General features: G+C 38.6%; 3 protein-coding genes across 23 annotated transcripts; all 3 read left to right on the top strand.

The window, feature by feature from the left end:
* The first annotated feature begins 8,401 nt into the window (after positions 1–8,401).
* Positions 8,402–9,460, top strand: LOC126604250 (protein DOWNSTREAM OF FLC-like). Its single transcript, XM_050271427.1, has 2 exons — positions 8,402–8,694; positions 8,917–9,460. Exons 1-2 carry the CDS (start codon positions 8,538–8,540, stop codon positions 9,246–9,248), a joined length of 489 nt encoding a protein of 162 aa, XP_050127384.1. The 5' UTR covers positions 8,402–8,537; the 3' UTR covers positions 9,249–9,460.
* A 4,103-nt stretch (positions 9,461–13,563) lies between these two features.
* Positions 13,564–46,929, top strand: LOC126604244 (2,3-bisphosphoglycerate-dependent phosphoglycerate mutase 1-like). Of its 21 annotated transcripts, XR_007616530.1 has the most exons (10): positions 13,572–13,803; positions 14,149–14,387; positions 22,851–23,074; positions 24,041–24,159; positions 24,250–24,406; positions 29,269–29,370; positions 29,605–29,724; positions 30,530–30,648; positions 31,285–31,344; positions 31,734–31,850. XR_007616530.1 is itself a non-coding variant. In XM_050271407.1 (9 exons), exons 2-9 carry the CDS (start codon positions 14,150–14,152, stop codon positions 46,896–46,898), a joined length of 1,098 nt encoding a protein of 365 aa, XP_050127364.1. In that variant the 5' UTR covers positions 13,572–13,803; position 14,149; the 3' UTR covers positions 46,899–46,922. The 21 variants fall into 21 exon arrangements, 19 of the variants coding, with proteins under 19 accessions (XP_050127377.1, XP_050127362.1, XP_050127360.1 ...); XM_050271407.1 differs by lacking the exons at positions 31,285–31,344; positions 31,734–31,850 and adding an exon at positions 46,880–46,922; XM_050271408.1 differs by lacking the exon at positions 31,285–31,344 and having other exon boundaries at positions 31,734–32,702.
* Positions 46,930–55,204: 8,275 nt separating this feature from the next.
* Positions 55,205–62,874, top strand: LOC126604242 (type I inositol polyphosphate 5-phosphatase 5). Its single transcript, XM_050271401.1, has 10 exons — positions 55,205–55,506; positions 55,622–55,718; positions 55,809–55,883; positions 58,372–58,459; positions 58,611–58,715; positions 58,882–59,473; positions 59,855–60,048; positions 61,257–61,365; positions 61,986–62,134; positions 62,378–62,874. The coding sequence occupies exons 1-10, from the start codon at positions 55,411–55,413 to the stop codon at positions 62,601–62,603; spliced, it is 1,731 nt and encodes a 576-aa protein (XP_050127358.1). The 5' UTR covers positions 55,205–55,410; the 3' UTR covers positions 62,604–62,874.
* Positions 62,875–72,089: the final 9,215 nt, after the last annotated feature.

Raw genomic sequence — 72,089 nt, 5'->3', positions numbered from 1 at the left:
AGTAGTATTCAAAAGAGGAAGAAGAAAAATATCCCACTCGCTGTTCTTTGGAATTTGGAAACATGAAAGTTCCATGGACAGTAGTTTTTGGATATTTTGAAGGATAAAGAAATTAAAAGAAAAACAATTGTTAAAATTTTAAAGAGACAGGTCAAATAATCTAATAGCTTTATTGTTTTCAACTTAACCATGTGTAGCTTAAAAGGTGTAGGATCTTAGATTCCCAACTAAGGTTCCTTTTTTCTTCTAAAACTTTGGTATTCTTCACTATTCCCCTCCACCAGTTACCCAACAATAATAATAAAGCTTTATCCTATTAAGTGGGGTCAGTTATATGATTCTTAAAGCGTCATTATGCTCGGTTTTGTTTCATGTTCCATTTGATCCAAGTAGTTCAAGTCTTTTCTTAGAGCCTCTTTCCAAGTCTTCTTAAGTCTTCCTCTATTCCTTTGGTCCTGAATCTTTATCCCGTAATCACATCTTCTAACCAATGCTTCTATAAGTCTTTGTTTCCACCGTCTTACAAAGTTATTATGCATTCATTTTATTTTTATTTTTACATAATAAAATTTAAATTCATAGTGAAATTTTTTATGTAACCGTAAATGTCATGTTGTTTTACTAATCTATCTATTATAACAAGAGTGAGCAATACATATTTATATTTCAAGCTCTATATATATATATGTATGAATAATATACGCTTATACCAATTAGTATCAGTACATAACAGTGTTACAGTAATGTTTCTCTGTACTGGCAATGGGACAGCTACTTAATTGGACGTGTGAACGAACCGGGGTAAGACTTTCTCCGTTCTTTCGCATGCAATATATATTTAACATAGGTTCTAGTTTTATAATCCCTCATGTCCTACAAATTATACAATAATACTGGAAGGAGGAAATGGATCTCATCTTACACATTGAAATTAATGCCAACGGCGGAGGAGAGGGCATAAGAAATGGCCCGCAAGACCCTCTTTGTTTCAATGACGGTGCATGTGACTGGTAGTGTATATGTGCTCCCTCCCTTCCTCCGAAGTCCAATAGCCTCACTAGCTATATATATATATATATATATATATATATATATATATATATGTATGAATGCATTACGTCTCATTCCATAGTTCTCACTTTGGAGTTAAGTTATGTTGTTCTTTGCTATACGTGTATGCCTATCATTGATCTCAATGATGGTGTTGGTTTCTTTTCAACTTTGTTTAGTTTGTGGACACTAATGTTTAAATCTTAATGTTCTGTTTCATCTAAATATATTTACTTTGGTCACTTAATTTGTGGCTTTCAATATGGATCCAGCTTCATCTTTAGAGTTCACTCGATTTTTCACCTAGTTATGCGTTTTCTGGGCAAAAATCTTGTGTGATTGTTTGGACCCGATTTTACACCATCGGCCCGTGCAATCAGGGCTGTTGAGTAAGCATGACTTCCAACCGTCGAATAGAAAGATAAAAAACGTTTTGTTCTTATTAAAAGATAATGTTATGATTTTTATCATAATCTTTTAATAATATTGTATTATGAGAGATCTCCAAGCTGGGAATACGATGGCATAATTCAAGTCGATCTGGATGTTTGGCGTATGAATATGTGGATGGGATCAGTGTGGATGATTAGTATGCTGCAAATTGATTATTATATAGTTAAATATGGATAAAAACTTTGGTGTAGGTGCCAGGAATTAGCATCCCGAGGTGGTGGTTTAAATGAGGTTTGAAAAGTCATGGTGAATGGAGCAGATAAATATGGATGCAGATGGGATAATTATCATCTAAAGTATAGATGGGATATGCCTTTTTGATGTTGTGGTTTTGGTCACGTGGTGTGCTTTTTGGGATTATTGTTATCCGTGCATGGCTACACATGGATCAATGTGATGGAAATTGAGTTCTTGTTGGACTAGGAGTCTCTGAAGCAGAGTCAGAGGATGATGGTATCTGAATGATAGCCTTTCATTTACTTTGAGAGAAGTTGTTGACTAAAGTTCTAACTAGTGAGTTTGAGTTGAAATCAAATACTAGCGTGAAGCAGCGCCACATAACATTTTCTCCTATAAATACGAGACACCGTGCAACTATTCAAGGACCTCCAATTCAACACACAAAACTATCATGCGCAAACTCTCTCAACAACTTTGAGATTTTTTTATTTTCTTTTTCGCCGACACATCTTAAGTTGGCATAAACAGCACTGTGGAGGCAACCGGTGATATCTTCAGTTGGCATAAACAGCATTGTCGTCGTAGAATCAGCTGATCTCGCAGCATCTTCAGTTGGCATAAACAGCACTGCGTCGAGGCCGACTGGTTACCTATCCAAGTCTCGGTCGAGAAGGATTTCCAAATCCTTGTTGGTCGAGGTCATCTCATCAGCCTTCTCGGCGAAGTAAGGTGTTACGAGTTACAACATTCGACACATTGGAAGCTGAATTTGATATTGAACTGCGCTAAGTTAGTAGCCTTGTCTTCAGGCTCTAGAACCCAAAGGTCAAGACAAGTTCCTTTCTCGGCCGCAGTTGCAAGATCAAGAAGTCAGCAGCGCGCCCAACGCGACATCAACATATTTTACTCCTCGGCCGACGAGTTGGCACACCCCGCACACGACCGAATGACGTAGTTAGCTCATAGATTACTCGACCTGCACGTCACGTAGGCTTGATAGTTTTTAGGGTCAACAGTGATGTTTAGCTATTTGCCTATTAATTACTTGCTTGACTAAAATTTGTAATTAGTCAAGTGTATGTATGCGAGACAATTGTATGTTTAATTGTTGTTATACATTAGTGTCAGTCTGGGATGGTCCTACATAAAAAGAGGAAATATATAATCTATCACTATATATTATTGCAGCAGATTCCACATCGTATAAATTTCAGGAATAGGAGCTAGAGAGTATATTACTACATATTATTACAGAAGATTTCGCCTCGTATCAATTTCATCAAGTACTCCTTAATTTTAAGAAAATTTAAAAAAATTAAAAATGCACTTTAAAAAAAATAAAAATAAAGGAAAAAAAAACAAAAAATATAAACTCTCTTGATTGTTGAAAGATGGAGTTGAATCTTAAAAGTCCTATAAAGAAACAGTACCCAATATATAGATTATTAGATCCCATGTGATGTGAATAGTTATACATCGGTTGCTGAGTCCACACACAACGAGAACTGCATATAAATTACACGCACATGATTTTCTCGTTGGACGTGTGAAAGGTCCCCCCACAATGTAAGCAAAACGAACGGTTATTAATTCAGCAATTAATATAAGATGTCGGATAGGACGATTTTGTCTCTTGGATACACAACATGCACTTGAATTCCTCTTAATATTTTTGCAACTTCTTTCTCCACGGGTCTGCACTGGAAAATCATATATAATAATAGTATTCTTCTTTAATAAAAAAAAAGTATTTTTCTATATATTAATATGGTTTTTTTTATCACAAATGATCCTAAACCATAAAATAACAAAAATACCCTTAATTTTTGTCAAATCATTTTGGCCTATAGTTTATTAAACTGAGGGTAATTTTGTCATTTTCATTTTTATTTAACATAACTATTCACGGAATGACCAAACATAACTATTCACAGAAGAACTAAAATGATTGATAATGAATAATCTCATGGACCACTTGTATTGATTTCAAATCTCAATGATCAAAGTGAGAAGTTGTGTAAATTTCAATGACCATTTTGGCTAAAAAACCTATTAATATTAATGCTTCTTCATTTATTCCTTTAGCTCGATCATATGCACATACATGATATGACACACACACAGGCCCTTTAAGGGAATGGATTCTTATGTTTTTTAAAGAAATAGGGATTAGTTTGGGACTCACTCTACATCGAACTTCAACAATCCGAACCTTTTATTTTGTAAGTCTCGATTCATAGATCATCCTTTCAAAAATTCAATTCAATTTGAAACCATTTGCATATGTAAGTATTACAACGGAATTTCATTGTTTCTTATAGAACAAAGTTCTTTGAACTAAATTAGAAGTTGCAAATATTTCCGATTTGGCTAATATTTTGCAAGCAATGATCTATGAAGTGCAACTTGGAAAATAGATAGTTCGGATTGTTGAAGTTCGATGTGGTATAGGTCCCACAACTAATTCCTATTTTTTTTATAAAAAGATGTATGTATGTGTGTGTGTGTGTATTAAATGGAGATGAGTTGTTGGGCCTATTTCATATTGAATTTTAATGATCTAAACTATTTTGTAAGCCTCGATTCAAAGATCAGCCTTACAAAAATTTAATTCAATCCGAAATCATTTACCTGTTTAATTATGACGATGAAATTTCAACGTTTTCTTTGAACAAACTATTCATCAATTTCTTTGAACTCAATTAGATGCCTCAAATATTTCTGATTCGGATAATATTTTGTAAAAACGATATGTGAAGTGCTATTAAAAATAAGATAGTTCGAATCGTTAAAATTCGATTTAATGGACCCCGCAACTAATTCCTATTTTTATAAGAAAATGGAGATCCCTTTCTTTTATATATATATTTACTTAAGAACAAAGGAAATATAATTTGCTAATTGAATGAGACGATCTAAATGTCATTTCTTATAATGGTAACTTTAAGGTATTGAAAGGTTAGAGATCTTCTAGCAAATACCTTAAATGTGGGGGAATGTACCCGAGTGTTAGCAAATTACTTTTTAAGTCCTAACATATGTTTTGAAGGACTTAGCGTTGGAAAACAACTACTCTTGAATGAAATATAATTTCATAAATGGAAGTAGTTAAATGATTCCTATACTTGGAAATAACAAGTGGGGTATTAATGCAGGATACACTTACTAAGAAGTCACCTATCTTGAGTGAAGAATGAGGCCGTTCCTTTGAGAATCTTTTGAAGGGCTTAGTTCTCTAAGAGCACTCATGAGAAACCAAGAATTGTTCAAGGTCAAAATGAACACAACTGAGCAACCACGAAGTGTCTGGAAGGGTATTGTGTGATTACTATTGTCTTGGTTTACACTAACAGTTGAGTAGTTCAAGACATCGCGTTCACTAATTAGCCAAGTAAATCCGATAATAATTCACTACGGAAGGTTCAAAGCCAAAAGCCACCTATCCCGATATGGTACTTTTCCTACTGAGTTCTCTCTCTAGTGCCTACATTGTTATTTGCATGGTATTGAGTCAATTTCCATTCATGTGGGGGATTGTTGGAAAATTTAATAATATTATTATTATATTAAATTTATTAATTGAATGGAAATTAGAAGTGGAGCCTTTTGGTAGAAAGATATGTCTACTTAAATGTAAGGGTGGGCACGGTGCGGTTCGGTGCAGTTTCAAGGAAACCGCAACCGAAATCAAAACTTTTTGCGGTGCGGTGTGGTTTTAAAGCCAAAACTGAAATGAAACCAAACCGTTTGGTTCGGTTCGGTGCGGTTTCAAACGGTTTCGGTTTGGTTTTTGAGAAAAAATGTACAATTTAAAATATACACATATTTATGCATAAGACGGTCTTATTTTCCTTGTATATTAATTAATGAATATGCAGCAAAATTGCACCAAAAACAGCAACAACAATGTAGCAAAAAACAGCGGCAAAACTGCCAAAAAAATACAGCCAAACTGCATGTTTCATTAATCAAATCTGACCAACTTCAATCCAAGTTTAAAACTTTTAATTAACACCATACTCTTCTGCTAAGGCATCAGGCTGTCTTCAAGCAAAAGGTACAACACCATTTCAATTCCAAAATTTGTTTTTCGTTCTTAGTCAAACACCACATTTAACTATAATTCAGCAAACACAGAGTCAACGACATAGGTAAACCTGGTTAATGAGACTGTGAAGAAAACCACTCCTCTGCTCGATAAAAAACTAAGTGCTCCCTCAGATGTTCTATAAGCAGCCAAATCAAGCAAACTTGAGCAAATAAAAACATAACCAAAAACAGTAAGATGTTCACATAAGACAAAGAACACATCCATGACAAACCACATAAAAGGACTTCATGGTTTCTCATTAAATTTCTTTGAGTTAAGAAAGAATTACCATTCCTCAGCAAACCATATCATTATAATCTTAATGGAAATTGAAACAGAAACTCGAGGTATCACTGTATTAAAGAACGAAAAAAAAAACGCCTAAATCTGATCCAAATTATAACGTCTAACCAACACTCTGAATTGAAGATTTTATTTTGAAAATGGAAGCAATAAATTCAGAAATTATCTTTCAAGACCCAAACTTCTTTTTGAGACAAATAACTAACAAATAACTAAGAAATTATCTTACCATATTAGCTGGTAAGCAGTGACTCAGTGAGGTCGCAAGGCAAGGTAGAGATGAAAGCAAGCAATGACTCAGTGAGGTCGCAGGGCAAGCAGTGACTCACTCAGTGAGGTCACAGTCGTAGAGGTAGAGATGCAAGCAGGTAGTCGCTCGCAGAGGCAGATGCAGAGATGCAAGCAGAAGCAGCCAGGTGACCAGGTCGCAAAGGCAAAGGCAAAGATGCAAGGCGCATAAGTAGTTAGACTCAGGAGTCGAAGTGCAAACCCAAAATCGCAAAACCAAATCTATAACCTAGTTGAACTAATTAAAAATTTAAAAGTTTAAAATATAACATTTATTTATTATATGGTGCGGTTTCGGTTTCTGTGCGGTTTTGAAAACCTGAAACCGAAACCAAACCGTTTTGTGTGCCGCGGTTCGGTTTTGAAACCGCAACCGTTTCAAAACCACAAAACCAAACCGTTTGGTGCGGTTTGCTTCAATTTGTGTTTCGATTTCGGTTTTCGATTCCAAGTGCCCACCCTTACTTAAATGAAGTGTTGCAACTTTTGACTCTTCATGAATAGTCACATGCTTTCCAAAAAGGTATCTCACAATCTATAAATAGGGATGCCCCCTATAATCATTGCAGAACTTTTCATCATACATACATATAGTGCATTAAATTTTAGAAAGTCTATTAGAGTCCATATAAGAGAGTTTTCAACACAATCGTGGTTCATGGAGCCTTGTGATTTGGAGTGCTACTATTACAAGGATGTGGTCGTTGTATCTTTGGAGACATGCGCCGATCAACCATAAGCACCGTAGTGGGACGTAAACTTGTCTTAAGGACAAAGTGTCCAACACTTGCCTCGACCGTATTTTCTAGGTTTTTCTAATCCATTATATCATGTTCATTTTGCATTGGTCACTCATGTGCATGCATTACTTTGATATATAATTGCATAAATTATTTCTTGATTTTCCATGTAATTTAATATAGCAATTAGACCCAATAATTCCAATATATGAAGTAGTATTCAAAAGAGGAAGAAGAAAAATATCCCACTCGCTGTTCTTTGGAATTTGGAAACATGAAAGTTCCATGGACAGTAGTTATTGGATATTTTGAAGGATAAAGAAATTAAAAGAAAAACAATTGTTAAAATTTTAAAGAGACAGGTCAAATAATCTAACAGCTTTATTGTTTTCAACTTAACCATGTGTAGCTTAAAAGGTGTAGGATCTTAGATTCCCCAGTAAGGTTCCTTTTTTCTTCTAAAACTTCGGTATTCTTCACTATTCCCCTCCACCGTAGTTACCCAACAATAATAATAAAGCTTTATCCTATTAAGTGGGGTCAGTTATATGAATCTTAAAGCGTCATTATGCTCGGTTTTGTTTCATGTTCCATTAGATCCAAGTAGTTCAAATCTTTTCTTAGAGCCTCTTTCCAAGTCTTCTTAAGTCTTCCTCTATTCCTTTGGTCCTGAATCTTTATCCCGTAATCACATCTTCTAACCAATGCTTCTATAAGTCTTTGTTTCCACCGTCTTACAAAGTTATTATGCATTCATTTTATTTTTATTTTTACATAATAAAATTTAAATTCATAGTGAAATTTTTTATGTAACCGTAAATGTCATGTTGTTTTACTAATCTATCTATTATAACAAGAGTGAGCAATACATATTTATATTTCAAGCTCTATATATATATATGTATGAATAATATACGCTTATACCAATTAGTATCAGTACATAACAGTGTTACAGTAATGTTTCTCTGTACTGGCAATGGGACAGCTACTTAATTGGACGTGTGAACGAACCGGGGTAAGACTTTCTCCGTTCTTTCGCATGCAATATATATTTAACATAGGTTCTAGTTTTATAATCCCTCATGTCCTACAAATTATACAATAATACTGGAAGGAGGAAATGGATCTCATCTTACACATTGAAATTAATGCCAACGGCGGAGGAGAGGGCATAAGAAATGGCCCGCAAGACCCTCTTTGTTTCAATGACGGTGCATGTGACTGGTAGTGTATATGTGCTCCCTCCCTTCCTCCGAAGTCCAATAGCCTCACTAGCTATATATATATATATGTATGAATGCATTACGTCTCATTCCATAGTTTCCACTCTGGTTCTTCACGTTCGACATTTCGATTTCACTGAGCCTTCCCCTCCTCTCTTGGCACTTGTCTCAGCCAGTACTAATTGCTTGCTAAAAATAATATTCTTGGCCATGGCCATGTCTAGGGTGGTGGTGTTGTTGGCCCTGTGCATGTTTCTGGGGCTTGTTAGCGCACGCACGTTGGGCAATCCCTTCCACGTTCAAGGTCGCGTCTACTGTGACACTTGCCGATGCGGTTTTGAGACGACTGCCACGAATTACATTCCTGGTAGCCCTTCTAAACGGATTTGATTTTTGTTTATATGTTAAAACTTACCTGTAATGATAAGTAGCCTGGCATACATATTTTATGATCACATAATTGCTCACTACGTTGTATGTCAATCAAATCGGATCAGAAAATACATATAGTTTCTTAGTGTACAGTATTATAACCGCTATTTTACTAAAATATTTATTTACATATTGTTTGTTGCGATGTGCTTGTTAGGTGCAAGGGTGAGAATTGAGTGCAAAGACAGGAACACCTTGCAGCTTGCATACAGCGTCGAGGGAGAGACTGATTCGACTGGAACATACAACATTTTGGTTGAAGAGGACCATGAAGACCAAATTTGTGAGTCTGTCCTTGTTAGCAGTCCCATAAGTGACTGTAAATCGGCAGACCCCGGACGCAGCCGTGCGAACGTTGTAGTCACCCGTTACAACGGTGTGGTTAAGGACAAGCGTTATGCAAATAACATGGGCTTCTTCAAGAACGAGCCATTGGCTGGTTGTGAAAAAATCCTAGAGCAATACAAGAACTACGATCAGCAGGAATAGAAGAAGAGCTAGCTTCTTGTTAGTCCGTATGGCCTCACTTTAGAGTTAAGTTATGTTGTTCTTTGCTATACGTGTATGCCTATCATTGATCTCAATGATGGTGTTGGTTTCTGTTCAACTTTGTTTAGTTTGTGGACACTAATGTTTCAATCTTAATGTTCTGTTTCATCTAAATATATTTACTTTGGTCACTTAATTTGTGGCTTTCAATATGGATCCAGCTTCATCTTTAAACCCAGTTTTCATAAAATAAAAAAAAGCCAAAGTTATTCACAAATGTCACTTATTATATAAACCTTCAAATATAACCAAGAAAATAGACTCAATTACCCTCAACAACAATGAATTACAAAAATGAAACATAAAAATGATAGGGCTTTCGTCAAGCAGGGATGTGATTAATATAGCTAGATTTGACAATTTCTTGCACGACCTGTTAATCCTGCATGAAGTAACGAGTTTCAGGTCAACATGTTAACTAATCGGGTCGCTATCTGGTAACAACATAATCCATAAACCCTAGATGTATATTTAATGGTCGATTGCTGTTTATGATTACTCTCCATTCTCCTCACCGGATTTCGTATTTTTAATTTTTTTTTATTTTAAAAAACATGATCTTTTAGTAGATCCTAGAAAGATGAATGGTTCGGTTGGCGATATGATGCGTTCGGGTGAAAACAGCCATTTCCAATTATGGTGTGCGACCGGAATCCGCATTGGCTGGTGGATCAGCTCTGGACGGTACAACCTGATGTCTACCAACTCATTGTTAAACTCTAGATTGAGAGAATGGAGAGCTCTAACCCTAACTTCGTTTATCGTGCCCTCCCAATCTTTATCGACAACCAGTATGTCCTTAAACCAATCCCTATCCTAGCAAGGAACATCCTGAATGTATGAATCCCAAACGGGACTAGGTCTGGCTAAGAAATAGTAGTGGTTGTCGAAACCCATCATGATAATAAGCAGCATTCTAAATTCTTGAGTGCCCAGGCCAGCCCCATACCAAAACTGGTTTAGCAATTCAAAGCAGGTGATGGGTTTGAAGGTTGCTGGAGAAATATTGCAGATGACAATGTCATAACAAAAGGCAAGATACTTTTCAAGAAATCAGAGAGAGGGAAACGATGGCCCAAGTCTAAGAACCAAGGATAAATTTTGGTGCAGGGACGCTGGGGATCAGACGGTGCTGGGAGCGTAGCATGAATATCGTGGCCTGACTCCCACCAGACTCTACATTGGCCCAAGAGATCCCAATGGTTTTCAACAAAGGTTTGCCTTTCATCCTAATTGCGAACCTTCATTGGAGGAAGATTGTAAGGCGTAATCCTAGGTGATTTGGTGCTCTTGCTTGAAGACGCCATACATAAGACTTTAAGAAAACAAGGAGAATTTTGAAATCGGTACGAAAAGAGAGTTGGAGCCTTTTTTGTGACAGCAGGTGATTTGAAGGTTTTGATAAAGTGGAAGGAAAAGATTCGAGGATATATAGGTTTCATTGGGGAGAATCATTTAATTTTCGAATCCAGACCGACTCGCTTTGGGATTAAACAATCTTTCGGTTGGAATTTATGAAGAATATCGAAGAAAATTTCTTCTTTTTCGTGTAACGCCACCATCGTAAAGTCTCATCATTACACACTTTATGGCACAATATTCAAGATCGCATGTCTAAATCCAAAACGTCACCATTTCAAGGCCCAAAAATCGGATTAGACACAAATAAAGATTGAAGACTAAAATGGTACGTATTTCAGCTTACTCAGAAATGCATGATCCTTGGATAACAATCCATCCTCAAAGGGAACGAGTTGCCTCTTAGATGCATTGTTAAGGGCAATTATGGCACCATGATTTACCAGGATCGGATTAAGGCTGATCCGAATACAGTTACCTCAGAAGCCTGGTCATGGACTCACTAGCTTTAGACAGAGCTGGATCAGACAGAGTAGTGGTGCCACCATCACCATATTATGGGACAATAGACGGAGTCCTAGTGACTTTGCTGGATAACCACGCTTGTTCAACAAGACACTCGATCTGATCTTGATACAGACCCAATCAGATGGAGTTCTTACAATCTAGGAATTAACGTACGCCGTAAGTAATCAGACTCTTAAGAGGGTGCAATATCTACTTTTAGATATCTTTAGGATTCTCCCTGCTTAGAACTAGGAATTTATCCTAAAAAGGTCTCTCTCCTAAAGGTATCAATACATCCATCTAGGCTTCATCTCTGGTAATGCAATCTAAACACTTCAATTTTCTTGCCCACTGTTTGAGTCTAAAATTATTCACTAACTTGATTCTTGGAAAGCCTTTAGTCGACACCCCCTTCCCGCAGTCTTGGGCTTGCTCATGGCTGTTTACTGTTTTGCGGGTTGCTCGAGTTTGTGCACAATCACCACTCACAATGGTGTGCGAATTTGGTTCCAACAAGAGCCTTTTAGGATAGAATCTTGTTCTAAGCTGGGAAAATCTTAGATGATATCTGGAAATAGATATTGCACCCTCTTAGGATTTATGATTACTTACGGCGCACCTCAATTCCTAAATTGTAGGAACTCCAAGATGATTTGATTGAGTCTATATCCAGATCAGAGCACGTGTCTTGCGGAACAAGCATGGACATTGAGCGAAGTCGCTTCGTCTTCGCCATTTACCCTGGAACAGGATGATGGTATCACCACTGCTCCGTCTAATCTAGCTTCGCTTAGAGTTGTTGAATACATGACCTGATTTCTGAAGTAACTTTATTCAGATCAGCCTTACTCGGGTTCTTGGAAATCATGGTCCCACACCGACAGCTCTATTCGTCGGGCAAACCCTGTTTCGTTTGAAAAATTTGTGCTTTCGTTGAAAAAGGCTTCAAGCAACGGGTTTTGCTCAACTAATCTTTCCCAATGAACTTTCATCGACTAAATTTCATAGCGAAGTAAACCACTTTGACCCGAAAAAACCTTTTTGATTGGCAATGTGGTTTGTAGTGGTAATAAATTGTTTGCGATTAACTCGTTATTTATTAGTTTCAAACCTATAGCCACTCATTTATAAGTGCAGAAAATTACTGCGTTTCACTTATAACTTGCTATAGTTATCTCTTATTTAGTCAAATTAGCGGTTATAGTATGAAAGTCCTAGGATGGGTACTAATTTAATCTAGACTATAATAAATTTCAACTTAATACTAATTTAAATTATGACTTAAAATAATCAGTTATGCAAATTTAATCCCACACAAATATTCAGCACAAATATAAAGAGCACACACAAGATGTAGGATTTTACGAGGCAAAACCCACCACTGGGAAAATCCTCGGGCTACCAAGCCAGGAAGCACTAAGAAAGAAGGAATACATAAAGACTCACAAAACTCATCAACTAGACACTCATACCAGTTGGCAGCTTTGTCTCCGCGCTTTGCTACTCGATCTTTCTTCAGTCTTCGAGTTAAAGTGGCACGACACTAACGCAGCCGTCAATCACCTTTCCCTCGAACTTTGTAGGATGCTAACTCGATCATGCAGAATGTTTATATGATGAAGTGTTTGTTTGAAAAACAATCAATTACGAAAATCACAAAGCACATTTCCATAATTGATATTCAACTTAAAATCCAAATGAAATCAGCATGAAAACAATATTTTCTCTTTCAAAAACCCATGTTGTTGGAACCACAAGCTAACAGTAGTAATCAAATTGTTTTTCCATGCACACAAAAACCCAAGCTAGTGCTTCTGAAAATGCTTTTGAATAAAAAACAATTTTTATGCATATATGGCTCACCTTTTCACGTCCCTAACTTCCCATATATATGCAAAAGCATTGGTCCCTTTTTTTCTTGATAAGTACTACAATGCAATCCATGTAGTTTAATAATTCTATCAACATGCAATCAGATAACTCCTACCGACATGCAAACAGATAAGTTTTGAAAACATGTTTTGACAAACCAGTTTTATCACACGGTTTGAAAGACAGGATAATTTGATTCTAGAAAAGTAAAACACACAAGAATAAAAGTCCTAACCCAAATACAATAGTATATGGATATAGATGAATGTAGTTGGATGCATGCATGCAAACGTACCTGAATGAGTATCGCGTTTTGGTAACATCTTCGCATTGAAAGTGTGAGAAACCTCCCTAGACTAAAACTATTACAATTGTAAATATGTAACAAGTTTAAGCTATTACAGACTCAGGCATTTTGTCAGGGATTGACAATTTTACCCTAACATAGTACACAATGATTTGCAGAGAAAAGTCAGGTTATTGCGTGTAAAAAGCACTTCTCTTTGTGAATTAGATTAAAAGGAGCTACGACGTCATTACGCTAGGGGTTGGTAAAAAGTGGAGTTTTTGCCGTGGGGAAAACTGAACAAGAGATCCGCCACCTCTTTCCGATTCTGTGTTTCCCTTCGTCCCCCACCACCGTAATTTGTATAAACTGCCATCTCTCTCTCTCACTCTCTCTCTCTCTCTTCACAAGGCATTGATCCCTCCAAAGCTTTCAGATTTCCCAGAGGTCACAGACCCATTTTCTATTCATGTGAGTAAGTTTGCGTCTTTTTTATTCTTGTTTGAGATTTTTGGATTGAAATTTCGATCTGGACATCTTCTTCATTTAAGTTGGTTGGTTGTGTCCTCACTGTCCTGTGTAGTTAAATCTAACTCTGCAGCTTTTATTCCCATGAATCCGAACTTCTTTTATGTGTTTTCAGTGAATTCAACTTTATGTAAATTTATATAAAAAAACCCAATTGAATGACGATGTATGATTATTTTCTTGATGATGGAATTAGATTCCATTCTCTTACTTTTTGTAAACTCTGCATTGTCAAAGAGGATGAAATGGTTTGGTTCTTGATGATGGGGTTTTTCTGGATATTATCAGAATGGTTGCCACGGCTTTCCGCCATCCTGTTGGAGTCATTCAGCTCCATGGTTCTGTTGGTGAGACTGACTCTGCTAGAAATTGCAGGCAGTCATCTTTCAGATTTATTTCTAAGAAGTTTGCGGTCGATGTTGGTTTGCTTAGAAAAGAACGTAGCTCTAGACAATGTAGACTGCATGTAATTCGTTCATCATCTTCTCAAGCTTCGACAACTGATCCAATTTTATCCACCTCCCACGGTATTACCAACAATGCTCAAAAGACATCAACAACAACAACAACAACAACAACAAAGCCTTTTCCCACTAAGTGGCTATATGAATCCTAGAACGCCATTGCGCTCGGTTTTGTGTCATGTCCTCCGTTAGATCCAAGTACTCTACGTCTTTTCTTAGAGTCTCTTCCAAAGTTGTCCTAGGTCTTCCTCTACCCCTTCGGCCCTGAACCTCTGTCCCGTAGTCACATCTTCGAACCGGAGCGTCAGTCGGCCTTCTTTGCACATGTTCAAAATCACCGGAGCCGATTTTCTCTCATATTTCCTACAATTTCGGCTACTCCTACTTTACCTCGGATATCCTCATTCCCAATCTTATCCTTTCTCGTGTGCCCACACATCCCACGAAGCATCCTCATCTCCGCTACACCCATTTTGTGTACGTGTTGATGCTTCACCACCCAACATTCTGTGCCATACAACATCGCTAGCCTTATTGCCGTCCTATAAAATTTTCCCTTGAGCTTCAGTGGCCTACGACGGTCACACAACACGCCGGATGCACTCTTTCCATCCAGCTCGTATTCTATGGTTGAGATCTCCATCTAATTCTCCGTTCTCTTGCAAGATAGATCCTAGGTAGCGAAAACGATCGCTTTTTGTGAGCTTCGCTAGATTGCTCCGGTCATTAGTGTGGATAAGTATATAAATGGATAGAGATAGGAAAGCAAACACAAGATGTACGTGGTTCACCCAGATTGGCTACGTCCACGGAATAGAAGAGTTCTCATTAATTGTGAAGGGTTTACACAAGTACATAGGTTCAAGCTCTCATTTAGTGAGTACAAGTGAATGATTTAGTACAAATGACATTAGGAAATATTGTGGGAGAATGATCTCGTGATCACGAAACTTCTAAGTATCGGAGTGTGGTGTCGTCTTGACTTGCCTTATCTGTCTCATAGGTAGATGTGGCATCTTCTCTGGAAGTACTCTTCCTCCATCCAGGGGTGGTATCTTTAACTGGTGGAGATGCACAAGGTAATGTATCAATTTCACTTGAAGCTTACTTGTAGTTTCAGGCTTGGTCAAGCGCGATACAAACCATGTAGTAGGAGTCCCCCAAGTCGCCGAGCTAGGGGGTCTGCTGAAAGAGGTGACAGACAAGGTAAGCAATCAGAGCTCCGACTGATTGTTCACCTTCTCCCCATCTTGCAGCAGCATGAAGGATAAAGAGAAGAAAAATGAGAAGAGATGATATGAGATACTTTTGCTTTTGAAGAAGTAACTTTCCACAGGCTTATTCTTGAACTGAGCTGGAGGGTTTTCTGGTTTCCTCCAGAGTATAAGGCCGACTGAAGAATTTGAGGGTCAAAACAAGTCCATCAAATCTAGAGTACGTTCCACCCTGCTGATATGGGATACTTTTGCTTTTGACAGAGTAATGAATGTATCGGCACGTGTGCTGTTACGCTTGTCTCCACATGCTTCCTTGTATCCTTCGCACTTGCCCTATCTGTTCCTCAAGCAGATGCGGAATCTTCCCTGGAAACATAAGATGTTGAAGATGAGTACTCGAGAGCAATGCCAGGTAAGTAATCAGGTAAGGGGTTCCAGGCAGTCAGTTCCTGGCTGGAAGCTTGATTCCAAGTGCTGACTGATTGCTCTCTTTCTCCTTGTCTTGCAGGTAAAAACAAGGCCAAAAGAAAAGACAGGGAAAAAGCATGATATGGGATACTCTTGCTTTTAACCCTGATGATATGAGATATTCTTGCTCTAGTATAGCTTGTTTGCAGAGGTATTATCGGGGGGAAAGAAAGCTGAATATTTCGAAAGGCTTCGTTGGGAGTGCCCTCTCAGATATGATGAAGGGTTGAGCATTTTTGCAGGTCTGCCTGTCCGTTGGGGATGGAGGTCGACATATTTAGGAGTCTCCCTAACAACAAGTAGTAATGCTATTCCTTTACCCTGCTTGGTCATAGCACGGCAGTGGGAGCTGCCAGTTTCACATGTTTTAACTCTGTCAGAGCACTTTGAAAAAGTGGTCTGTGGTATCTGGCTCTCGAGATTCGGAGAACGATGCCTCTTCGATTTTTGAGAAAGCAATCATGCTGGGGGTATGACTCTCGAGATTCGGAGAGCAGTGTCTTTTCGATTTTTGAGGAAGTAATCATGTTGGGAGTCTGGCTCTCGAGATTCGGAGGGCGGTGCCTCTTCGATTTTGGAGCAAGCAATCTTGTTGGGAGTGTTGTCTCGAATGTGAGTAAAGGTTGGGCATGTTTGCTAGTCTACCTTGCCACGAAGCACAAAGGTTGACACACAGGGACTTTCCAATTATCCAGCAATGGTACTGTTCCTTTACCCTCTCTTCGATTTTGAGAAAGTAGTCATGTTGGGAGTCTGGCTCTCGAGATTCGGAGGACGGTGCCTCTTCGATTTTGGAGCAAGCAATCTTATTGGGAGTGTTTTCTCGAATGTGAGTAAAGGTTGGGCATGTTTGCTAGTCTACCTTGCCACGAAGCACAGAGGTTGACACACAGGGACTTTCCAATTATCCAGCAGTGGTACTGTTCCTTTACAGTTGTGGGTAATAATATGGTAGCTAGACCTTCAAAATTTATGTGTCTAAACTTTTGTTAGTGCTGTTTCTTTGCTATTCTTTTACCTTTCTTGGTCAGAGCGATGTAGTGGGAGCTGCAAGCTTCACGTGCTCAACTTTGGCAGAGAACTTTGGCAAAGTTATTTGTGGTACCCATGAGCTATTGTTGCGTGTGGGAAGTGGGTGATTGAACAGTAAGATTCATGTGCTTTCTACTTCACCAGAAGTCTTCGACAGAATGCCCATAATTTCTGCAAAGCTGAGTGTGCGTGTGACAGGTGCTGACAAGGCTAGAAAAGTAGGTGCCTCTTCGATTTCTGAGATCGGCCCTCGTGGTCTCTGAGCAGCCCATCTTTTGAGAAAGCGAGCGCCTCTTCGATTGATTCGGAGAACGATGCCTCATCGATTTTTGAGAAAGCAATCATGCTGGGGGTCTGGCTCTCGAGATTCGGGGAGCAGTGTCTCTTCGATTTTTGAGAAAGTAATCATGTTGGGAGTCTGGCTCTCGAGATTCGGAGGGCGGTGCCTCTTCGATTTTGGAGCAAGCAATCTTGTTGGGAGTGTTTTCTCGAATGTGAGTAAAGGTTTGGCATGTTTGCTAGTCTACCTTGCCACGAAGCACAGAGGTTGACACACAGGGACTTTCCAATTATCCAGCAATGGTACTGTTCCTTTACCCTCTCTTCGATTTTTAAGAAAGTAGTCATGTTGGGAGTCTGGCTCTCGAGATTCGGAGGACGGTGCCTCTTCGATTTTGGAGCAAGCAATCTTATTGGGAGTGTTTTCTCGAATGTGAGTAAAGGTTGGGCATGTTTGCTAGTCTACCTTGCCACGAAGCACAGAGGTTGACACACAGGGACTTTCCAATTATCCAGCAGTGGTACTGTTCCTTTACCCTTGTGGGTAATAATATGGTAGCTAGACCTTCAAAATTTATGGGTCTAAACTTTGTTAGTGCTGTTTCTTTGCTATTCTTTTACCCTTCTTGGTCAGAGCGATGTAGTGGGAGCTGCAAGCTTCACGTGCTCAACTTTGGCAGAGAACTTTGGCAAAGTTATCTGTGGTACCCATGAGCTATTGTTGCGTGTGAGAAGTGGGTGATTGAACAGTAAGATTCATGTGTTTTCTACTTCCCCAGAAGTCTTTGACAGAATGCCCATAATTTCCGCAAAACTGAGTGTGCGTGTGACAGGTGCTGACAAGGCTGGAAAAGGCTGGAAAAGTAGGTGCCTCTTCGATTTCTGAGATCGGCCCTCGTGGTCTCTGGGGAGCCCAGCTTTTGAGAAAGCGAGCGCCTCTTCGATTTTTGAGATCGGCCTTCGTGGTCTTTGAGCAGCCCAACTTTTGAGAAAGCAAACGCCTCTTCGATTTCTGAGATCAACCCTCGTGATCTCTAAGCAGCCCAGCTTTTGAGAAAGCAAACGCCTCTTCGATTTCTGAGCAGGCGCCTCTTCGATTTCTGAAGCTTCGTCGAGTGCAGATTTTTATAGGGGCTGGCATTAAGTTCCAAAGCACACTTGAATCTCCACCAGTAGAAGCTTCATTCTTGCACTTCTAAGATCTTGATTTGTCCGACCTCTTCTCTCTTCAACACCTTTGAAAATGTCTGGCCCCTCCGACCGTCGTTTTGACTTGAACCTTGTTGAAGAGGCAGCCCCGCCTTCTCCAGACAACATATGGCGCCCATCCTTCGTCTCCCCTACTGGTCCTCTTACCGTTGGGGATTCCGTGATGAAGAATGATATGACCGCTGCGGTGGTGGCCAGGAACCTTCTCACTCCCAAAGATAACAGACTACTTTCCAAACGGTCTGATGAGTTAGCTGTTAAGGATTCGCTGGCTCTCAGTGTTCAGTGTGCAGGTTCTGTGTCTAATATGGCCCAACGCCTATTTGCTCGAACCCGCCAAGTTGAATCATTGGCGGCTGAAGTGATGAGTCTCAAACAGGAGATTAGAGGGCTCAAGCATGAGAATAAACAGTTGCACCGGCTCGCACATGACTATGCTACAAACATGAAGAGGAAGCTTGACCAGATGAAGGAAACTGATGGTCAGGTTTTACTTGATCATCAGAGATTTATGGGTTTGTTCCAAAGGCATTTATTGCCTTCGTCTTCTGGGGCTGTACCGCGTAATGAAGCTCCAAATGATCAACCTCTGATGCCTCCTCCTTCTAGGGTTCTGTCCAGTACTGAGGCTCCAAATGATCCCCCTCCGGTGCCTTCTCTTTCTGGGGCTCTACCGACTGCTGAGACTTCTCCTAAGCAACCTTTGTGAAGGCTCCCTCTTGTGTGCTTATTTTGACTCATGTATATGTACATATTTGTAGCTTATCGGGGATATCAATAAATAAGCTTTCCTTCATTTCAACGTATTGTGTTAAATACACCAAAGCCTTCTTCGCTAAGTTCTTTGAATTTTCTTTTGTTAAAGCTTGTATGTTGAAGCTTTCTGAGTGGAGCATGTAGGTTGGGGTAGTGTTCCCTTAATTTCCCGAGTGAGGAAAACTTCTCGGTTGGAGACTTGGAAAATCCAAGTCACTGAGTGGGATCGGCTATATAAATCTTAGAACGCCATTGTGCTCGATCCTGTGTCATGTCCTTCGTTAGATCTAAGTACTCTAAGTCTTTTCTTAGAGTCTCTTCCAAAGTTTTCCTAGGTCTTCCTCTACCCCTTCGGCCCTGAACCTCTGTCCCATAGTCGCATCTTCTAATCGGAACGTCAGTAGGCCTTCTTTGCACATGTCCAAACCACCGTAACCGATTTTCTCTCATCTTTCCTTCAATTTCGGCTACTCCTACTTTACCCCGGATATCCTCATTCCTAATCTTATCCTTTCTCGTGTGCCCACACATCCAACGAAGCATCCTCATCTCCGCTACACCCATTTTGTGTACGTGTTGATGTTTCACCGCCCAACATTCTGTGCCATACAGCATCGCCGGCCTTATTGCCGTCCTATAAAATTTTCCCTTGAGCTTCAGTGGCATACGGCGGTCACACAACACGCCGGATGCACTCTTCCACTTCATCCATCCAGCTTGTATTCTATGGTTGAGATCTCCATCTAATTCTCCGTTCTTTTGCAAGATAGATCCTAGGTAACGAAAACGGTCGCTCTTTGGTATTTCTTGATCTCCGATCCTCACCCCTAACTCGTTTTGGCCTCCATTTGCACTGAACTTGCACTCCATATATTCTGTCTTTGATCGGCTTAGGCGAAGACCTTTAGATTCCAACACTTCTCTCCAAAGGTTAAGCTTTGCATTTACCCCTTCCTGAGTTTCATCTATCAACACTATATCGTCTGCGAAAAGCATACACCAAGGAATATCATCTTGAATATGTCGTGTTAACTCATCCATTACCAACGCAAAAAGGTAAGGACTTAAGGATGAGCCTTGATGTAATCCTACAGTTATGGGAAAACTTTCGGTTTGTCCTTCATGAGTTCTTACGGCAGTCTTTGCTCCTTCATACATATCCTTTATAGCTTGGATATATGCTACTCGTACTCCTTTCTTCTCTAAAATCCTCCAAAGAATGTCTCTTGGGACCCTATCATACGCTTTTTCCAAATCTATAAAGACCATGTGTAAATCCTTTTTCCCATCTCTATATCTTTCCATCAATCTTCGTAAGAGATAGATTGCCTCCATGGTTGAGCGCCCTGACATGAACCCGAATTGGTTGTCCGAAACCCGTGTCTCTTGCCTCAATCTATGCTCAATGACTCTCTCCCAGAGCTTCATTGTATGACTCATTAGCTTAATACCCCTATAGTTCATGCAATTTTGTACGTCGCCCTTATTCTTGTAGATAGGCACCAAAGTGCTCATTCGCCACTCATTTGGCATTTTCTTCGTTTTCAAAATCCTATTGAAAAGGTCAGTGAGCCATGTTATACCTGTCTCTCCCAAAAGTTTCCACACTTCGATTGGTATATCGTCTGGGCCTATTGCTTTTTTATGCTTCATCTTCTTCAAAGCTACAACCACTTCTTCCTTCCGGATTCGACGATAAAAAGAGTAGTTTCTACACTCTTCTGAGTTACTCAACTCCCCTAAAGAATCACTCATTTCATGTCCTTCATTGAAAAGATTATGAAAATAACCTCTCCATCTGTCTTTAACCGCGTTCTCTGTAGCAAGAACATTTCCATCCTCATCCTTGATGCACCTCACTTGGTTTAGGTCCCTTGTCTTCTTTTCCCTTGCTCTAGATAGTTTATAGATATCCAACTCTCCTTCTTTGGTATCTAGTCGTTTATACATATCGTCGTAAGCCGCTAACTTAGCTTCTCTGACAGCTTTCTTCGCCTCTTGCTTCGCTTTTCTATACCTTTCACCATTTTCATCAGTCCTCTCCTTGTATAAGGCTTTACAACATTCCTTTTTAGCCTTCACCTTTGTTTGTACCTCCTCATTCCACCACCAAGATTCCTTTTGGTGTGGGGCAAAGCCCTTGGACTCTCCTAATACCTCTTTTGCTACTTTTCGGATACAACTAGCCATGGAATCCCACATTTGGCTAGCTTCCCCCTCTCTATCCCACACACATTGGGTGATTACCTTCTCTTTGAAAATGGCTTGTTTTTCTTCTTTTAGATTCCACCATCTAGTCCTTGGGCACTTCCAAGTCTTGTTCTTTTGTCTTACTCTTTTGATATGTACATCCATCACCAACAAGCGATGTTGATTAGCCACGCTCTCTCCTGGTATAACTTTGCAATCCTTACAAGTTATACGATCCCCTTTCCTCATTAGAAGAAAATCTATTTGTGTTTTTGACGACCCACTCTTGTAGGTGATCACATGTTCTTCTCTCTTCTTAAAGAAGGTGTTGGCTAAGAAGAGATCATATGCCATTGCAAAATCCAAGATAGCTTCCCCATCCTCGTTTCTCTCCCCAAAACCATGGCCACCATGAAAACCTCCATAGTTGCCTGTCTCCCTGCCCACGTGTCCATTTAAATCTCCTCCTATAAATAACTTCTCCGTCTGAGCAATTCCTTGCACCAAGTCTCCAAGATCTTCCCAAAATTTCTCCTTCGAACTCGTATCCAACCCTACTTGAGGTGCGTACGCACTAATCACATTGATAAGTTCTTGTCCTATTACAATCTTGATTGCCATGATTCTATCTCCTACCCTCTTGACATCTACAACATCTTGTACCAAGGTCTTGTCCACGATGATGCCAACACCGTTTCTCGTTCTATTTGTGCCCGAATACCAAAGTTTAAACCCTGAGTTTTCTAGATCCTTTGCCTTACTACCAACCCACTTAGTTTCTTGTAGGCACATAATATTTATCCTTCTCCTCACCATAACTTCCACTACTTCCATAGATTTTCCCGTTAAGGTTCCTATATTCCACGTTCCTAAACGCATTTTGCTCTCTTGAACTCTACCCTTCTGTCCTAGCTTCTTCACCCTCCCCCGTCTAATAGGATCAAAGTACTTCTTTTGTGTGTCCCGGGTAAAGTTGATAGGAGCATATGCTCCCAAACAACTTTGAGTGGAGTCGTTCGAAAAGAAGTTTCTATGGCCCCCTTGCTCATTTAACACTGCATCCGGGTGCCGATGGAGATACAGCGACCCTTGCTCACTTATCACTGTGCTCAGGCCACACAGCGCGCCACTTACGGGTGACGCCCTAGCTTTAGCGCGATTTTGTTCTGGATTCATTTTCATAAGGATTCGACGTGATCATGGAGTGCCGGCTGTCGACTACCTGACGCCCTCCCCCTCCTCCTTTATCCGGGCTTGGGACCGGCCATGTAAGACATAGGCGGAGTTAATGCTCAAAAGACATCAAGTGTGTTAATTCTTTTGGGTGACTCAGCGAGTTCTCTGCTAATTCTTGTGGCTACACTCTTGTTTGCAGGTGAAAGTTCTTTGATCTTTATTCGTCATGGTGAATCTTTGTGGAATGAGAAGAATTTGTTCACCGGTTGTGTTGATGTGCCTTTAACCAAGAAAGGTGTTGATGAAGCAATAGAAGCTGGTAAGAGAATCAGCAACATCCCTGTAGATATGATTTACACATCTTCGCTTATTCGTGCACAGATGACAGCTATGCTTGCCATGACTCAACACCACCGCAAGAAGGTATCTTTGCTCAATTTTTGAGATTTTTATTTGCACAAATTTTGCCTTTGAGATGCTGAATCCTTACTATGAAAAGGAGTAATGTGTTAAGTACATAATTGGTTCATTGATCAACACATGGAGGGTGTTAAGCACCAATATGTTGGTATATATGAATATCATATTTATGGCAAGATTTGAACATAGTTTTAGAGATAACATATATTTTAATTTTAGAGATAACATGTATTTTGTTGTCGCCATCCACTGATTTATAACGTTTATGTATAGAACACAGTCAAGTGTTCATTTTGAGATTAGAAAATGTTGTAGAAGTTCATATGAACCTTTTCAACAAGATCTTCAAATGTTGACATTCATATGAAGTTATATCCATTTTTATTTGGTATCCAGACTTTTGACGTTTTGGATCTAGACTTTTGACTGATGTTGCTTGGAACTATCCACCCAAATGTTCTTGTTTCATGCTTTTATCTACCACGCAGGGACTTTTAGAGACCTCTGTTGCCTGTATGATGTGGATCATAGAAAACCAGTATAATGCATATTCTGGAAAATGATGATTTTTGTTGATCTGGTTCCTTAGCTCATTAATCTATACTCTTTACAATGCTAACCTTGAGGTTTTAACAACAAAACATGTATTAGCTACTTAAACCATGGAGGTCAGTTTAAACGTCTTGCCGCACTCACAAGCTTGTTACCATGATTATGATCTGGCAGGTTGACTGTACAGGTGATTTTAATGTTAATTGCCACGCAATAATGTTAAACAGTGTTACAAGACAGATTCAAAGGAGAGAGGGCAAGCAAGCCGACTTTTGGCCATACCATTTAATATCTAGAATTCTAGATATTCTAACGTTATGCTTACCTTATGACTTTGACTGCTTTTTGTTAGAGAAAGACATATAAACTATTACTTGAAGATCAAATTCACAAAAACATGTATGCTATGCTTTTCAGGTGCCAATTGTTGTGCACAACGAGAGTATACAGGCAAAAACATGGAGTCAAATTTACAGTGGGGATACTAAAAAGCAATCAATTCCAGTTATAACTGCTTGGCAATTAAACGAAAGAATGTGCTTTCTTATTCTTTTAACTTATCATTGATTCCTCTTAGATTTGACAAAATTTGAGAAGATAGCATTACCAGCTGTTGTATTCTACAGGTATGGTGAATTACAGGGTCTTAATAAGCTGGAGACAGCTGAAAGATATGGAAAAGAGCAAGTGCATGAGTGGCGTCGGAGTTTTGATATTCCTCCCCCCAGTGGTGAGAGTTTGGAAATGTGTTCTCAAAGAGCTGTAGCCTATTTTAAAGAACAGGTAGGCAGATAAGTTCCAATATCTGATTTTAACATACAATTCCCATATAAAGCTGGGTATATGTTCTAGGGGTTCAACTCATGTTGATGTGTAAGTATAAAGGATAATATTGTAACTACACTATCTAGAGATATTACTTAGGGGTTAAGTTTTCTGTTAGATTGTTACTTTTTGCTTGTCTAGTGGTTACAATATACTTGTATATAAATACCCAAAGTGTAATATTATTTCTTATGAAATGAAATCATATCTTACCTAATATGGTATCACCCGCCCTTCTGTCTCGCAACTCCTCTTTCTTCGATCCCAACCGTCGTGCTTCCTTTTGTGATCTTCTTTGATTTCTTGCTCGTAGCGTGATCTTCGTCTCTAATTTCTTGATCGTTGTTTGTGTTCTTCGATCCTCCTTCATCGCTATCTGTCCATGGCGACCTCTGCATCTCCTTCGTCGGAATCGGTTTCTCCGACTGTACCTTCAAACCCTAATTCTTCCGTTTCTTCCTCCATTACGATCCAAAACATTGGATCCATGGTGTCGATCAAGCTCACCACCACCAATTACTTAACCTGGAGTGTTCTCTTTGCTCCAATTTTTCGCCGGTATAATCTCACTGGTCTCATTGATGGATCCATGGCGGCGCCGGCTCAGTTCACTCTTGATTCTTCAGGAAATCGCATCCTTAATCCTGCCTATGTTTCTTGGTATGAGAATAATCAGAATATTCTCATCTGGATCAACTCTACGCTCTTTGAATCTCTCATTCCTTATACTGTCGGTGTGAATTCAGCTCATGAACTTTGGGCGAAATTGGAATCCAGACTTGCCACGGCTTCTCAATCCCACATTCATGAGCTTCGATCTCGCCTTCGTAATCTTACCAAAGGTGAATCCACTGCTGCTCATTATCTTCAGCAAATTGAGGCCATTGCTGATGCACTTGCTAGTGCTGGTTCTCCGGTTGAAGACTCCGATTTGATCTCGGTCACTCTTCATGGTCTTCCTCCCGAGTATGATTCGTTTGTTGATGCTATTCAATTTCGCCTTGGATCCACCACAATTGATGAACTACATGGTTTGCTCCTCAGCAAAGAGATCCAGTTGGCCAATCGCAAGAAAAGTGGATCTGATTTATCATAGTTTCAGGTTCACTGCTGGTATACTTCCACTTCCTGCATCAAACCCTAACTCTCAGGCCTTTGTTGCTCAGTCTTCTACCTTCACTAATCAAGGTCATAGACTGGATCGTAATCACAATTGTGGCAGCTTCAATTGTGGCAACTCCCGATTCTTTAACAATCAAAGGTCAAGTAACTTCAATTGTTTTAACAATACTAATCAGCGTTCTAATCGTTGAGGTCGAACTACTTTCTCTTACAATAAGAAGAATTCTTGTCAAATCTGTCATCAGTTTGATCATGAGGCTTGTGATTGTCCTCACCACATGAATCCAGCCTATGGTAGCAAATCTTCTCATTCACTAATGGTGGCAAACACATCATCCTCCACTCCTACTTGGATTGTGGACTCTGGAGCCACTTCACACATGACCAATTCTTATGCTACTCTGCAAAACCTTGAAGCTTATATAGGTCCTGAACAAGTGTACATTGGTGATGGCAAAGGTTTGCCCATCACTCACTCTGGTTCTACTATTTTGCATACTCCCAATAGTGTGTTTCATATGAATAGAGTCTTATATGTTCTTGCTTTAAAACACAATCTTTTATCTGCAAATCAGTTTCTGATTGACAATCATTGTTCATTGCATCTTTATCCATCCTACTTCAATGTGAAGGATCTTTCTTTGAGGAGGATGTGTTTTAAAGGACTTGTTCAGCATGGTTTCTATCCATTTCCATTCTCCTCCTCAACAACTGGTTCTCCTAAAGCTCTTATTGCCTCTGTGACAGCCTCAAGAGATCTCTGGCACAACAGATTGGGTCACCCTTCTGTGAAGATTATCAATAAACTAGTCTCTCAATCTTGTATTTCAGTTTTACCTAATGCTGCTAAGTTTTTCTGCTCAGATTGTGCGTTAGGCAAATGCTCTCGGCTTCCTTTTGTATCTACTATTTCTACAACTAGCAAACCTTTAGAACTCATTCATACTGATGTTTGGGGCCCCTCACCCGTCACATCTTATCAAGGTTTCAAGCATTATGTCATTTTTGTGGATGACTATATAAGATATTGTTGGTTCTATCCCTTGAAAAACAAGTCTGATGTACTGTCCAATTTTATTCAATACAAATCTATGGTTGAAAATGCTTTGTGCACAAAGATTATTGCCTTAAGGTCTGACTCTGGTGGAGAATTCTTGAGTACCTCTTTCTCAACTTTCTTGGCTCAACATGGCATTCAGCACCAACTTACCTGTCCACACACCCCCGAACAGAATGGGTGTGCAGAACGCAAGCATCGCCATTTAGTGGAGACTGCTCGAACCCTTTTGGTAGCTTCTAAAGTTCCTCACATTTACTGGGTTGAGGTCTTTACCACTGCAATCTATCTCATCAATTGATTGCCTACAATTTCTAGATCATCTCCTTGGGAATCATTGTTTCATCGTCCACCCAATTATGTGTTTTTGAAGGTATTTGGCTGTGCTTGTTTCCCTTGGTTAAAGCCTTATACATCCTCCAAGTTGGATCCTAAAAGCAAGGCTTGTGTCTTTCTTGGCTATAGCTTGAATCACAAGGGGTGCAAGTGTCTTGATATTGCCACCCAAAGACTGTACATTTCCAGACATGTTTTGTTTAATGAATCCAGCTTTCCTTTTCATCATATATTGCCTCTCACACTTGCCACAAATTCACCTTCTAGCTCCGGATCCTCCATTCCTTCAATTTTAACCTTTACTTTTCATCCTTCCCCTACCACTTCACCTATCACTTCACCTATCACTTCACCTATCACTTCCTCAATACATCTTTCCACTTCACCTTCACCTTCTTCCTTACACTCTGCTCCTTCCATCACGCCTCTTCCAAGTCCTCCTGTAGCAGTCTCCGAACCTATAACCACCAACCTCACCCAACCCATTAACACTCATTCAAAGCAAACAAGGTCCAAATCGGGAATTTTCAAGCCTAAAGCCCTCACCGCCACTAAACACCCCTTACCTTCTCATCTTTCAGTAGATTATCTACTTACAACCAATCTTCAAGCTTCAAAGCATCCTCATTGGCGCAAAGCAATGCAGGAAGAAGTCACTGCACTTCTCTCTACTGAACTTGGTCCCTTGTTCCTCAATCTTCTTCACAAAATGCTGTCAGATGCAAATTGGTGTTTTGTATTAAGAGAAAACCTGATGGTACTGTCGACCAGTATAAAGCTCGGTTAGTTGCAAAGGGTTTCAACCAACAGGAAGGTCTTGACTATACAGAAACATTTAGTCATGTTGCCAAACCAGTGACTATTCGGCTTCTCCTTACTCTTGCAGCTCAGTATGATTGGTTCTTAAACCAACTTGATGTTAGTAATGCCTTTTTACATGGTAGCCTATCTGAATCAGTGTTCATGCACCAATCTCCTGGTTTTGAAGATTCTACTAAGCCTTCTCATGTGTGTCACTTGCACAAATCATTGTACGGTTTACAACAAGCTCCGAGAGCTTGGTATGAGAAGCTACATGGGGCTTTTCACTCTCTTGGATTTGTAGGATCTCACAGTGATCATTCTCTGTTCGTTAAAAAGGCTCCCGATTTGGTTTTCATTCTCATCTATGTGGATGACATTTTGGTCACTGGTCCTAATGCTGGAGCATGTAAACAAGTGATCCAACAGCTCAGTTCTTTATTTCCTATCAAAGATCTTGGAGCTCTACATTACTTTCTTGGCATTGAAGTCAAACGATCTTCTTCAGGTATCTTTATCTCTCAGACCAAGTATATATTGGATTTGCTATCCAAAGCAAATATGGCGCTAAACCATGCAGTACACCCCTTAGCACTTCTAAACTTGATCATGAGTCTCCTCTACTTGATAATGTAACTGAGTATCGTTCTTTAGTTGGTGCTCTCCAGTACCTTACCTGGACACGACCATATCTTAATTTTGCAGTCAATCTTGTCTGCTAATTCATGCACAGCCCTCGCATTTCTCATTTTCAGGCTGTTAAGTGTATTCTCAGGTATCTTAAGGGTTCCATCAATCTTGGCTTATGGTTCTCCAAGTGTTCTACTCCTCCAACTCTCACTGCATTTTCTGATGCTGATTGGGCCGGTTGTGCCCTTGATCGAAGATCAACTGGAGGTTATTGTGTTTTTCTGGGCAACTCTTTAATTAGTTGGAGTGCTAAGAAGCAACCAACGGTAGCTCGCTCCTCCACTGAGGCTGAATACAGATCACTTGCAAATACTGCTTCTGAAATTACCTGGATTTGTCAATTGTTGGTTGACATAGGATATTCCTTACTAAGAATCCAGTTTTTCATATCTCTTGCTATATCTCTTGCTAAGAATCCAGTTTTTCATGCTCGGACAAAGCATGTGGAAATCAACTATCACTACTTCGAGAAAAAGTTTTGGCCAAGCAGATTTCTGTGCATTTCATCTGCACTCAAGATCAGGTGGCATACATCTGTACTAAATCTCTTTCCAAGTCCAGTTTTCTGTATCTCCGTGACAAACGCTTCGGATTCCTCAGTTTCGTTTGAGGGGGGATATAAAGGATAATATTGTAACTACACTATCTAGAGATATTACTTAGTGGTTAAGTTTTCTGTTAGATTGTTACTTTTTGCTTGTCTAGTGGTTACAATATACTTGTATATAAACACCCAAAGTGTAATATTATTTCTTATGAAATGAAATCATATTTTACCTAATAGTAAGTACCTGGACAAAAAATTACATTGCAGATTGAACCACAACTACAATCTGGAAAGAACGTTCTGGTTGCTGCCCACGGAAATTCATTGAGGTCTATTATTATGTATCTCGAGAGATTAACTTCTCAAGAGGTAACAAACCATACTTCCAAAATTTCATACCACCTATGAATATTTTATAGGGAACTTGAACGAAAAGCTCCCGGTACTGTTCACTTTTTACACTAAAAAGTCAATCCTGGTACTATTCACTTTACCCTTTATTTTTTGTCCTTATCGTTAAAACTCAAAGTTTTCAAGCCTTTTTCATTAGGTTTCCTTATTTTATATTAGTAAAAGTAATTGTCAGTATTTCATGTCAAACAGGTTATTAGCTTAGAGTTATCAACCGGAGTACCACTGCTCTATATTTTTAAGGAGGGAGAGTTTATGAGGAGAGGAAGCCCAGTTGGACCTACAGAACCTGGTGTTTATGCTTATACTAAGGTATTAATTTTTCTGCTCATATAAGTTGTTGCAATCCTGAAACCTAGCTTGCTGTGTGTATCCTTACATTATAAGCTATAACGGTGTTAATACCTTCAAATTCATTTCAATTATTTGGGGCGTTCGAGGAAGTGGGGTAGTGGGTTCATTCAAACAATCCCAAGTAAGCAGAGGTTTGGAGACTGTTCAGGCTATATATTTTGAAAGCTCTTTTATCAAAAGAGCCAGGGTTAAGCTTTACTTGAAAGGGTTAAAGTATGAACACTGGTTTCAATTCAAAATTTGAACTTTTATAGGCAAATTAATCTTAAAATTAATTGAAAATTCACACTACTTTTTGCTCTGGTTGTAATAGTCCTTGACTTAAGCTGTGGCCAATTGAATTTGATTATTAGATTTTCTTTATCTTTTAATAATATTAAATGAGTTGTGCCTAGTAGGGTTCTTTCGTTCTCATGAAAAAATTCCCCCTAGAGCCGCACAATGCTCATGTCCCCAACCTGTTTCCTTCCTCTACTGTACTGTGCCGATTTCAGTTGTGCTCGTTCCAAAAAAAAGAGGCATATAGTCTTCGTGTCTACTCTTTCACGAAGTTGCTTTAAATTTATATATTACTTTAGTCTTGTCATGATAATTTGAACATGGCTCAACACTGTTTAGCCAAGGCAGTAAAAGGTCACACATGTCCTTCAGAATTTGTCATCATTAAGTGTATGGGAAGTGATTTATGCACTCTTCATTACTTTATGCACGTCGCTTCTAGTTTTGGCCCTCAGTCCTCTTATTTATTAAATCGAATGGCTAGATAAATGGAGGGTGTGCAGGAGGGGAAAAATCGGTTGCAGAAGGCATTTCAGCAAGACAAAGGGAACAATCAACTAAAGGGGTTTTTTTTGAGTCTGGGACAGATCCAGGAAGTCTGAGGTGGGTTATAGCCCATCCTAGTATTAAGAATTAGAAACAAAGCTAGTTGAGTTCCAGCCAATCCAATTCATATCTATGATTAACTTGTTTCTTCTTCAGCATTGCTTGTTTTATTCTTCATAATACTCCAATTTGTCTTCTACTAGTATTCTTGTAATATGGTTTATAATTTTGTTTCTAAATTCTAATTTAGAGATTTTTCAGTCAATATCTACTCTTAGGCTTTTATTGGGGTATAGTTTTAATTTTGGTAGTGGATATAGCCCATAGAGGGAAAACTGGTTCCGCCGTGGAAAACTGGCTTAAAAAATTAAGCCCACATTATTTTTGAATCTTGTACCTGTCCCTTGTTGGGAGATCAGGATAGTAATTCAGTTGAAATAAAATTGTCTCTGATACTCTGATCTGTGTTTGGTTGGCACAAGAAGCAATATTAGATGTCAAAACAGGTCTTTTTGGGTCAATCTACGACGGTGATGAATTTGAGAAAATTACTTTTTTATATTTATATTCCCTTCTGTTTTTCTCTATGAATCTGCTCTTTTGTTGCTTAATCTTAGCAGTCCAATTTTTCTCCTTTTCAAGTCATCATCACTAGATGTTTTATTTGCTGCTTGCTACACTTTTTGCATGCAGAGTTTAGCAATTTACAGGCAAAAATTGGATAAAAGGTTGCATTGAACTATATAAAAGCAGGTAAATTCTGTGCAGTATTACTGAGTTTAGCACTTACATCTGCACTCCATATTTTACCTGTTTACTGTTTTGGATTAGCTATGCCTATCTCATATGGACCTCTGTACAGTTTAACTGTGTTTTACGTTGAATGTCAACCTTCAATTACGCACGAATTGATTCCGTGGTCCAATATTCATATGATGCTAACCTTTGTTGTATTCATGCACTCACTTATTTATTGGCCAACTTGTACGATTCAGTCTCATCTCTGCAGTTGGACCATTATTTCGCTCATATATTCTTGTTTTCGCAGGGGACGACCTATTTTTAGTTGTTCGGGCTTTTCCAGAGTTTATTTGTAAGTTGCAGATCTGCGGTCACTAACTAAATGCAAGACATTGTTCTAGTGCACAGGCCTAACGTTGAAAGACTTAAGAAAAGCAAGAAAAACCACAGATCATATGTATACCGTTGAAGCTTGAAACTTATATGTTCGAATGTGGGCGTGTAGAAAGGGTAACAAAGGACATGGTATAGTATTGCTGCTATTTCTTAGTTTAAATTACACTAAACTATCCCAACTATGGATTGCACCACAATTTCATACCTCATGTTTTAAACATTGCAATATCATTACGTCTCTCTCTTCTCCGACGAAACCTAACGTCTCTCGTTATCTCATCTTCCAATATATATCTCCTCGTGTTCCCACCGCCTCCCTCTTAAAAAAATCCAAAGTTGCCGCCGGCTTACCCGAAATGCGCGGCCATCCCCTGTGACCAACTCAAAGTCGCCTTCCAGGCCGTCAAGCTCTATATCGCCGATCGAGTATTTATTCGATCGAACACTCCCTCAAGCAGGGAGCCGGAGCTCAGCAGTTTGACGAACCTTGAGGAATGGCTGGGGCTCCACGGTGCCGTTTTGGAGGGAAGGCGAAAATATTGGGGAGATCGACCTCCTCCCTGGGCGCTTGGAAGGTCTGTGGTTGATGACCATGGTAGAGAGAGACTAGTAGAGGCCGATGAGTGCACGGCGTGGAGGGCAGGTGGTGAGTGCCGAGACAGAGTAAAAGTCGAGATCATGCTCTTGAAAATGGCGGATCCTCATCACATTGATACAGCTCTCATAGTCTTCCTCCTCGCACACATTGCCTGCAATTCTCTCTCCTCACATCGCCGAACGGATTTCTGTGAAATTTTATAATTTTTTGGCTTCTCGCATGTGCTTTTGGTGTGGATTTGTAATTGAATTTATTGGTATTTTTTTTGGTGTGGATTTGTTATGGAATGTATTGGTTTTGAAGGCAGATCTGGGTTTGTATGTAATGTGCTCTAAAATTTTCATGAATTTTGCAATTTTTGAAGTCTTGAAAGTTACATGGTGTTGTTTCATGTTTTTGGTGAAGGAAATTTGGCTGTGTTTAAGGAGGACGAGGAAGAAGGGGGGACGGAGGAGGGAGTGAGGGAGGACGAAGGGGGACGGAGGAGGGAGTGAAGGAGGACCAAGGGGAACGACCGGCGATCTGGAGAGATCGAAGGAGAGAGTTTTTGCTTAGGTTAAATAAAAATTAATAATTTATTAATATTTAATTAATTTCTTTATTCCAATTGGCAATTGGGTGGGTCCCGCTCTTGCCATGTCACAATTTAACAACCAAATTGATAGAAAATATGACATTTCAACGAATTCGTAAGTTAAGGTATGACATTGTAATGTTTAAAACATGATGTATGAAATTATGGTTCAACCTATAGTTGATGTAGTTTTATGTAATTTACCTCATTTCTTAAGTTTTAGTCAAAGTGATAGGGAGTGGTTGACAAGCATTTGAATCGCCTGTGAACCTTGGTTGCATGCAAGATTATCCACCATGGCCTCACTGGGGTGGAAGGTTGAACGGCGTAATCTATTTTTTTGAGTTCATATGTTTAATTTCCAGAAGTCGAAGAGGAGCAATTTTCGTTTTATGTAACTTATTTTTGTAATGTCATAGCAGCGATTCATATTTCAGTTAAGTAAGAGGTTTTCTCCTCAAAGAGGCCCGAGTAGACACCTGTCTTTTATTAGCCCCATGATGAAAAATTTTTAGATCCGCCATTAGTCAATAATACCTTATAACTACCATTGATCGTCAATAAGCTTAGCAAATCAGGCCTCTAATTGTCTCTTCGACAATGAGGGTGAGCTTTGAGAATTGGGTTTCTAAATAGAATAATGCTTAGCTACTCATGGTTGACAAGGACCTCATCCTCAAAATACTCTATGGTCGATTTACAAAACTTTTGTTTATCATCGGAATTGTTCATATTATTAATAGCTCTATAAATATCAAATTCTCCAAGAAATCAATTAAAGCTAAGGTTGTTTTCGTAACAAATAGATATACGGTTTGTAATGCATTTACAGAATCCGTTTATTTGTTTTTATACAATTAAATGACTAAATGATCTTATTGATATGTGTTGATGCACAAAATCAGTGAGGACTTTGGTACAACAGAAAATGTTAAGTTTGTGACCTTCGCCAGATTGCTCCGGCTACTAGTGTGAATAAGTATGTAAATGGATAGGGACAGGGAAGGAAACACAAGATGTACGTGGTTCATCCAGATTGGCTACATCCACGGAGTAGAGGAGTTCTCATTAATTGTGAAGGGTTTACACAAGTACATAGGTTCAAGCTCTCTTTTAGTGAGTACTAGTGAATGATTTAGTACAAATGACATTAAGAAATATTGTGAGAGAATGATCTCTATTTATAGAAGAGAGTTTCTAGTTTCATTATGACATTGACACGTGTCGTGTTGTGATTGGCTTCTGATGTTGACACGTGTCGCGCTATGATTGGCTTCTGATGTCGACACGTGTCGCGCTGTGATTGGCCTCCTGGTTGGAGGGAAACTCTTCTGGGTCCTTGATGGTATAACGTTGACCGGTGTTCAATAGTTTCGGGATTGGTCAAGTATGGTACAAACAGTGCTCCCCTAAGTTCCCAACTGAGGGAAGCTCCTCGGTTAGGGACTTGCAAGATCCAAGCCATTGAGTAATCACAAAACTTCTAAGTACCGAAGTGTGGTATCATTTTCACTTGCCTTATCTGTTTCATACGTAGATGTGGCATCTTCTCTGGAAGTACTTTTCCTCCATCCAGGGGTGGTATCTTTAACCGATGAAGATGTACAAGGTAATGTATCAATTTCACTTGAAGCTTACTTGTAGTTTCGGGCTTGGTCAAGTGCGATACAAAACCCTATAGTAGGAGTCCCCTAAGTGGCCGAGCTAGGAGATTTGCCGAAAGAGGTAACAGACAAGGTAAGCAATCAGACTTCCAAGCAAGCAACCTGGATCGGAGGTTCGACTTCGGCTTCCGGTTGATTGTTCTCCTTCTCCTCGTGTCGTAAACAGCAACAAGGATAAGGAGAAGCAAATGGAGAAGAGATGATATGAGATACTTTTGCTTTTGAAGAAGTAACTTTCCACATGCTTATTCTTGAACTGGGCTGGAGGGTTTTCTGGTTTCCTCCAGAGTATAAGGTCGACTCAAGAATTTGAGGGTCAAAACAAGTCCATCAAATCTAGAGTACGTTTGACCCTGATGATATGGGATACTTTTTCTTTAGACAAAGTAGTGGATGTATCGGCACGTGTTCTGTTACGCTTGTCTCCACATACTTCCTTGTATCCTTCTCACTTGCCCTATCTGTTCCTCAAGCATATGTGGTATCGTCTCTAGAAGCATAAGATGTTGAAGATGAGTACTCGAGAGCAATGTCAGGTAAGTAATCGGGCAAGGGGTTCCAGGCAGTCAGTTCCTGACTAGAAGCTTGATTCCAAGTGCTGACTGATTGCTCTCTTTCTCCTTGTCTTGCAGGTAAGAACAAGGCCAAAGGAAAAGACAGAGAAAAAGCATGATATGTGATACTTTTACTTTTAACCCTGATGATATGAGATACTCTTGCTCTGGTATGGCTGGTTTGCATAGGTATTATTGGGGGGAAGAATGCTGAGTATTTCGAGAGGCTTCGTTGGGAGTGCCCTTTCAGATATGAGGAAGGGTTGAGCATTTTTGCAAGTCTGCCTGTCTGTGGAAGATGGAGGTCGACATATATAGAAGTCTCCCTAACAACAAGTAGTAATGCTATTCTTTTACCCTTCTTGGTCGTAGCAATGTAGTGGGAGCTGCAAGCTTCACGTGTTTTAACTTTGTCAGAGCCCTTTGAAAAAGTGGTATGTGGTATCTGGAAAGCTGATGTTGCGTGTGAAGATTGCAGACAAGCTTTATCCAAGGAAATCTAGCTCTTGAAGTTCGGAGAGCAATGCCTCTTCGGTTTTCGAACAAGCAATCCTGTCAGGAATCTGGCTCTCGAGATTCGAAAAACAGTGCCTCTTCGATTTTTGAGAAAGAAATCCTGTTGGGAGTCTGGCTCTTGAGATTCAGAGAGCGGTGCCTCTTCGATTTTTGAGAAAGTAATCCTGTTGAGAGTCTGGCTCTTGAGATTCGGAGAACGGTGCCTCTTCGATTTTTGAGAAAGTAATCCTGTTGGAAGTCTGGCTCTCGAGATTCGGAGGGTGGTGCCTCTTCGATTTTTAAGCAAGTAATAATGCTATTTCTTTACCCTTCTTGGTCATAGTAATGTAGTAGGAACTGCAAGCTTCAAATGTTTTAACTTTGTCAGAGCGCTTTGAAAAAATGGTCTGTGGTATTTGGAAAGCTGATGTTGCGTGTGAAGATTGCAGACAAGCTTTATCCAAGGAAATCTGGCTCTCGAAGTTCAGAGAGCGGTGCCTCTTCGATTTTTGAACAAGCAATCCTGTCGGGGATCTGACTCTCAAGATTCAGAGAACGATGCCTCTTCGATTTTTGAGAAAGCAATCATGTTGGGAGTGTTTTCTCGAATGTGAGTAAATGTTGGGTATTTTTGCCAGTCTGCCTTGCCACGGAGCACGGAGGTTAACACATATTTGGACTTTTTAGTTATTAAGCAGTGGTGCTGTTCCTTTACCCTTGTGGGTAATAGTAGGGTAGCTGGACCTTCAGAATTTATGTGTCTAAACTTTGTCAGAGATCTTTGGCAAAGTTATCTGTGGTACCCGAGAAGCTGATGTTGCGTGTGGAAAGTGGTGCCTCTTCGAAATCCGGAAAGTGGTGCCTCTTCGGAATCCGGAGAGTGGTGCCACTTCGATTTTTGAATCAACAGCCCTGTTGCCCTTTCTTTTATAAGGGCACCAATTCTGTGCAAGGAGTACATTCAAAGAGTTATTGCTTGTAGGAATTTTTCCCTTACTTCAGAGATTTATTGCACCTCATTTCTCTTTCATCATTTCTGAGAATGTCTGGCCCATCCGACCGTCGTTTTGACTTGAACTTTGATGAAGAGGCAACCATACCTTCTTAAGACAACATATGGCGCCCATCCTTCTTATCCCCTACTGGTCATTTTACCGTTGGGGAGTCTGTGATGAAGAATGATATGACCCCTACGGTGGTTGCCAGGAACCTTCTCACTCCCAAAGATAACAGACTACTTTCCAAACGGTCTGATGAGTTGGCTGTTAAGGATTCTCTGGCTCTCAGTGTTCAGTGTGCAGGTTCTGTGTCTAATATGGCCCAACGCCTATTTGCTCGAACCCGCCAAGTTGAATCATTGGCGGCTGAAGTGATAAGTCTCAAACAGGAGATCAGAGGGCTCAAGCATGAACAGTTGCACAGGCTCGCACATGACTATGCTACAAACATGAAGAGGAAGCTCGACCAGCTGCAGGAATCTGATGGTCAGATTTTACTTGATCATCAGAGGTTTGTGGGTTTGTTCCAAAGGCATTTATTGCCTTCGTCTTCTGGGGCTGTACCGCGTAATGAAGCTCCAAATGATCAACCTTTGGTGCCTCCTCTTTCTGGGGTTCTGCCTAGTACTGAGGCTCTAAATAATCACCCTCTGGTGCCTCCTCGATCTGGGGCTCTGCCGACTGCTAAGACTTCTCCTGAGCAACCTTTGTGAAGGCTCCCTCTTGTTTGTTTATTTTGATTCATGTATATGTACATATTTGTAACTTATCGGAGATATCAATAAACAAGTTTTACTTCATTTCAACGTATTGTGTTAAATACAATAAGGCCTTCTTCACTAAGTTCTTTGAATTTTTCCTTTTGTTGAAGCTTGTATGCTGAAGCTTTGTGAGTGAAGCATGTAGGTTGAGGTAGTGCTTCCTTACTTTCCCGAGTGAGGAAAACTTCTGGTTTGGAGACTTGAAAAATCCAAGTCACTGAGTGGTCGTGAGACTTCCGAGTATCAAGGTGTAGTAGCATATGGTAGGAGTCCCCCAAGTCTCCGGTCGAGGGAGTTGACGAATGAGGCATTTCCTTTCTAAGTGGTAGTCCAAAACTCATTCTTCATATATATTTGTTATGAAAGTTGTTAGGCCTAGAGAAGAGGAGGCCTAGGCAATTTTTATTTTTTTTTGAATTTTCAAATTTTTGAATTTTCGAATTTTTGAATTTTCGATTTTCCGAAAATATATATATATATATATTTTTTAAAGCTTTGTAGGTAAAGCTTTGGTGTTGAAGCTTTGTAGGTGAAGCTTTAGTGTTGAAGCTTTGTAGGTGAAGCTTTGAGGTTGAAGCTTTGTTGGGCACCATGAATTGATTTTGCTTCATACTATCTTTATCAAGATAGTGTGAAGTTTTTGTAGGTGAAACTTTTGTGTTGAAGTTTTGTAGGTGAAACTTTTGTGGGTTAAGCTTTTGTGGGTAAAGCTTTTATGGGTCAAGCTTTTATGGGTCAAGCTTTTGTGGGTCAAGCTTTGTTGGGCACCATGAATTGATTTTGCTTCACACTATCTTGATCAAGATAGTGTGAAGCTTTTGTAGGTGAAGTGATGCGAAAATTATCTTAACACACAAATTAAACCCTCTTGTTGTCAATTGTAGTAAAGAATGTAAGTAGGGATTGTTCTAGGCCGGGGATTAGGAGAGATTGCTAAAACACTTGAAACTGACTTAAAAACGTAAAATTAAGTTTAAAACACCAAACTAGACTCAAAAGATGCAATACAAACTAAAACGACTCAAAACTAGTTTAAAAGACTCAAAACTGCTTAAAACAATGAATTAGACTCTAAACTGACTCTAGGGATGGTTTTGGACGAAATTAGGTTCTAACTTGACTCAAGACAAAAAACACAAATCAAAACAGATTTTTACTAATAAAACACTTTAAAGTAAAGGGGGAATTGATTTTGACGAATTTGAAAACAAAACAAACAGATTGTAAACTAAAACAGATTTTGGACGAATTTGGGTAAACTATGGATGATGGGCTAGCTAGAGGGTTCTTCTCCACACATGACACACTTGCACATAAACCAATTTTCAGTTGTTCTTTTGATAAATCATGAAACTCAACACCCTAGGTTAATGAAGTCCACTTAAATTAACCTTCAAGTTCTCCTTAAGTTATTGAATTGGATGGGAAAACGCATACAACAATTCAAGCATTCTTCAAAAGTCCTTTACATGAACAGCACAATAAAGATACAATCAAAGATCATTAAGCATTATGAAAACTATAAGTATTGACGAGGCATTCGTTACTATGATGAGCATGAAACTCCTGCCAAGAATTCATTTAACGCGATCGTTTATAAGCGACCTCCACTACTTGTGAATATAAGTTTGTAACTATTAGGTGAAACTCCCTTATACTCTAGCATCATATTCATGCATGCAAACTAAGTGTGCACTCTTAATAAACATACACGAATAAGTTATCAATCAAGCAGTTACCTTTCATCAGCTTTCATCACCTGGTTGGTGACACGAGGGTGAGTTCCTTCATTACCTTTCATCACATTTCATCACTTGGTTGGTGACACAAGGATGAGTTCCTTCTTCCCCTGGTTGGTGGCATGAATGGCAAGTTGCCAAATGATATTAGAGTACGGGTTATACATTTCATCACCTGGTTGGTGGCATGAAGGAGAGTACAGGTTGTACATTTCATCACTTGGTTGGTGGCATGAAAATGAGTTCTTTCTTCACCTGGTTGGTGGCATGAGTGGCAAGTTGCCAAATGATATTAGAGTACGAGTTGTACATTTCATCACCTAGTTGGTGGCATGAAGGAGAGTACGGGTTGTACATTTCATCATCTGGTTGGTGGCATGAATGGCAAGTTGCCAAATGATATTAAAGTACGGGTTGTACATTTCATCACCTGGTTGGTGGCATGAAGATGAGTTCCTTCTTCATATTTCATCACCTGGTTGGTGAGAATAAGGGCAAGGTGTCTAAGCACATTGTAACAAGTGTCGAATGACACAAAATATGTTGAACCCTTTCAAAGCATAGTTGGCTTATGTATGAATGTGTTGGAATGTATGATTGAACGAATATACTGTGAAGCTGTTCGTTTATTTGTATAGTCTTGTTGACATGCACTTAGACTTTGTTTCATGTTGGAAACATTCATGTTGAAGCTTTAAACCCGAGTGTTTCATTGCTAGGAATGTAAGAGGATTATGATCAAGTTGTCTAAATCACCTTTTTATTGAATTCATGCCAAATAGTCTTCGTTACATAGGATGCCGAACGGCTGAAGTGTAACACTTGTACAATGTGAGTTTACTTGTAATAGTACTTCAAGTGATCAGCATTCCATAGATGGCCAAGGGTCTTGCCATCGGAGCTTCTAAGCTTGTAGGAGCCAGGGCGACTGATGCCAACAACTTCAAACGGTCCATCCCAGTTTGGACTAAGTGTTCCTTCACTTGGAACTCTGTCGTAGAGTAATCTTTTCTTCAATACCCAGTCCCCCACTTTGAAAGAACGAGGTTTGACCCTTGAGTCATAGTAGTTGGAGATGCGCTGCTTGTAGGCGACATTCCTCAAGTGAGCCTGGTTTCTGTGTTCCTTGACTAGATCTAAGTTGAGGGTAAGTTGTTTGTCATTTTCACTTTGCACGTAGTTCTGGACTCTGAACGTTGCTTGCTCAAGCTCAACTGGGACAACTGCCTCTGTACCAAAGGCAAGTGAGAATGGGGTTTCTTCTGTTGATGTCCGATACGAAGTGTGGTATGACCAAAGAACTTGGGGTACAAATTCTGGCCAACAACCTTTAGCCTTGTCCAAGCTAGTTTTCAAAGTTTGCTTGATTATTTTGTTGATGGCTTCAACTTGTCCATTAGACTGGGGATGAGCTGGGGAGGCAAAACATAAGTTGATGTTGAACTTAGAGCAGAACATCTTGAACTTATTGTTGTCAAACTGTCTCTCTTTGTCAGTGACTATCGCATTGGGAATGCCGAATTTGCAAAGGATGTTCTTCCATACGAAGTCTTCTATTTTTGCCTCAGTAATGGTTGCCAAGGGTTCTACTTCGGCCCACTTTGTGAAGTAGTCAACTGCAATGATTGCATAGCGAACATTGCCCTTCCCTGTAGGCATTGGGCCGATCAAATCAAGTCCCCATTAGGCGAAGGGCCAAGGGCTGATCATAGGAATGAGCGGCTCGGAAGGATAGTGAGGAATAGTTGCGTATCGTTAACACTTATCACATGAGTGGGATATTCTGATGGCATCTTGGTGGAGTGTTGGCCAGTAATATCCTTGGCAAACATAAGCCTGCTAGGAGGGCTTCATATTCGGCCTCATTGTTCGACACCTTGAATTTGAAACGAAGAGCATACTCCATCGCCACTTTGTCAGGGGTCGTAAGGACTAGTCCTGCTCCACAACCCTGTTGGTTGGACGAGCCATCAACATATAGACTCCATGTTGAGGCTGTTGGTTTTATTTTCTGAGCTTCTGAGGGTAATGAAACCACTTCTTTAGGCATAGAAACAATGTCAACAGGATATATGAAGTCTGCCACTGCTTGGCCCTTTTCAGCTGGCTTTGGTTGGTAGGAGATGTCAAACTCACCCAATGCTATCGCCCATTTGATCATTTGCCCGGAAATGTCAGGACTTTGGAGTATCTGTCGAAGAGGATGATTGGTAAGCACGATGATGTAGTGTGCTTGGAAGTAAAGGCGAAGTTTTCGAGCAGACATGACCAATGCTATAGCCAATTTCTCAATGTTGGAGTATCATGTCTCCGCATCTTGTAAGGCCTTGCTAGCGTAGTAGACAGGCCGTTCAACATTACCATCATTTCGAATGAGAACGAAACTTACTGCTGAAGCCGATACTGATAAATAGATAATGAAAGTGTCACCAACCTCAGGTTTGGAGAGCAAATGGGCTTTACTCATGTAGTCTTTGAGGTTCTTGAATGCCTCAGCACATTCATCAGTCCATGTAATGTACTTTTTACTTCCCTTAAGTGCTTTGAAGAAAGGAGCATATCTGTCGATGGCCTTAGAGATGAACCTAGTTAAGGCTGCCACCTTACCAGTAAGGCTTTGGATGTCTTTTGAAGTTACCAGTTCCTTCATGTTGCGGATTGGTTTGATCTTCTCGGGATTAGCCTCAATGCCTCGTTGGCTTATCATGAAGCCTAAGAATTTGCCAGAGCCTACGCCGAAGGCACATTTGTTGGGGTTCAACCTCATTCGATACCTCTTCAGAATGGTGAAAGTTTTAGATAGGTTGGTGATGTGTTGGTCAGCATGTTTGCTCTTGACTAGCATATCATCAACGTAAACTTCCATGCTCTTCCCAATTTGTTCGGCTAACATTGAATTGACCAGTCTCTGATAAGTCACTCCTGCATTCTTTAGGCCGAAGGGCATGACTTTATAGCAATATAGTCCCATGTCAGTAGTGAAGGCTGTGTGTTCTTGGTTCGGAGGGTTCATAAGGATTTGGTTGTATCCTAAGTAAGCATCCATAAAGCTCAAGAGTTCACACCCTACCGTAGAGTCTATAAGTCTGTCTATGAGAGAACAAGGAAAGATATCATTTGGGCATCCTTTGTTTAGGTCGGCGTAATCGACACACATTCTCCACAAGACCTTTTGGAGTAGGAGATTTTCCTTGGTCAGATTTTTCTTAACAAGGACAACATTTGTTACCCACGTTGGATAATTGACTTCGCGGACGAAGCCTATGCCTTTGAGTTTTTCAACTTCTGCCTTCATTGCCTCGTACCATTCAGCGTCATAAGATCTTCGCTTCTGTCTCACTGGCTTAGTCTTAGGGTCAATACTTAAGCGATGACAGATGATATCGGGAGAGATGCCTGGCATGTCCTCGTATGACCAGGCAAAGACCTCAGTGTTCTCTTACAAAAATGAGATTAATGCCAACCGAATGGGTGGTGACAAGGTGGTGCCAATCTTCACCATGCGATCCGGATAATCTTTTGAGATAGAGACTTTCTCCAACTCTTCAGCGAGTTATGCTTGCTAGGTGAAAGAGTCATCTCGAGGATCGTCGGGTTGACCATTGCCACCGTGAAGATCCAAGTTGGCTTCATCTGGGCTGGTATTTATGACTTGGTCATGTATAGAAGGGGTTTCCTTAGGCACATGCAAGTGTTGTTGCTTGACCGAAGTGTTGTAACATGATTGTGCACTAAGTTGATCTCCTCTGATGTAACCATTGCCGTAGGGGTTGGAAATTTCATCAACAACATATGTGTGGATACCATGGCCTTGAGATCATTGATGCCTGTGCGTCCGAAGATGACATTGTATGTCGTTGAGCAATCAACCACCAGGAAGTTAGTGGTAATGGTAGCTGTGTAAGGGTCTGTACCAATGGTGAAAGGTAAGTGTATGCTCCCCAAAGGTTGCACGATATCACCGGAAAAGCTTATCAGAGGGAAAATCGAGTGATCGAGCAAGTGTTCAGCTACATTAAGTGCCCTGAAAGCTTCAGCAAACATGATATTGACCGAAGCCCCCGTGTCTACCAAGATTCGTCGTACTTCAAAGTTGGCTATGTGAGCTTCCACGATCAGTGGGTCATTGTGAGGGTAGATGATACTCCTTTCTTCCTCAGGGTAGAAACATATTGGATCCCAGTTAGGCTTTTGATACTTACCTCCCCTGATGTCTTCCACGTGAAACACTTGGTGGCCAGACCTTAAAACTCATTCACTATTTTTCATGGCCCTGTTGGAAGATTTAGATATGGGTGTGCCACCACTTATGGAATATATCACATTTACCTAGCGTTGGTTACAGTTACCCCTTGGAGGGTGAATGAGGAATTGATCAATTTTTCCTTCACATGCCAAAGCTTCAATATGATCACGAATGGTAATACACTTCTCACCGTCATGGCCGTTATGCTCATGGTAGCAGGAAAATGTGCCCGTGTTCTTCGTGGGCTAGTAATCCGGGTGCCTCAGCTTTGGCTTCGGTATCAAGTATGCTATGCTGGGGTAAATGGCCATGCATGTGGTGTTCAAAGGTGTGTATGCCTCATACCTCGGGGTAGGGGCTGTCTTAACACGTTCTTGACCCACTATGTTGACTGCCTGGGGTCGGGGATTATCATGGCGATACCCTTGGTTATCGCGGTAGTGTCCCTTACTCCTTTTACTAAAATGAGACTGGTGAGGATGGAAATCTTTCCTTTTGCCCTGAGATTGATATGTATGTTGACTTGGCAAAGTATTAAGTAAGCCAGGGGGAGGCACCGGTGCCGTTTGGAATGTCGAGGTCTTCTTATTTGGTTGGATTTGGCTTCCACTCCCTACTTGCTGATAAGGGGTGGTTGTGGGGGGTTTCCCTTGATATGTCCTTGCCTCGGTGGATGCATGGTTGTAAGCCTGTGCCATCACCTCAGAGTAAGTCTTCCAAGTGTTGGCATTGATCATGTACTTAAAGAAACAATCACGTAGGCCTACCGTGAAAGCCTTGAGGGCGGTCTTGTCATCTGCCTCAGCACAACGAGAATAATTATGGCTAAAACGACCAGCATACTCTCGTAGTGACTCGTCCGGCTTTTGGCGAAGAGTGTACATATCATCTGCAGAATGCAAGCGATCGGTCTGGAAGATGTGTTGAAAGACAAACAGTTTCCTCAGTTCCTTAAATGAGTCTACTGTCTTAGGTGGAAGACGGCAATACCAGTTTAAAGCTCCTCCAGAGAGGGTGGAGGGGAAGAGAAGACATCGCTCTTCGTCAGTGTGCATCCAATATGCCATGGTGGACTCAAAGAGGTTAAGGTGTTCAATTGGGTCCTCCATTCCAGTATAGAGTTGTAAACCAAGCTTTTGTTTTGTCTTCGCTTGAAGGGGGGTGTTGAGGATCCTCCTTGTGAGAGGGCCAGGCTTGGGTTGGTTCCAGTCAGGTATCTTGGCCTGACGTTCGGCCTTCAACTTGTTTACTTCCTTAAGAAGCTGTAGGACAAGGGGGTCTTGAGTGGAGTCATGTACCACTGGGATTTTCTTTTGTAAGTCTCCATCGCCTCTGGGAAGTAGGAAAGTTTGAGCAAGGGCGTGTGATTTTTCCTTGGACTCGCCGTACTGACTTCTAAGGCGAGTCTGTCGGAATACCTCAGAGTCCCCTGTACCTTCATGTTCCTCTAGGACATGTCGTTCCTTCCCTAGATTGGCAACTGGCCTGGGTCGTGGGAGGGGACCAAGTCTTTCATTAACCCTTGGGTCATTGATCTTCGAGCATATGTGGAAGGGATTCTCTCGACGTTGCTTTAGGAAGTCTCGGCAGTCACGATAAACGACTTTCGATCCTTCCAACCCTTTTGCAAGGAGGTGTCTTCCTCCACTTCTCCTACTTTGGGTCGAAGCAGCTGGGTTGAGAGAAATCTCATGTTGATCAATGTTTTGATGATTAGCTTGCTCCTCATCAGGGATATCCATGTCGAAGGAAGGTGACCCTCCATGTTAGGGGGCACCCAGATGATGGTTGATGTCCATAGGGGCAACAAGCTTGCGTGTTTGAGTACGCATAGTTTCATAGAGCGTCTCAAAGAGCTTCTCATACTGCTACTGGAGGACCTTATTCTTCATTGCTATCTTGTTGTTTTGAGCTTCTAGCTCATCGACTTTAGCTTGAAGAGCAACCCTCTTTCCTTCCTTCTTTCGTTGCTTCGCACTAGGTGCAAGAGGGGTGTCATTCTATGTGATGTGGCTTCCTTCGCTCCCCATATTGGAAAGGGATGCCTGGTCAAAAAAGAGTGTACGAATGGTGGAAACCAGCTTGACAAAGCTGAAGAGAGTGGGAATAAGTGTTGTTTCCCACAGACGGCGCCAAATGTTGATGCACAAAATCAGTGAGGACTTTGGTACAATAGAAAATGTTAAGTTTGTGACCTTCGCTAGATTGCTCCGGCCACTAGTGTGAATAAGTATGTTAATGGATAGGGACAGGGAAGCAAACACAAGATGTACGTGGTTCACCCAGATTGGCTACGTCCACGGAGTAGAGAAGTTCTCATTAATTGTGAAGGGTTTATATAAGTACATAGGTTCAAGCTCTCCTTTAGTGAGTACTAGTGAATGATTTAGTACAAATGACATTAGGAAATATTGTGAGAGAATGATCTCTATTTATAGAAGAGAGTTTCTAGTTTCATTCTGACATTGACACGTGTCGTGTTGTGATTGGCTTCTGATGTTGACACGTGTCGCGCTATGATTGGTTTCTGATGTCGACACGTGTCGCGCTGTGATTGGCCTCCTGGTTGGAGGGAAACTCTTCTGGGTTCTTAACGGTATAACGTTGACCGGTGTTCAGTAGTTTCGAGATTGGTCAAGTATGGTACAAACAATATGATTTATACAAAGTCACTTACAATATTAACGGTTTCAATGATAAACACGAAGTTTTGTAAATCGGTCATAGAAGTATTTTGAGAAACTCCTCTTCGTCCTTTTAAGTAGCCAAGTTAATTCCTTATAAATCTCACTTTGTTATATCGTAAATCTTGCTTTGGAGTGAATGTTTTAGGGAAGTTTTGTACGTACTGCTGGATAAGAAAATATTATCTGAACAGAAGCATAGTGTTAATTAATGTGTTTGGTATGTAGTTTAGTGATCAGTTATGTCAATAACTAATAAGCTAAATGTTACATCTCTCTAGAATCTATGGATGAGTTTTTTCAAACTGAATGGGACACCCTTCAAGCGTATGTGCTTGAAAAACTCTATGTTTACAAAAGCCAAAGCTTTTTCTTTTGATCAAAGAAAGCCAAAGCTTACGCTTGAAAAATAGACAATGTCATGGGAGGTGATTTTCACATATTCATTTCAGTTTCTCACATATCTTTTTTAATTTATGGTCATTGAATTAAATATCAAACGAAAGTAATAGACATAATTTAATAGGGCCGTAGGAGAAGTTAAAATGAGTGTGTGTTTTTTGTGGCTTATTTAACTGACAAAGAATAGAGGGGTGCGGCAAAAGAGAGAGAGAGTGAGGATTTTTCTACGTGTGATGATCTCCCTACACAGTGCCTCTATTTATAGTAGTAAAGAGGAGAGGAATTACTTGCTATAAGAACATAATAACTAGTAACCAAATCTATCTAGGATTTCTCTGCAATTGTACCATTATTTCGCTCATATATTCTTGTTTTTGCAGGGAACGACCTACTTTTAGTAGTTCGGTCTTTTCCAGAGTTTATTTGTAAGTTGCAGATCTGCGGTCACTAACTAAATGCAAGACATTGTTGTAGTGCACAGGCCTAGAAAAGCAAGAAAAAACAGATCATATGTATACCGTTGAAGCTTGAAATTTGTATGTTCGAATGTGGGCGTGTTGAAGGGGTTACAAAGGACATGTTATTGCTGCTATTTCTTAAGTTTTAATCAGTGTTAGGAAGTGGTTGACAAGCATTTGAATCGCCTGTGAACCTTGGTTGAATGGCATGATTATCCACCATGGCCTCATTGGGCTGAAGGTTGAACGTCGTAACTCGTAATCTATTTTTTTGAGTTCAGATGTTTAATTTCCAGAAGTCGAAGAGGAGCAATTTTCGTTTTATGTACTTATCTTTTGTATTGTCAAAATGGTAGCAGCAATTTATATTTTAGTTCCTTCCACTCTTCACTTCTTTTAATGTAGATAATATCGTTTAGTGTACGTTTTATGTACATTATTGCAAACTTATTATGAGGTTAAGCCTACCCACTTACTTTAGTGTAAATAATATCGTTTGTTTCAAAAAAAAAAAAAAAAAAAAAAAAAAAACACAACTACCTTATCTGTTTTTTAAGTGCTACTTTATAAACAGAAAAATGAACCACCGAATCAATATAAGAGTTTCTCCTCAATGAGGCCCAAGTAGGCGCCTGTCTTTATCGACCCCATGAAGAAAATTATTAGATCCGCCATTGGCCTCTAGTTACCTTATAATTACCATTGATTGTCAATAAGCAAATCAGGCTTCTAATCGTCTCTTGGACAATGAGGGTGGAGCTTTGAGAATTGGGTTTCTAAATAGAATAATGCTGCTACTCATGCTTGACGAGGAGCTCATCCTCAAAACATTTTATACCCGATGCACAAAACTTTTGTTTATAATCGGAATCAGTCATGATTTAATCGCTTTAAAATATTAATTGTGCAAAAAAAAAAAAAAATCAATTAAAACTAAGGTTTTTTTTTTTTGTAACAAATAGATGTACGGTTTGTAATGCTTTTGATGAGTAGATTTTATATTATATATTTTACCCTAATCTTAGTATATTTTGATTAATATTTTGGAAGAATTTTGATACTTTGAATTGTATTTTCAATATAGGACTTTCGACTTCCTCTGGAGCAAAACAGGATCAAATGGATGAATTTTGGAGTAATTCTAGTTGGAGGACGTTTGTGAGTCACTTAGCTTGATCATATCAAAATTTGGGATTTTTCCACCAAGCGGTTATTTTCTGACGATAAAATAAAGGAGCGATGAGCGGTGCTGGAAAATGAAGTTTCTGGGCTTAAATTGCTTTTGGAGCCCAAGATGACCTCAGATGGGTTTGTGGCCTTCTGGGGAAGTGTTCAGAATATTCTAAACATTAAATCCAGCTATATTGGGCCAGTTTTGGAGCAGCTTATGGGTCCAAAACGTGGCTGTTTAGATTTTAGGCGAATTTTACCATTTAATTTAGGATTATGTTTCCTATTTTATTTGATTATTAATTTTAGTTTCCTAGGGGAATAAAGGACCTGTTTTTAGGGTTTGTGTGGGGGCTTGACAGATTTATTGCTTGGCCATCTACCATATTTCTCTACGCTTTATTTTATGCAATTTTGGAGATAGAGAAAATTGTTAGGGTTTTGGAGATTTTCTACTTGAATGTGTTTTCAATCATTTTCTTAATAATATTTTCTATGATTTCAATTATAAATATGCGTAACTAATTTCTTTTGCTAGGGTGAAGCCTTGAGCCTTAGCATGAATATGTGATTTTTATTTAATTGCTTATGATTGATTGCATGCATACTTTGAATTGTTAATCACCGGGATAAAAACTATCTAATTGTCTTAATGCCTGATCACCATTAGGATCTTTAGAAAAGTAATTTGATGCAATTTTGGTGGAAGGTTCCCTGAAATTGACGCTGGCTTCTTGTGATTAATAATTGTAATTTCACTTAGGATGAACATCACATCTTAAGGGTTGCATGGTTTTTCAAAGGGTTTTCATAAAGCATAATGAGTCTTTCATGTTCAGATTTGATCCGAACGTCCGGACGGATTGCATGTTAGATATACGTTATATGTTGGAGGTTCCAAGTAGATTATAAATTAGGAAAACCTAACCTTCAAAGTAGCATGTGTAGATCATAAGTAATTGGTAAAAGTTCATAGGATTGCTAGGTGATGGTGGAACACTAGTGCTTTCTTAATTTGATTTCTCCCAAAACTGTTTTCTTTTCCCTCTAGTTTTAATATTGCAGATTGTCTTATCTTTAATAGTTAAATTCGTTTTTAATTTAAGTAGGTTATAAAATTAATCATCTCAATTTCTACTTTACAATAATTAACTGGAATTTGATTTGTTTCGAATTATTTAATAATCCCTGTGGAGAACGACCTTGCGAGATTTGTTTATACTACAACAACCTTGTGATTCTTGCAAGTATAATAGGAGTTTTTAGCCCGTTCACATGAGTAGTAAAATTCGTATCAGCTTTTATCGAATCCGTCCATTTGTTTTTATACAATTAAAAAACTCAATGATCTCACTGATATGATCTATTCAAAGTGATTTACATTATTAATGATTTCAATGATAAATACAAAATTTCGTAAATCGATCTCCTGTTTAGATCATATCCAAAGTTAATTCCTTGTAAATAAACTCCCACTCCCTCACTTTTTTATATCTTAAATCTTGCTTTGGAGTGAATGTTTTAGAGAAGTTTTGTACGTACGGTTTGATAAGAAAACAATATGTGAACAGAAGCATAGTGTTAATTTTATACGTGTTTAATTAATGTGTTTGGCATGTAGTTTAGTTATCAGTCATGTCAATAACTAACAATCTATGGATGAGTTTTTTCAAACCGAATGGGACGCCCTCCAAGCGTAAGTGCTTGAAAAAACTAATTTTTACTAGGGCCAAAGCTTAATGTTTGAAAAATAGACAATGTTCCCTGAAGGTGAAGGGTGATTTTCACACATTTATTTTTTGGTTTTCACACATATTTTTTTTTAAATTTATAATCATTGAATTGAATAAATCTAATGAAGTAAGACATAATTAAACAGGAGTGTGTGAAAAGCTAAAATGAGTTTTTTTTGGCCTATTTTACTGACAAGGAATAGAGGGGTGTGGCAAAAGAGAGATTGGAGAAAGTGTAGATATTTATGTGTGTAATATTCTCTTACACAGTGCTTTTATTTATAGTAGTAAAGAGGAGAGCAATTACTTATCCTCCAAGTAAATACAATCATATAGAGAAAGAATAATTATTAACCAAATCTATTAGGATGTACACAATCACTGACACACCCCGACCCAGGATGTCCACTAGGATTCCAAATCGAGTTGTGTTGGCCGACACCTGGAAGGTAACGAAGCCATAAAGTATGATTATGTGGAAAAATGTGAATACATTTAAACCTAAGAGTGCCTAAAAACCAGAGTGCGCTGGTGAGCGGGAATGAACCAATTTCACATGTGATGTTAGAGCATAAGTAAGTACAGTAGAGTGGTTTAAGAATCATACCCTCGAAAGAAGTCTCCAATACTAAGATTTGTCACGAATCCTCGACGATAAGAAAACTCAGCTAATAAAACCTGGAGGGTGAAAACAAAACAAGGGTGAGCGGCCCTAGAAATAAATTTTTAATAGAAGCCTTCTAAAACGTTATAACCCCTCAATGCAACACCTGTATAGTTTCCAGAAAATCATATCACGTATCAAAGTGAAATAAAAAATATATCAACAGTAATTCCACGAATATACCACGACACAGCAACTCATCAATAATATAAATAATCATGTGCTCAATAATCTATATTAGCATGCAAGTCGGAGTCACCTAATGTGACTTGTACGACTGCACCCATATCTCATCAATCAACGCTAGCACATAAGTTGGAGTCACCTATAGTGACCTGTACGACTTATCCATATCTCATCAATCAACGCTAGCACATAAGTCGGAGTCACCTATAGTGACTTGTACGACTTATCCATATCTCATCAGTCAATATCCCAGTAATGGGTCAGCCGAATCCACTTCTTATGGTTTGTACGGCTGAACCCATAGCTCATTACATATCCCTGCACACGAGTTGGAACCACCTCTTGTGGTCTATACGATAGGCTGGGTGTAAATAATTACACTCAAGTGCTACGATCACGTGAAGGTTATGCGAAATATCGCAAGTCACCTACGAGTCGGAACCACCTAATATGGTATGTACAACAAGTTGGCACCTACCTTGAATCCAAGGTGAGCGTGTGGTGCGGGAGGTGAACAATCATGTGAAGGCTAGGCCATGTCCTCGGGTGAGAACACTAACACCGGGGTGCAGGGTTATGAGCTCTAAATGTATCTAATATGGCATGTACTACTTATAGACAACTTGTACGACAATGTCGGAGTTGCTTAAAACATAAATATAGACATGCCATCACTAAATCATTCCAAATAAAATGTAATCATAACCATGCATCCCACATTTCACAACATATACTCACCTGAACTTATCTGTGCATCATGCGTTCACCTTCGTACTTTGAAGCATTCACAATAATTATGCTCAATAATATACTTATGGACATGCCCTGATGCAATCCAAAACTTAACCATATTGTAGTGCTTCCAAATATATATATATATATATATATATATATATATATATATATATATTTATATCTATATATAAATATCAATAACGTGGCGTAAAACGCACAATCTATAACACCCTACTCCCAAACTATTAATTGTCGGGAATAATTATCGGTGACAAGCTCAACTAAACACTAATTTGACTAACTATCAATACTTACGATTCTTTACTTCAATTTCTTGATCCTTCACACAATGATTTATGATCAACATCCAATCACCAAGTCATAAGGTTAAATCTCACATTTTCCACCAATGTCCCTCGCATTGCACAATTTCCCAAACAAGGCTATTGTCTCAATTATTTAGTCTCATTTATGGTATGGCTGCATCTAACGTCTCGTTAGACTGCCTACGTACCCTCAACAGGGATCAAGCCATTCGTAGTTCGCATTAGTACTTCAAAGCATTCACAGTAATAATATGCAATAATCAATTTATAATCGTTTGTGGAATTATCAATCATGTATATATATATATATATACACACATACGATAGAAAGAAAAAGACCCACTCACCTAAGGTCGGCGCTACGACTCCCTAACACGCATATTGAGACATCACAAACCATCGTCGCCTAGAATAATTATCAAATCACATCTCAAAGTTCTTACCAATAGAATACATAATTTACATAAAACATATCCCTACGTAATTCAATTCAGAAGATCTGCATCATAGATTTCCGATCCGTTACTTCCAAAGATCCACATTATACTTCTAGAAACAACATCCTAAAGTTCTATTATGATCCAACGTTCGGATCTCCGCCAATTGCCAAAACCAAGTGGTGGTTAATCTTTTATTTTACGAACTTACAAATGAAATTCAGGAAGATCTGTATATCAAATTCCTGATCAGTAAGTTCCTATTGTCCTCAAATATTAGGTACTATAACATATTAAAGTTTGGTGACGGTCCAACGGTCAGATCGTCGATTCATATCTTTACCAAGTAACGTATCCTAATGAGTTTAGGTCCAAACGATCAACCTACGATATACAATTGCCAAAAATGAACTCAAGAAATCTAATTTAGCCTAAGGATAACATCGACGGTCCCCTGACCACGCTCCGCCGCGGGTGGTGATCGGCCGCCCCAACTCGCCTGAAAATCCAACTATTTCCAAAAATTATCAAAATTTACAGGAATGAAGATCTCAATAAGTAGAGTAACTTTTATACCTATGAACAAGGCCAAATAGGCCGGGAAAAGCTTCAATTTTATTAAAACCCGTCTGAAACCCTATACTTTTGTGCGCTCGATTCGACCTCCAAACTTGCTCCGACGCCTCTACCACTGCCTGGGCTTTGTTCCTGGGTTCTAGGAGAGTGCTCTAGTGGTGGTAATTGGCTGAGTTAGCTTCACGTTTTGTAGATTGCCGTTGTACACCTACACCCACCACCGGTGCATTTTTCCTAAATTTACCACCAAATTCCTTCTAATTTTGGATGGAAATGGAAGATGGAAGTCTAGGAAGTTGTTTCTAGGTGGTGGTTTTCTTTGATTTTCCGGAAAATGACCGAATTTGACTGTGGTGCTTGTCGGGTCGAGCGGGTCAATGGGAAACCCGGTTTTCCCCTTCATTTTCTTCTCCCTCCTTCCCTCCTTTCCCCATTCTCTGGTTGGTTACCTTCAATTTGGGACGGGTTGTCACAATCACTCTTCAATATAATATCTACAATATATTTATCATTTCATATATTCATTCATAAAGAATAATTATTAACCAAATCTATTAGGATGTTCACAATCACGCTTTAATATAATATCTACAATATATTTATCATTTCATATATTCATTCATAAAGAATTATTATTAACCAAATCTATTAGGATGTTCACAATCACGCTTTAATATAATATCTACAATATATTTATCATTTTTCATATATTCATTTATTTTTGTAATCGTACATGTGTCCTCATTAAAACTTGAAGACCAATTTCTTTCCCTACGGAGATAGAGTACTTTTAGTGGGAAAGAGATCCTCTCCAGATTTCTTTCATCAAGGCCACTAGATCAAGTGATTCGGACATTTGAAATTTGATCAAACGGCTAAAAACAGGGGCCCCCTTTAAAAGGTATAATAACTTTAGTCGTTGGATCAAATTTCAAAAGCCCGGATCACTTGATCCGGTGGCCTTAGTGGAAGCGATCCGGAGATGATCTCTTTCCCTTTTAGTGGGACCTTTATGGTGAAATTGTTAATTAAAGACCTATGATGAACCCCATCGACAGTTTTTTATTTTTTGAATTTTTTTTTGAATTTTTTTAAATTTCCATTAATCCTATGTTAAAAAGGGGTTAAAATCGTTATTTTAAACAATTGATTTAACTCGAAACCGCAAACATGAGGATCGTTTCCATCGGCATGATCACAACTAAGGAGCTTTTGAATTGTATAGACTTGTTTCTATGCTCCAGAGCCAGTGTTTGCATTAGACATGGCAATTTCTTTCATAACCAGCCCAATACGAAAATAACATCAACACGTTAACTAATCGGATCGTTATCGGATCACCCGTTTAGGCTCCGTTCTTGTAAGAAACAAGCCAAACCTATTCGAGCTCGAAAAAAATTTAACAAACCAAACTTGAGCACAATGATAATCAGTTGAACTCAAATCATTTTCAGCCCTAAGTGTGTTCGACAAAATGTGCAATATCAATAAAACCACCCCTAGTCTAGACTCTAGACACACACATGTATTTTTTTAAGGAGGCTGATTGTATGCCCTCCTTTTACCATGCCCTTCCCATCATTTCTTATTTGTGTGGTCACAGTTAAGCCACGTCAACATGTCTTATTATCTCTATAAAAAAATCAATATAGAATGTTGATACTGCTTAACCATGACCGCACAATATAGAAGGGGATGGGAAGGACATGGTGTTGGATATAAGTCAACAATCTGTGATAATTTATATATGCTAATAAATAATAAATGCAATAGAAACTAACAGAATATAAACTAGAATATGAATTATAAAACAGACAACTTGAAGATCGAGGCTTGCGTACCGCAATGTCCTTGAAACAGAAATTTCGTAGACTTCATCTGAAAGGATGAGTCTTTTCATAAAAAATAAATAATTAATTTAATTCAAATTTAATTAAAAAATAATTAAGTAAATCCGAAAAATAATTAATTAAATAATTTAATTATTAGAGCCCAAGACCCATCTTTTGACAATTAAATATATATTAATTATATATTAATTACCAAATAATTAATACACCCCAAAGCCCAACCACAAGGGTGAGCTCAATTTTAGTCTCCAGGCCTATTACTCCAATCACTTTCTTTAAAGGACAAAGCCTTATAAAGTGATAAAATCTTTTGAGAATGGCCAATGTGGGACAAGGAAATTTCTACTCAAACTACTCAAATTTCCAACACATGGTAATGAGAGGGCAGACAATCTGCCTCCTTTTTTAAAACAAAATTGTAGATAAAGTCATTAAAGAGAAAATTTGGATGAAATGATGACAACGACAGCGTGTTGTGTACAGTTGGTAGGGTGTGGGATTAAAGTGCACTGTGACTAACGGTTTCTCCTCTTTACCGTCCTAAGTTCTCCGAAAGCTTTGCCGCCAAATTCTCATCCTTCCAAACAGAACGGAGAGGAAAAAAAAGGGAAGAAAATCATTAATCATTAATCACATTAAGCAAACTCATAAACACCAAAAAAAAAAAAAAAAAAAAACATTACAGCCACATTATTGATGAAGAGAGCAAATCCAGAAAATAAATTTCAGCAGTATAACATCGGAGATGAGATAATTACAAATTAACTAGATACTTACTGAAAGTGCATGTCTAACAAAATTATTTGATATTTAAGAGAACATCAACGGATGAATGTCTTCCTCTGTTGGAGATGCCAACCTCGAAATGACCAAAGACGACGCGGATTCCGCCTCCGATAACTCTACCAAGAATGAAAAGAAGAAGAAGGTATACATTTTTCGTTTTCTGGTTAAACTTTTATTTCTGTTCCTACTTTCATTCATTTAGCTTTTCCTAAAATTATTTTAATTTTAATTTTAACCATGTATGTTCTGGGATGAAGTCTATCATTCCTAGGATTTTTGGTTCAAAGAGAAGTGGGAGGGACGGCTCAGATGAAGATATATACAAATCAGATGGGGATGGGATAATTGATCTTGGTATCTCCATCTCTCAAATATATATAATGATATCTGTCTGCCTATTTGTTATTGATCTTTTCAAATAATTATTGCTTTTTTTTTTAATAGAATTTGAGAAAAAGATTGCTGCAAGGAGAAAAGCTTTCATGGAGGCAACTCCTTTCATTAGAAAGAATTTTTCAGGTATGCTGTTTAAGCATATAGTTGAAGATTATAGTGCATTATAATCACGTTATGGATGAAATTAATCAAGCTTAGAATGTTCTTTTATCTATGTATTTAATTGATGGATGATGGGTCAGACTTAGATTGAATCTAAACGAAAGAGACAGGCCACTTACCACAAACGGAGGGACTCAATTTCCCTTATCTCTTCTTGTCCCAGTTTGGTAGCTTACCTAACAAAAATCTGTTTTGATTACCAATTGAAAATATTTTTGTATTTAGAGGGAGTAATAGTACATACACCAAATGTCAAAGTTATAGTATTTGGATGGCAAAATAGATTTGTTATGCCAGGTAGGAAAAATGCATTCAAACGGAGGTAGCAACTCAATAGCAAATTAAAGAACTAGTAACTCACTTTTTTTTTTCAAATTTACAAATTGGGTTCCGCAGCATATTTAATTCAAAATTATTGTTTAGTAAAGAGTTTGAAAATAAAATTTGAGCCCCACAAGATAAAGTTATTAATTTTTCAAAGTGAAAGATAAAATTTGAACAAGTTGGCTTGAAGAGTGGGTAGGAGTGACAAATTTTTATGGTAGCATAACAGTGGGAAATGGGTCAGAAGTTAGCAAATGATACTTTTAAAGAACACTTTTGCTAATTCATTTGGAGATGTTCTAAGGAATGCAATAAAGGTGTATTTTCTGGAGACTAGAATAGGCGAGAAATTGTAAAGAATTGTGAGCATTAAATGCTCATTGGAAAGTGCTTTTGACTTAAAATGCTATTTGTGAAAGTGCTTATGGATTTTAAAATGCACTTGAAGTGCATTTTAGAAAAAGCAACAGTTATGTGTTTCTTGCATAAAAAAACTTCAGATACTTTTTTAGGAATTATTTATATTTTTACTAAGAATAGATTCCAAATACATTTTCATCAAAAGCTATCCGGTCATTTTAAAAATACTTTTAACATACTTTAAGTAGTGTTAGTAGGCAATGAAATTCGGACCAGGATCCTCTCCTGAGCAGATGGAGAGGATCCTCCTGACCAGGCCCATCGGGCTGTTCATTTTTTATCCAATGGTTGCAAACAGGGGGCCCCTCTAAAAGTTATAATAATTATAACCGTTGAATAAAAGATGAACGGCCCGATGAGCCTGGTCAGGAGGATCCTCTCCATCTGCTCAGGAGAGGATCCTGATCCATGAAATTCGTGATTGAATATCTTCGTCTCATCATGAAAAGACTTCCAACCAAGCAAAGAATTTGTCTTGAAACTAAGAGAACCAATTTAGCAAAAACTATTACACATACAATTAAATTTGATGTAGAGAAGAAATGGTAAAAAATCTATGAAATATTTTTGGGATCAGTTGAGATAACTTGCGTGAAACCCATTGTTTTTTTATTCAAAATGTTCTTTAAAATTAGCATAATTCTTCACTTTAATTACTGACAATGAAGATTTATAGAAGTGGTCCCTGAATTTGTCCACTGTAAATTATTTCGATCATTCTGTAAAAAAATATGTCAATATCCTCGTTAAATTGTCACATGAATGATCAAGTGACCCACCTTTTAAGGTATTTTTGTCAAACCAACTCCTTCACTGAATGAGGATATAGATAGATTTTTTACGGAAGAATCAAAATGATTTACGGTGAACAAATTCAATGACCACTTCTATAGATTTTGATTTTCATTGTCAGAGACCAATTAAGTGAGGAGTTATGTGAAGGACTATTTTGGCTAAAAAGCCAAACCCATCTCTTTGAGCGAATCGGAAGCTAGTTTCCTATTTGATTGACAAAATTTCCTTGCCAAATCGGCTTATATAGGAAAAAAAAATTAGGCCTTATTTACTAAATAAATTAGGAAAATAATAACTACATATCTTTTTTTTTTTTTTTGCACACCTCTATTTATTTCCATCCGGCTTTGCAGATGGTGGAGCAATAATGCTTACACACTCTGGTGTGGATTCGATCTCTACGGATCCCCTCCCCCTTGTCATTTAACAATTTAACACATTAACACTATCGTTTGTCAAAAAATAAAAATCACGTCCCACCTTTAATTTATTTAGTCCAAAGAGTTCATAAATAAACTAAGGCCGGTGTGAGGGGTGCCAGAATCATCTTCTATAAATTGTAGTATCATTGGGCGTATTCTGACCTGAAAGGGAGAAAAAAAAAGTTTGATTTTTGGCACAACACGCTAAAGTCAGGATGAATAATTTAAATAATTCAGATATTAGTAAACGCATTAAAGTCAAAGATCAAATAATTCTAATATCAATTTCATATAAGGAAACATGTCTTAAGTATTATTATTTCGTGAATGAGAAAGTTGATTTAAGTAGACATTGTGGTTCATTGCTCTATTTCGACCTTAGACCTTTGCCATATAGGAAAACTTGGTTATAAGTAGACTCCGTGAGATTTGAGCAAATTGAAAATTGTAAAGAGTAAAGATGGTGTTCCTTTCTTATCTACTCTCAGAAAGACAGACTAGTCCGGGGATTGAAAGCCTAAACCTATCAAACTTCGAACTCTCTATGGCGCCAGCAACTGAGACGAAAGAATTCCGGTAAGACATCATCTTCTAGCTATATATGAGACTAAGACATGAGGTTGTATAAATAAATAAATAAAAATATGAATATCCTATATATATAGGATTTGTTAATTTATTTGTTGCCTTCAATGAATATTGAAAATTGTGGTTCATTGCGTCGCAGTATATTTGTTGCGACATGGAACGTGGGAGGAAAGTCACCCAACAATGGCCTGAACCTCCAAGATTTCTTGCAGGTGGAGGGGTCTTCCGACATCTATGTTTTAGGGTACGTAAGAAAACCACCATCACTTGTTTTTTATCAATTAAAAAAAAACACAGAAAATTACTGAGATTTTGAAAAGAATAATTAATCATGTAAAAACACAGAAAATTAACCTTGTGGGCGGCTAATTAATTAACAGTACTGTATTTTTCTTCTTATATATCATAAGGTTTCAGGAAATTGTTCCTTTGAGTGCCGGAAACGTTTTAGTGATCGAGGACAATGAACCAGCAGCAAAATGGCTAGCCCTCATAAGCCAAGCACTTAATAAACCGCAAAATGCGTCCTACAATATGCATTCTTCCTCCGATTCATCAGGCCATGGTTCCAACAACTCATCGAATAACAACAAGGAATCCAAGTCCCCAGGCAGTCTCAACATCTTCCAGAAGCCTTCTCTCAAAGCTCTTAGCAAAAGCTTCAAGGCAAATAGTAGCCTTCTCAAGTCTTGCAACTGCCCCGTGGAATTTCCATCCCACGAAAGGCGGCGAATAAGAAAGCTCAGTGATCCTACTAGTAAATTAGGCTCAATTTCTCCTCGGCTTACTTCTGGAAGCGACACTAGTGTAGATGAATTTCTTGCAATTGCTGGGATTCAGTCCCCATCTTCCTCAAGCGACATGAATTACCGCCTTATAACAAGCAAGAAGATGGTAGGTATTTTCGTATCGGTTTGGGTTCGAAAGGAGTTAGTACCTCACATTGGCCATCTCAGAGTCTCCACGGTTGGAAGAGGAATAATGGGCTGCCTCGGAAACAAGGTTAGTAAGACTTTTGATAAAAATTTATATGCAATGTCAACTTATATCATTTAGTGTAACATCTCATTTTGCTAATAGAGATATGAGCTACACATTTGAGTCTCCTTATGTGGCTCCCATCAGTATACAAAACTTTAGTGTCACTTTTGTCTATCGGTCTGAAATACAACTTTTCGAATTACAAATCTTGATTATAATATATATAGTTGGGTTTCAGTTCTATTCGGAGATGTCGTTAGTCTGCAATGTAATGAGTAAATATGATACAAATATATAGTCTTTGTTTATAGTAATTAAAAGGATGGCAACAAATCATGATTCATCATTTTATTCCTATGGTAAATGTAGCTTTGATTGTTAAATTGTCGCATTAATTTGCAGGGATGTATATCAATAAGCATGACATTGCACCAAACGAGCTTTTGCTTCGTGTGCAGTCACTTGGCTTCCGGGGAGAAGGAAGGCGATGAGCTGAAAAGGAATGCCGACGTGATTGAGATCCTTAAAAGCGCACAATTTCCCAAGGTTTGCAAGAATCCATACCGTCGCCCTTGCGAAAGAATAACCGATCATGAGTACGTACATATTACTCTATATGAAGATGGTTGCAGGATAATTGATGTTGTTTTGCTTTTGTTTTGCGTTCAATTCAAGTTTTCAAAAAGCTATTATTTACACTCCAAAAAAATCTGATTTATTTATGAGAAAATTAGGTTCACATCCTTCTTTTTGTTACTCCATTGATTAAAATCCTATTCATTTTCAATTTTTGATCAAGGTCTTTGGGTATTAATAACATCATTAATTATTTGAATAATAAAATATTTTTATTTTTAAATATATTCCTTTAATGATAAAAATGTTACAATTAGTATATTTATATTTACGGCTAAAATTTTTATCATATATTTTTATTTTTAGTTTGTACCTATTTTTAATTTGCTAATATTTTTTAATTTGTACCAATTTTCTTTTCATTTTTAATTTGTACCCATATATTAGTTTCTTTTTGTGCCCAAATTTTTTAAAGTTTTATTTGTGTTTGTACCCATGTGTATACCGTCACGTGACATTTAATCAATGATAGAAAAATTACATATGGTATATTTATGTTTTATGCCTAAACTTTGTATCATATATTTATATTTTTAGTTTGTACCCACTTTTAATTTGCAACATTTTTTTTTTAAATTTGTAGTATTTTCTTTTTAGTTTTATTTTGTACCCATGTATAAATTTCTTTTAGCGCCTATATTTTTAAAAATTCATTTGTATTCATAATTTTTAATCTTTTATCTGTATCCTAATTTATTTCTAATGTACCCATTCTTCTTTATTAATGTACCACTTTGTTATATGTGAAATGTACCAAAATATACCATTTTTTTTAACACTATGGATACATTATTTTGCCATTTATTATTTATTATTTTTACATAGTTTTTATCCATTTATTCAATCAAAATGTTTGAATTTTTTTATTGTAACCATTTCTAATAGTATTATAATGAGGGATTTTAAATTTATAGGATTATAAATCTCATAAAATATCAAACAATTAATGTCAAAACTATAAATATTAATAGTAATATAATGAGGTGTACAAAGTCAAGGGACTTTGATCAAACTTTGAATATTATTAAGATTTTAATCAAAGAATGTTAAGGATTAGGGATCGCATCCAAAGTATCCCTTTATTTATTCATTCATTGAATTGATAGTATGTGTTCAGCTTGGTTCTGATCAATAGTTTGTGTTCCTCTGATTATATATAATTTTGCAGAAGGATAATATGGCTTGGAGATTTGAATTATCGAGTGGCTTTGAGCTATGAAGAAACAAGAGTTTTGTTGGAGGATAATGATTGGGACACCCTTTTAGAAAAAGATCAGGTTTGTTTTAGTGCCCCATTCTAGATGAGTATGTTAGCCTAGGTCACATCTATAAATGACATTTAAAACCACATTACTCATAAAATAAATTATATGAATTATTCTTCTCGTCGTGTATACCCTTGTCTTATTTTGGTGCTCAAGTAATTAAAAAGGGTATATACAAAGTTTTCTTTCATTAGCTAGAAGCCAAATTCAGAAACACACGTGGCTCTACCTATATATGGATGCGCACACGTGTGATCTAAATAGTTTATTGCCTAGTGCTTATATATATAACTTGAAGCTATTTTTTGGGAATAAAACTATTTCTACGAACTCAAGTAATCATATGTATCATCTCGTTAATAATAAAGATAAGTGCAATCCACTTGTACGAAGAAACCCATTGCATTTAGAGCTTAGAAGACATCGTCAGTTATAATACTCTTATAAAATAGTAGTGCTCAAAACTTCTCATCCAATATTAAATGGTTCACTTAGTTGATTTGCTTTTGTTCAAACACATTTCCTGTGGATTAATTTATTCGCATATGTGAACTACACTGAAGAATGGTCTTAATTAGTTTTCTTATAAATTACGCTTCGTGTGTTTGATTTTGATTAACAAATGCATGTAGTTGAATATGGAAAGAGAAGCTGGGAGGGTATTTAATGGGTTCAAGGAGGGACAAATCTTCTTTGCCCCCACTTACAAGTACTCTCATAACTCAGACTCTTACGCTGGAGAAACTACCAAGTCCAAGAAGAAACGACGGACCCCAGCATGGTATAATCCTCTCCCCTGTTAATTTACTACCAGAAAAAAATTAAGCAGAATATTAATTTGGTGGGAAACGTTCTCTTGTCAGAATGTCTGGATATTTAAGATAATTGGTTCTTGTCAAGCTGTGGATCTAGACTGTAATCTGGCAACATAAATTTGGCAAAAGAACATTAATCCTAATTAATTTGTTCAATTAGCTCAAAATTAGAGCGGTGTGTTGATCTTTGTGAAATGAATTGATTATAGGTGCGATCGGATACTATGGCGCGGGGATGGCTTTGAGCAATTATCTTATATTCGCGGGGAGTCGAGATTCTCCGATCACAGACCCGTGTGTGCTGTGTTTTCAGTGGAAGTGAATGTGCTTAGAAGCAAAAACAACAGATTCAGAAAGGGTTACTCTTGTACTGCTGCTCCAAGACTGGAATTTGACGAATGCATGCCTCAAAGACACAGCTTCTATGAGTACTAGTACAAACACAATATAATATACTACACCACACTTTCTTTTTGTTCATATTTTTTTCTGGTTAGTGAAAGGAGGTTAGTGAAAAAAAAAGGAAAGAGAGAACAAAGAGTAAGCATTGTTGATTACATCTCTCATTTGTAAGTGGATCTCGATTTTGTATGATGCTTGCCAGTGAATCTAGCACAAAAATGTTTAGTTCTAAACCAACTGTACAACTATCTTGGGAATTAAGAAAATCCATGTACTGTTGATTACTGAAGTTGTGTTAAACTCATGTTAAATTGGCTACTTAATAGAGTCAAAAAGTTACAATAGCTAGTTAATTTAACTTGACATCTTCAACTACATTAGCTATTTTAACAAATACTACAATATTTTGTTATTTAATAATAATTTAACTTTCTTTATATTTTATTTTATTATAAGTTATCCACCAGTTTTTTTTTTCCTTTGAGACTCTCTCTCATATATCGCTGGAAGCATCCATGTTTCTTTCTACCAAAATTGTTGGGATATCGTAGGACCTTCTGTTGTAATAGATGTGATATGGTTAAAGATTTCTTTGAAAGTTGCTCAAGATTGAGATTAATTAATCATAAGAATATTGGTCTATTTCCTAAATTGGAGAATCTTGAGGCTGTTGCTAATTTTAGACCTATTAGTATATGCAATGTAACCTACAAGATTATTACTAAAATTATGTTAAATAGAATTAAACCTTTACTGGTTGACTGCATTTCTAAGAATTAAGGAGCTTTTGCTCGTGCAAGATCAATTCATGACAACATTCTTATTGCCCATGAAATTTTTTCCTCTTTCAAAGATAAAAAGAGTAGTACTACGGTCTAGTGGTATTTCTCTTCACTTGTAAGTGAGAGGTCTTAGGTTCGATTCTCGCCAAAAGCGAATTTGAACCACATTATTACTAGCCCATTATGAGGCTTAGCCCACCTCATTCACCTTAGTGTAGATAATATCGTTTGTTCAAAAAATAAAAACAAAAAAGGTAAAAAGGGTTGAATTAGAGCAATGGCTATTAAATTAGACTTAGAAAAAACCTATAATTTCATTAGTTGGGATGACATTAGGGTTGTTTTACAAAAAATTGGTTTTAATAACCATTGGATTAACTTAATCAGGGAACGTATATAACCTCTACTTCCTTCTCAATTCTTATGAATGGTAAAACTCATGGAGATTTCTATCCCTCTACGGGAATTAGGCAAGGTGACCCATTATCACCTTACATTTTCATTTTATGCGTGTAACCTTTATTCATAATATATTATTTTGGAAAGACCCTATAAATGCTAACGCTAGTACAAAAACACACTCGTGCACGGAAAATTGCACGACGAAGCTTACGTTGCACAAAAATGTTTCGCTCAACGTTGACAAAGAAGTGTCACGCAATAACGTTTTGCGCAACGGGCCATTGGGGATGAAGCTTTCTGTCGCGCAAAATGTTTTAACGTGACAAAAGTACACATTTGTCGTGCAATGTTTGAAAAAAAAAAGGTAGTAAAATCTTGATTTGACGCTAGAAAATTGCATGACGGACTATATGCGTCGCATAAAAGGTTTTTGCGCGACGCGGTTGGTTTGTTGCGCAATAATGATGGTGGTGTCATAAAAGAGAAACTGTCTATTTTTGCCCAAATCACGCGACCCTTCAACGAAACGTGAATTGTTTACCAAAAAGGACATGGAGGTAGCACATCGGTTCATACTCAACAATTGTGATGAGGCTATGCCATACCTTGAAGAGCATGAACAGTTGATGAAGCGGGAACATCCTTCACATTTATATGCCAAGAAACACTGTGAATTGTTTCCTTGTTGGTCTTGCGAACATTTAAGTTGTATGTGTTTTTTAGCATATTTAACTTTTTGTTACATGCCAAGAAGCCCGTCTTTAAATTTTGACACACTAACAACTTAACTTTTTGTATATGTTATAATAGATGAACAAATTGAAGGAATTGAATTCACCCTCTTACAAAGAAGAATTATATAACTTGGCAAGAGGACCGCTTCACACTAAATTGTACTCAGGTTGTCATGTCAACGAGATCAAGTTCTTGGGGGCAGCACATGATGACAAGCCATCTACTCAAAATAGTGGTGTCCTTGTCCCGAGTGCAGGCGACAATAAAGACATTGATTTCTATGGCAAACTAACTAGTGTAGTACAATTGCTTTACGAAGACAGGTGTCAAGTGATCCTATTTAAGTGTCTTTGGTTTGATACGAACCCACATATAATCAAACAAGTGTTAAGCGAGACCACGGTTTACTATCAGTAAACACTACCAGACATTGGTACGATGAAGACACATACATTTTGGCAACTATTGCGAAACAAATATTCTATCTAGACGACATGGTCGGAAAGTTGTTTAGAAGATTGATAAAAGAGGGCTATATGATATTCCGAAACTAGAACGTGATGACAACGACGTCGCTGACAAACATATATCATCTTCGATAGAAATTGGTGAAGAAACACTCTGGGATACTAATGTTGTCCAAGAACCGTTTCAAGTACCTGGAGTTCCCGAAATCGAAATACCAATGGAGTCCATTATTGCGAGGGCTCGTAGGTTGGGGGGACAATACAATCTCTGTTGCAGAGTGTCTTGCGCTACGTGATGGTCTGTGTATGGCTAGGAGCAAGGGCTTCAAAAGGGTCAATGTCGAGGGAGTACTCCAAATTAGTGATTGAATCCATCCGTGGTTTTTTCAACGTGCCCGGGAGATTAAAGACCATTACCGAAGGCATAAGGAAACTGGCTGCTCACTTTGAGAAAATTACCTAGAAGCATGTGTTCCGTGAAGCGTGGATATTGTCACTAATTATGGCTTTTCTTATAATGATTTGCATGTGTGGGATAGATCTCCTCCCCCTCTGCTTATCATCGTATTTGTTTGATTGTACTCAAACTAGATGCTTAAGGGGCTAGTCCCCTTGATTGAAGTTATTTTTTATTAAAATAATAATCTCTACTAATTAATGAAATCCTCTTTGTCAATTAAAATAGGGTGAAAAGATAAATTAGTCTTCTATCACAAAAAAAAAATTGATGGGCATTAATATAATTTCACAGGTTCAAATTTTACTGTTTTTTATTGAAGCCTCATCTACATATGATGTTAAAATACATTCAATATAAAAATAAAAAAATAAATAAAAAACCAAAAACAAAACCTCTCACTCCCCCACATTCGCTATCTCTCCCCTTCTCCTTCTCATTTTCTAAAAAAAAATATGTTCATACACACAAAGTGTATAGGCAAATGCTAGTAATAATGATAATAATCCTTTACTCTCTCTCATCTTTTTTTTTCCCTCCGCCCGATCCTTTGAGGCTTTCTCTCTCGTCTGTTAAAGATCAACACAAGCTCATTAAACCCAGCATATCATGAAACTTTTTTTGGTGTTCTCAAGATAAATGCCAGAAGATTCTATCATCATGATATGCATTTTAAATATGGAAATTTTCCAGAAAATTCTAGCAAGGATATTGTTATTCACACACCCATTTTTACCTCCAACACACACTTATTATTTTTTTTGCCCTTAATCTTTTCAATTGAGAGAGGTGTGTGAGAAGTCAAAATATTTTTGTGGATAGCACTGCCTTCTAGCAAAGAATGTTTGTGAAATTAGCTAGATATTTCCAACATGGTGTTTCCATGTTTCTCCAAAGTTCCATCCATACGTATAAAAGGAGAAGGCATCCACCCTGTTTGAATCAACCAAGAAGCGAGTTCTACTCTAAGTGTGAGAGTGAGATATAAGGTCTTTGTGAAGAGTGTGAGTATTCTAGAGAGAGTAAGAGAATGTCATAGTTTCTAAAATTGTGTCTTTGAGAGTTTGTGTGTTGTAATATCTGAGTGTAATACAACTGGTAGACAATTGGTATCAGAGCGGTACAATCAAGGATCCGCTCTGGAGAAGCTTCCATGAATTGTGAAAAGTTTAGTACTTCACAATATTGCTAACTAATCTTATTCAACATATTGAAATTATGCCGGCATGATGGGTGATATTCAAGTAATTCGAGGAATCAAGAAACTCAAAAAAACAAAAACAAAAAAAAAAAATTTATATATATATCTATTATAACACGTGGGCAACATGCATGGAGTCTTATCTACAAAGACAAGGTCTTTGGAAGGTCGTTCACGGTAATAAAGTTACTCAGATGGAAGAAGACACCAATAACACTTTGCATATGTGGAAGATCAAAGCAGATAATGTCATGTTTGCCCTAAAGACCACAAATGAAGAGGATATGTTGGAGCACATACGAAAAGCCACAATGAAAGAAGCATAGGACACATTTGCCACTCTTTTCAAAATCGAACAACATAGGCTACAACTTTTCGAGAATGAGTTGTTGTCAGTGGCATAATGGGACATGATATGATTGCTTAGTACTTCCACAAAGTAAAGTCCATATGCCATGAAATTTCTAAATTAGACAGCTATTGTAGAATCCATGATAAAGAGAATAATTATCCATTGTTGAGAGCCGAATATCGAGGTTTCGTTGTCGTTGTACTAGGATGGCTGACTCAACCATCACTTCTTGAGTTTGAAAATTTGCTTGTTCATCAAGAATCTATGGTTAAGCAAATAAAAGGGGTCTCGTCAAAAGGTGGGAAGGAAGAAGAATTAGCTCTAAAAGTAGTGAAGCCGGAATGGATTAACTACAACAATGATTTGACCCATGCTGTTCAAATCACATGATGGGTGATAAAGAGAAGTCGCAATATTTTTTTGAATACAAGGGAAGTCACATGATAGTGATAGTCAATAATACAAACTTACCGATAGCCTATGTCAGTAAGGCTATGTCATGTACGGTCCTTGAGATTGGAGGGACAAAGATTGGAGTCAGTCTATGTAATGTCAGCAAAAACTATATACATAGACAAGACAAGGAAGAACGAGATAGTATATTTATGGCACATGAGATTAGGTCACTGATGAATCAATATTACATTATATATTTTGTCATATTCTTAGTATTAATTTATTGGTTATTTTGTGAGAATTTTAATACTTTGATTTATATTTCTAATGTAGGACATTCGACTTCCTTTGGAGCAAAAAGTGGTCAAACGGACGAATTTTGGAGTGATTCCAGTTGGAGGATGTTCATGAGTCTCTCAACTTGTCTGTATCAAAGTTTCAAGTTTTTCTACCAAGCGGATAATTTATGGTGGAGAAAATAAAGGAGCAGCGTGCAGTGCTGCCAAAGTGACATTTTCGGCTTATGTGGGCTTTTTGGCATCCAAGATGATGTCTTTTGGGTTCGAGACCTTCTGCAAATATGTTCGGGACATCTCAAGCTAATATTAGCCATTTTGGGCATGTTTTGGAGCCCTGAAGATCTAGGATCATGGGATTCTTTGTGGCTGGACATATTTCCCAAAGTTATAATAGGAATGTATTTCCTAATTATCTTATTCTATTATTGTTTGTACCATACTCGACCAATCCCGAAACTACCGAGCACCGGTCAACATTATACCGTCAAGGACCCATAAGAGTTTCCCTCCAACCAGGAGGCCAATCACAGCGCGACACGTGTCAACATCAGAAACCAATCATAGCGCGACACGTGTCGATATCGGAAACCAATCACAACATGACATGTGTCAATGTTAGAACAAAGCTAGAAACTCTCTTTTATAAAAAGAGATCATTCTCCCACAATATTTCCTAATGTCATTTGTACTAAATCATTCACTAGTACTCACTAAAGGAGAGCTTGAACCCATGTACTTGTGTAAACCCTTCACAATTAATGAGAACTCCTATACTCTGTGGACGTAGCCAATCTGGGTGAACCACGTACATCTTGTGTTTGCTTCCCTGTCCATATCCATTTACATACTTATCCATACTAGTGACTGGAGCAATCTAGCAAAGGTCACAAACTTAACACTTTCTGTTGTACTAAAGTCCTCGTTGATTTTGTGCATCAACATTTGGCGCCGTCTGTGGGAACGACACTTACTCCCACTCTCTTCAGCTTTGCCAAGCTGGTTTCCACCATTTGTACACTTTTTTTTTTACCAGGCATCCCTCTCCAACATGGGGAGCAAAGGAAGCCACAGCACACAGAATGACACCCCTCTTGCACCTAGTGCAAAGCAACGAAAGAAGGAAGGAAAGAAGGTTGCTCTTCAAGCTAAAGTCGATGAGCTAGAAGCTCAAAACAACAAGATAGCAATGAACAATGAGGTTCTCCAAGAGCAGTATGAGAAATTCTTTAAGACGCTCCACGAAACTAGGCGTACTCAAACGCGCGAGCTTGTTGCCCCTGTGGACATCAACCATAATCTGGGTGCCCTCCAACTCGGAGGGTCACCTCCTTTTGACATGGGTATCCCTGATGAGGAGCAAGTTAATCATCAAAACATCGATCAACATAAGACTTCTCTCAACCCAGATGCTTCGACCCGAAGCAGACGAAATGAAGGAAGACACCTCATTGCAGAAGGGTTGGAAGGATCGAAAGTCGTTTATCATGACTGCACAGACTTCCTAAAGCAACGTCGAGAGAATCCTCTCCACATATGCTTGAAGATCAATGACCTAAGGGTTTCTGAAATACTCGGTCCCCTCTCACGACCCAGGCTAGCTGCCAATTTAGGGAAGGAACGACAGGTCCTAAAGGAACATGAAGGTACAGGGGACTCTGAGGTATTTCGACAGACTCGCCCTAGAAGTTAGTAGGCGAGTCCAAGAAAAAACCACACGCCCTTGCTCAAACTTTCCTACTTCCAAGAGGCGATAGAGACTTACGAAAGAAAATTCCAGTGGTATATGATTCCATTCAGGACCCTCTTGTCCTACAGCTCCTTGAGGAAGTAAACAAGTTGAAGGCCGAACGTCAGGCCGAGATACCTGACTGGAATTAACCCAGACTTGGCCCTCTCACAAGAAGGATCATCAACACCCACATTCAAGTGAAGAAAAAACAAAAGCTTGGTTTACAACTCTATACTGGAAGGGATGACCCAATTGAACACCTTAACCTCTTTAAGTCCACCATGGCAAATCGGATGCCCACCGACGAAGAGCGATGTCTTTCTCTTCCCCTCCACCCTCTCTAGCGGAACTCTAAACTGGTATTTCCGTCTTCCACCTGAGACAGTAAACTCATTTAAGGAACTGAGGAAACTGTTTGTCTCTCAACACATCTTCCAAACCGATTGCTTACATTCTGCAGATGACTTGTACACTATTCACCAGAAGCTAGACGAGTCACTACGAAAGTATGCTGGTCGTTTCAGCCATGAGTATTCTCGCTGCGCTGAGGTAGATGACAAGACTGCCCTCAAGGCCTTCACAGCAGGCCTATGTGATTGTTTCTTCAAGTACATGATCAATGCCAACACTTGGAAGACTTACTCTGAGGTGATGGCACAGGCTTACAACCACTCATCCGTCGAAGCAAGGACATACCAAGGGAACCCCCATATGGTTAACCCCAATCAACAAGTGGGAAGTGGAAGTCAAGTTCTACCAAGTGATGAGATATTGGCCATTTAGACACCCATTGCATCATCTCCTGCCTCATCTAGCTACTCTCTAAGTCACCAAACGTATCTATCTCTTGGTAAGAGGAAGGATTTTTACTCTCAGCAAGCCTATCACAACAAGAGGGATAAAAGTTCGTATCAAGACAACCAAGGGTGAACGTACCGTCGACTATTATGACTATGGGGCCAAGCCTCACTCTTTCAAAGTGGAAGTCTAGGTATCGAAGGAAATGCTATTTTAAGAAGACATACACATTACAAATGTTTTGACTCTCAACCGCTTGAGATCTTTTGTCACACAAGCCATTCGGCAAATATTTAAAGAATAGGGAACTCAGACAACTTATTTTGAGTATTTTGCGTTCCTAACACTGGAACACTTGGTCTACGCTGACCTACCCTTACACTCAAACTCAGAGCTTCAACATACGTACTTTGGCATAAAGTATGTGATACTAAGTGTTATAACCAACATGGTTCACATATCAAAAGCATGGATCCCTTCATGCATAGCAAAACATTCATAAACATCACTCATATCAATCAACATAAACATCATACATTCCAACACATTCATATATAAACATCATATATTCCAACACATTCATACATAAACATCATACATTCCAACACATTCATACATAAACATCATACATTCCAACACATCCATACATAAGCCAACTGTGCTTCGAAAGGGTTCAACATACTTTGTCTTCGACACTTGCTACAATGTGCCTCGACACCTTGCCCTTATTCTCACCAACCAGGTGATGAATTGTGAAGAAGGAACTCATCTTCATGTCACCAACCAGGTGATGAAATGTACAACCCGTACTCTCCTGCATGCCACCAACCAGGTGATGAAATGTACAACCCATACTCTAATATCATTTGGCAACTTGCCACTCATGCCACCAACCAGGTGAAGAAGAAACTCATCTTCATGCCATTAACTAGGTGATGAAATGTACAACCCGTACTCTAATATCATTTGGCAACTTGCCACTCATGCCACCAACCAGGTGAAGAAGTAACTCATCTTCGTGCCACCAACCAGGTGATGAAATGTACAACCCGTACTATTCTTCATGCCACCAACCAAGTGATGAAATGTACAACCCGTACTCTAATATCATTTGGCAACTTGCCATTCATGCCACCAACCAGGTGATGAAATGTACAATCCGTACTATAATATCATTTGGCAACTTGCCACTCATGCCACCAACCAGGTGAAGAATAAACTCATCTTCATGCCACCACCCAGGTGATGAAATGTACAATCCGTACTCTCCTTCATGCCACCAACCAGGTGATGAAATGTACAACCCGTACTCTAATATCATTTGGCAACGTGCCACTCATGCCACCAACCAGGTGAAGAAGGAACTCATCTTTGTGCCACCAACCAGGTGATGAAATGTGATGAAAGGTGATGAAGGAACTCACATTCGTACCACCAACCAAGTGATGAAAGCAACTCACCATTCATTCCACCAACCAGAAAACAAGTGGTACAACTTGTACATGTGAACTCTTAGCATTCACAAATAATAAAAAATCCTCAAGTTTTACAACTCAACTTGGGAATCACTTATGCCCAACAAGAGTTATAGTCACCAACAAAGTTTTATTGCAAGCCAACAACAACTTCAGTGAATGGCATACGAAGATCAAGCTATTCAACCCTCTTGCATTCACTTCAGACATTTCTCCTTTGTAACAATGCAAACACTACAACTCATAGAAAGCTTCATGCACTCTTGATCAAGACAGTGTGAAGCAAAACCAATTTGTTGGAAGCAAAACCAATTTATGGTGCCAACAAGAGCTTCATCAATGGAGGGCAACCACAATTATCAAAAGCTTCACACACTCTTGATCAAGATAGTGTGAAGCAAAACCAATTTATGGTGCCAACAAAAG

Source organism: Malus sylvestris, chromosome 15 (genome assembly GCF_916048215.2).
Source record: "Malus sylvestris chromosome 15, drMalSylv7.2, whole genome shotgun sequence".
In the NCBI taxonomy this organism is placed as follows: Eukaryota; Viridiplantae; Streptophyta; class Magnoliopsida; order Rosales; family Rosaceae; genus Malus; species Malus sylvestris.
Note: the sequence above shows the minus strand (reverse complement) of the source record. Positions and strands in the feature narration are given on the sequence as shown.

Excerpts from the sequence above, each read along its gene's own strand:
- LOC126604244 (XM_050271403.1), top strand. The coding sequence starts at position 14,150 with ATGGTTGCCACGGCTTTCCGCCATCCTGTTGGAGTCATTCAGCTCCAT. Across the intron at positions 14,388-22,850 it reads AATTTTATCCACCTCCCACG|GTGAAAGTTCTTTGATCTTT; the intron begins GTATTACCAACA and ends TCTTGTTTGCAG. Across the intron at positions 24,160-24,249 it reads TGGCAATTAAACGAAAGAAT|GTATGGTGAATTACAGGGTC; the intron begins GTGCTTTCTTAT and ends TGTATTCTACAG.
- LOC126604250 (XM_050271427.1), top strand. The coding sequence starts at position 8,538 with ATGGCCATGTCTAGGGTGGTGGTGTTGTTGGCCCTGTGCATGTTTCTG. Across the intron at positions 8,695-8,916 it reads TGCCACGAATTACATTCCTG|GTGCAAGGGTGAGAATTGAG; the intron begins GTAGCCCTTCTA and ends TGTGCTTGTTAG.
- LOC126604242 (XM_050271401.1), top strand. The coding sequence starts at position 55,411 with ATGTCTTCCTCTGTTGGAGATGCCAACCTCGAAATGACCAAAGACGAC. Across the intron at positions 58,716-58,881 it reads TCCGACATCTATGTTTTAGG|GTTTCAGGAAATTGTTCCTT; the intron begins GTACGTAAGAAA and ends ATATATCATAAG. Across the intron at positions 61,366-61,985 it reads CCCTTTTAGAAAAAGATCAG|TTGAATATGGAAAGAGAAGC; the intron begins GTTTGTTTTAGT and ends AAATGCATGTAG.